The sequence below is a fragment of the Ictalurus furcatus genome, chromosome 14 (genome assembly GCF_023375685.1).
Source record: "Ictalurus furcatus strain D&B chromosome 14, Billie_1.0, whole genome shotgun sequence".
Lineage (NCBI taxonomy): Eukaryota > Metazoa > Chordata > Actinopteri > Siluriformes > Ictaluridae > Ictalurus > Ictalurus furcatus.
The window spans coordinates 8,174,212-8,246,300 of record NC_071268.1 but is presented as its reverse complement, the minus strand read 5'-3'; the positions used below and the strand labels follow the sequence as shown (position 1 = coordinate 8,246,300).

The following is a 72,089-nucleotide window of genomic DNA, read 5'->3' as shown; positions in this document are numbered from 1 at the left end:
ACACAGTCACACAAGCATTTGGCTTGAATACTTGAATTTGCACCAAGGACTGATTCTGAACTTGTTTTCAAGAGAGCATGGCATCATTGCAGATGAACTGCTTTCAAAGCTGAGCTTGATCACTTACGCTGTGTGCATGATTTCTGTGAAAATGGGATCATCCTGTACATCCTGCTATTGTTACTTATATTATATATTTAATCATAGTTATTTTACTTTTGGTCAACATGAGTACAGTTCAGTTGAAGCCTTAGAATCACATATATAGAAACATTCATTATTTCATTCACCTGCAGGAAGTGCTTTATCCTGGTCAGGATCACGGGGGATCTGGAGTCTATCCCAGTTCACACCTGGATTAAACAATTTTTGGGAGGAAGAACGATACAAGAGAACTTGAAGGAAATGTACACAGACATGGTGGGAACATGTGAAACTCCACACAGACAGTAACCCAAGCTCAAGATCAAACCCCAGACCCTGAATCTGTGAGGGAGTAATATTACCCACTCCTCCACCATGCCACCCTATACAAAAATAATTCAACATTTTTATATTGTCAGTTGAATACAAATGCATTCTTTACTTCTCATATTGAGAAGTGAAGCCTACAGACATCTGCATCCCTTTTACTGTTTGGAAATATTTGAAACAACCAATCACATTATTTGATGGCCTGGGAATGGATCGCCTTCACACATACCGCAGCCCACAATCAAGCTCATTTGAAATGACCACCAGACAGTCGTTCTTGGATAGCTGGTTTGAAAACAGCTTTCATACATCGCCAAATTTACCAAACTGCTGGTGCAGATGTCCTCATGGAAAGCATGCATCCAGTACAGCCAATTTGCTAATTTCTAAGAACACTCAAGTTTTGCACAAATCATTTGAACAGTTGATAACTTCAATACAATAGACTCTATGTTAAATCTGTTATGAATTCAGAAATTACTCCGATGCTAATACTCATATCGTATATATGACTCTATAGTATACATTTATAGAAGAGGAATTACATATTATTGCACTATCCAGTGTCACCCAGATGAGGATGGGTTCCCGTTTGAATCTGGTTCTTTTCAAAGTTTCTTCCTCTTGTTGTCTCAGGGAGTTTTTCCTCACCACCATCGCCTCTGGCTTTCTCATTAGGGATGAATTTATAAATTTAAAGTTTATATCTGGAATTGATATATTTCTGTAAAGCTGCTTTATGACAATGTCCATTGTTATATAAAATAAAAGTGAATTGAATTGGGTGAGATTAGATTTCCGTGGAGAGGAGGCGAAGTAATTCCACCATTTGCAGGTGCCACAGGTACAGATTTTATTTGTGATTTTATTCTCCCTTAAAGTATCTTTCCATTTTTTTTAACCACTGCAAAAATATAGCAGTGAATTCACTGTGCTGAATTACTTTCCATTTTTTACAGAGACTAAAAATAGAATACAGCTTCCATAAGGCATACGTAGCTCATATGATATCAAGTGTGGGCTGTTTTCCCAGAAGGATTTCTCATGTGGCATCCAATGCAGAATGGTACAGGAAGTTGGAAGAAAAAAAAAAAAGGTTAGCGCAGACATTCCTCAGAGGTTGAAAAGCTTTCTGAGATGAAGAGTGAAAAACAGGGATTAGTTGTATAAATCGCTGGTAGGCCACAGCTCAAGGCAGCTCTCTCTCTCAGCTTAGTCGACTAGATACATGATGTGCATATAACAGGCCAAAAACTAAATATTTGACAGTCCACTGCAGTCTGATGCTTAACTGGGTCCAGGATGTTTGACAGTATATCTGTGTTTGTTCATGGCCTCATTGGCACCCACGCCAGCTTTATGACACTAATGCATAACGCATCCCACGTCCTGAGGATGCAACACAAAAGGAGCTGTCAATTAAAAGCGATGGTTGATGCGCATTCCTCCATACATCTGCTAGAAGAAGGGGAGGGGAACAGATGAGTAAGAAAGAAAAGGAATAAGAGGAGGAGGAAAGCAGAGGACAGCACGGGGTGGGGGGGCAACATGAACTCTCAAGTCGATTATGAAGAGCAATTCAGTAGCAACCTGGGAATCAACAAAACTCTTCAGACGTTATATTTAGAATGGATCTATTTGTACATCGAATCCATTTGTATGAGCGTTTATACAAGACATTTGGTATTCATGAAGATACCGTAAATTTAAAAAAAAAAAAAGTGTCTTACTCATGCTCTTGAGGGTGTGAAAACGTACGCATGTAAGTCTAACTCTAATGTAAACATTAGATCACATACAGTGGTACTGCAAAGTTTGTGAATCCTTTAGAATTTTCTATATTTCTGTATAAATATGATCTAAAACATCATTAGATTTTCACACAAGCCCTAAAAGTAGCTGAGAACCCAGTTATACAAATGAGACAAAAATATTATACTTGATCATTTATTTATTGAGGAAAATGATCAAATATTACATATCTGAGAGTGGCAAAAGTATGTGAACTTTTGCTTTCAGGATCTGGTGTGCAGCAATAACTGCAACTAAATATTTCCACTAACTGATGATCAGTACTGCACGTCGGCTTGGAGGAATTTTAGCCCATTGCTCAGTACAGAACAACTTCAACTCTGGGATGTTATTGGGCCTTTAGTTGCTTAGAATTTGCCTTGGGTTCCCTTGTGTCTTCGTAGACTATTCCACATCTTGCTCTTGGAGTGATCTTTGTTGGTTCAGCATACCTGGGGAGGGAAAGAATGGTCTTGAATTTCTTCCATTTGTACACAATCTATCTGACTGTGGATTGGTGGAGTCCAAACTCTTTAGAGATGGTTTTGTAACCTTTTCCAGCCTAATGAGCTTCAACAACTCTTTCTCTGAGGTCCTCAGAAATCTCCTTTGTTTGTACCATGATACACTTCCACAAACATGTGTTGTGAAGATCAGACTTTGATAGATCCCTGTTCTTTAAATAAAACAGAGCGTTCACTCACTCACTCACACCTGATCGTCATCTCATTGATTGAAAACACCTGACTCTAATTTCACCTTCAAATTAACTGCTAATCCTAGAGGTTCACATACTTTTTCCACTCACAGATATGTAATATTGGATCATTTTCCTCAATAAATAGGTATAATTTTTTTTTTTTTTATCTCATTTGTTTATTTGAGTTCTCTGTCTACGTTTAATACTTGTGTGAAATTCTGATGATGCTTTAGGTCATAATAATGCAGATATATGGAAAATAATGTTTGGAATGTTCACAAACTTTCAAGCACTACTGTAATTAGCGAAGGAGTTATTGCATGTTAATATATGGATTAAGCGGTCATGTTTAAATTGCATATTTGAGTCAGTTACACACAAATTTAGTCTCTCCTTTCATATTAATGGCATTAAGGAAAAAAGTGTATTAAATATAAAAAAATAAAGACAGCAAGCCAACCCAAATCCATTTTTAAATGAATAATTCTAGTCATTCAATGAATAAGAAATGCCGCCATATAAAAGTATGATGTGCTGGTCTGTGCAGATGGTAGCCGTAAGCTGAGGCGGTGCAAATGGCAGAACTGATATTATTGGAATAGTGAGCTCATGCTGCACATAGGATGGAACAGATATTTAGAGACCAGTATGATTTTTAGGAGGATTAAAGCTGGTTTATAAATCAGTTATGTTTGCCATAGCATCTTCTTTTAATACTGGGCAACACTTTACAGTCAATATTAACTCAAAAGATCTTGTAAGATTCCTATGCATATCCAAGTTTTGTCTGTGCTTGGATTTCTTGCTACTGGCACGTTTCAAAGAGAGATAAGTGACCGATCTGGTGTTTCTCACTGCAATATGTTGTATATGACCTAGTGTGCTGCAGACCAGAGGACAAGTCATTCTTCTGCTTTTCTAACATGGCCTCAGATACGGTCTGAGGGATATTCTGGCATTGGCACTTCGCTTAAAATGAAAAATATATATTTGAAATCAGTTTCTCGGTGCGATGCGCTACAGATTTTGGGCTTTCAGGTGCTGTTACATTGTTAAATAATATATTTTGTATTGGCATAGACATGATCAAAATAACTTACACACCTAGTTCTGATATACCCTATTTTTGCCTTTCACTCTTCATTTCAGCGGTGTTTGAATTTTATGGAGTTTTGTGCACCAAATGCAAATCAGCTGTGCTGTGCATGTGGCTGGTAATTTGTGGCTGAAAATGAAATAAAAAAAAGAAAAATACAAAAATTAATAACAACTTTATGAGCTTTCCATCATTAGTCAGTTACAACTGAAAATAATACTGATTTTGTCCTTAATTACTGTAAGTCTTGTTCATAGTTTTTCAGTTAATGTTTTAAAAACACCAGTATTTAAATGGGCGATTATTCTGTGTGTGACTCTGCATGTGCATAATGGAACATCCAATGATTATTTTTAACTACATATATTATATTAATATTTTCCAAGGTATCCTCAATGAATGTATGATGGTTTAACATAGATTTTTCTTCAGGATATACATGTACGTTTACAGTGTTTTTGAATGATGTTTTGAATGATGTGCCATCTTGGCAGTACAACTATAACACAAACTGGAAAACCTGCAGTTGATATATGGGTATCCTTGCACTTGATAAAAGAAGCAAAACTATGCATGATGACATCTGTAATTTAAATCATTGCCGAGTGCCTTATATCCAAAATCTGTTGCAGTTGTACCAGCTATCTCCTTCTGTTGAGCCCAAAATATTCCCTGGAGCCTTCAATTTTCCTTGAAGAGGGAAAAAAAAATACCCCTTATTTCTTCCATCTCTGTCTCATCCTTGTCAAGATATGGAGCCCGGTGCAGTCTAAAATAAAACCCTTCAACTGAAGACAATATGCAGTGAAATACAGTCCCTCTTTTCTTTCCCGCTAACAGAGCTCCAAGACAAACCTGAGTTACAATAATGAAGAGCTTTCCAGGACTGGCCCAGGTGGACCAATGAGGATCAAGTACCAAAGAGCACTCAGCAGGAGCACTGGTGATTATGCCAAACAGGCAAAAGCACATTATATTATGTTATATTTTAATGAGTGTGACTGTTATAAAAATATATATACCAATGGAATCTGAAATTGTTATACTGTTTACATTATAGTATATATAAATAACTACCATAAGAACCGTAATAATACGTTGTATGGACATCATACATTGCCTTGAACTTTTCCACGTTTTGTAGTATCACAGACCGTAATTGAAATTACAATTTCATTTACACAATATGTCATTTTTAATACTGTAACACAAAGGTTAATTAAACAAAACAAACAAAAAAAAATAAGTATTCACTTCCCAGGGTCAATATAGCTGTAATTACAGCTGCTAGTCTTGCCTCGGGTTCTCAGATTCAAGGCTGGGCTTTGACTCTGACATTCTAACACATTTATGTTCTTGGATTTCATCCACTTTAGTGGAGCTTTGTTAGTTTGCTTAGGATCATTGTGTAGTATCTTGCAGACTGGAACAGGTTCTAGGATTGCCCTATATTTGGCTACAAGCTTCTAGCCCTTAACTCTGGCCATTTTCCTGTCTGCACAACAAGATGCTACCAACACCATGCTACACTGTGGGGATGGCGTTCTCAGGATGATGAGCAGTGTTGGGTTTCTGCCAAATGATTTGTGGGCCAAACGTTAGTTTTGGTTTCGTCAGATGAGAGAACATTTTTCCACTCATTTGCTGACTCTAACATCTCCAACATGTTTTTTTCTGCTTCTTCCATAAAGCCCACCTATGTGGAGTAATTGGTCTATGGTTGTCCTGTGAACATTTTCTCCAATCTGAGCAGTGGGAGAACGCCCCAACTCTTTCAGTAGTTACTCTTGTTTCTCTGACTAACCTGTCTTTACCCTGTCACTGGCTGACAGCCTCTTCTAGACAGAGTCAATGTTGTGACATAAATTCTTTAAGATCGGACTTAATAGTGTTCTGCATGCGTTCAAAGATTGGGATTTTTAAAAAAAAAAAAAAAAAACCCTGATTGATACTTTCCATGATCATCTTCATGAGGCTGTTTGTTTAAGTATGATCTCTAACAAACATGTGTACTTATATTGAGGTCATGAAGCACATTGATGTGACTTCTAATGGCGACTAATTGCACCAAAACACATGTAGGGGTTTCATAGAAACAAGGGTTGAGTACTTGTCGGTGTTGGGTAAGTTACTCAAAAAAAGTAATCCACTACAGATTACTAATTACTACTTTAAAATTCTAATTTGATTAGATTACTGAATACTCCATGTAAAAAGTAAGCAGATTAGTAATTACTTTACTGTCAAGTTACTTTCAAAACCTACAAAAATACATTACAAAGTGAAACTCATAGTTCTTTCAGTAATTTTAGCGTGTAAACAAATTTATAAAAAAAAACTGTTCTAACTTGGCTAGTTTGTTGTCGCTAGCCAAGGGGAGGTACAACTAAGCTATTATTGTATGGGTTTAGCTGCTACAGTGCCATGCAAAGTACATTATCTTTCCTTATGCTCTGCTCATATCATGTTCATGTAAACTAGAACTCATATTGATATTTACACAACTTGTTTTCCTGCTCAGCATCAGAGGATGTTACCGTTTCAGTTTCAACCCCTTTACTGGTTTAAAAAAAAAAAATCGGTGTATATCCATTTTTCCTCACATTGACTGTGTGAGCTAGCATTTAGTAGAGTTGAGAGACTGTCAGCTAATAAAACACAAGTGTTTCCACGTATTTTCCTGTAAACCTGTCTGATTGGTTTCACCTCCATTCACTGGAGATATAAAATTACAACACCGCCGTCTTCTTTTACGTAGTGACGAACTGCTCCAAGTGGGGAATTATTTGGGGCTAAAGAAAAAATCTTCATCGCTACAGTCCTGAATGTCCAGGCCGGGTTACACCTCTTGCAGCCACACAAAATGTGATTTATTTTAAAAATGCATTTTACTTAACACTGTTTTCTGAAAAATAAATTTGTAACATGAGTAACGTAATTTTATTGACATCAGTAACTGTAATCGAATGACATAAATTTAAAATGTAATGCATTACATAAAAAATCATTAGAATATACCCAACTCTGGTACTTATGCAGTCAAATTTGATGTTTTTGGTTAATTTGTAAATATAATTTTGCAAACTATATCGACTCCATTCCCTTTCAATATTTTGGGCTAGATAATGTCCATTTCAGTTCCACTTTCTAACACCACAAAAATGTGGAAAGGTTCAAGGTAAATACAAATGTAAGACACCGTACCCTTAGTTTATCATTAGATCCCAACCTTAACTTAAGCTGATGACAGCTGTACAAACAAAGGACTTTTAAGAAGTCATTATGAAGTCAACAGACTGCTGATTATTTACCCTCATCTAATAATTACAAAGGAATTAAGATGATCTTTAAATGAAACCCGAAATTAAAAATAGATTAAAACCACCTAACATTTGTGTATTTGTTTAAACTGCAGTGATATTGAGCATATCCAAACAGAGCCACATGTATTTTTCAAAACCTTTAATCAAGAACATTTTCCGTCCCTTTACAGCTATAACACACCCAGTTTTGTTTTTTTTTGTTTTTGTTTTTTTTTTTGCAGACGTTTCTTACAAAACAACCCAGAGGTTTGTAGAGGTGGAAGGACACCTATATTTAAAAATGGATTAGAGTGACACTAAACAATCATGGGCATCTGTGAGAACGTGTAAAGAGAATAGAGCAATTAGTGTTCTCTGCTAAGTGTGTTCAGCTGCCCTCTGATGTTGCATGAGCTGCAGTTTGATAAGATATGTTTCTTGGAGAAAGCATCTGATAATGCTCACCATGCGAGATTGGTAACAGTATCAATAAAGACTCAGTGATTGGCTATGGCTCAATTTGAGAGAAAAACTGTGAATACACATGTACCATTTTATTGAACCTTATTCTCCATCACTGTTTAGACTGTTGCTATGCAAATTATCTGATGTTAATTTTATACATGTACAGTATGTCTTTTTTTTTTTTTTTTACTGTGCTGATAATGATAGTCAGTATAACCGACAATTAACTACCATTTTGGGAATAAATAAAGCTTATTTAATAACTTTCAAGTGGCCTTTATGTTAATAAGTATTGATGTTTCACTAAACAATTAGCAGGGATAATTTATAGTTCAGCAGCACTCTTTTTCCCCTTGTAATAGACAAATCTGAATAGATTTCATATCTGCTTTCTACAGTAATAGGGTGAACCCTTGGGTAAATGCTAGTCTTATTTAATCTGTATTTCTTGAATTCTTCAGTGGTGCTATCAAAAGAAAGCAGGGATCAAATGAAACTAACCAGGGCTGTCCTCTGACCCAGACAAGTGACAAGCGCTTGGGTGTTATCAATTTGTTTCCCCCTCTGGACAGTGCTATGCATCATGGTATGACTACTAATTCGAATCCTGAAGTATCAAAACCCTGGTCCAGTACCTGTAAGTTGTATGATTTTTTACTTGAATAAATTTTTTTGACATGAACTAAAAACAGGTGTATTATCTATTTGATGGTAAAATATGCATATCATTGACACCTGTTTACTTTCTCTGTAGGAGGCACACTGAGCGTGATCATCACTAGACATCAGTACTAGTGCAATCTGTTTTCTATACCGCTTATCCTACAGGGTCACAGCGAACCTGAAGTCTATCCCAGGAAGCATGGGGCACAAGGCAGGGTTCACCCTGGACAGGGTGCCAATCCATTTCAGGGTACAATCACATACACATTCACACACCCATTCATACACTATGGACACTTCGGAGAGACCAATCAGGAATCAAACTCCCAACCTTGGAGGTGTGAGGCGAACATACTAACCACTAAGCCACTGTGTTCCCAGTACTGGTCTTGCAACACTGTGCCATACATGATTACTGCATCTCAGTGATAATATAGAGCGTGCTGAGTGTCATTTTGTCAAATTACATTAAAATTGAGACAAGACACTACACATTTCTGTTTCAGAACATCACAACAATAATATTTCCCACTCAAAACAGTAATTCCTACTTGTAATTATTATAACTCCAGTTACTGTTTGCACCTTGAATATGGAAGATAAACATGTACCGGTCATTTTTTCATATATGGTCATATCTAACCTCGTATTAAATAAAAGAATGACGAGACGTTATAAGAGACGTTAATAAGAAAAATAAAGCTAGGCAGGATGTAGCAGAGATCGTTGGTGATTGTATGTAGGTAGTACAATTAGATTTCCTTGCTAATGTGTCAATGAAGCTAGTTCGAAATCTAGCTAATAGCTAGTAAAACAGCCAATTTTCACACTGATTACCGTGCTACTTAATTAGCTTTAGAAGCTATATATACTATACTTATTACAACATTACTATTCTTACAAACAGATAAACACTGAACAGTGCATGCCCTGCCACAACACATGCACAAGAGACAATCTGCATGCGCCACAAACAACTTATTGCTTTCTGGTCTGACCATAAGGTTAGTTCCTGGGAAAGAGTAACAAAATTCAACATAAGTACTTAGTTATAGTACAGGTGAATTGGCAATGGAAATAGCTGCAAAATGTAGAATCACTGATTTGTGGACTGCTAGTAGTGGACTACTGGAATATCTAGTGGGAAAGCACCATTATTATTCTACCTTCATGTAGGCTATGAGGCGCAAGCATTCAGACGAGTCACATCCACACTAGCATGAGAAATGAGTAGGTGGTAAAGAGAACTGGGAACAAGTAGATGGACTGAGAGTCAAAGAGAATAAGAAATGGGAAAGAGGAAGCAGGTACATGAAGAAGAAGAAGAGGAGAAAAGAGAATGGAAGGAACAGATCTCGCAATGTACGTGATGTGTCTCAATAGATCCAGCAGAACTATTCTGTGCATCTGCAAGAAATGTAAGATATTTATTTGAAATTATGAAAAGTGCAATAATTCCACACCCATGGGAATCAAGCAAGGACAGAGTAATAGACAGATCCTTTTTTTTTTGCAATGTGACAGGATTATCAGAAGAAATTTCACTACTTGACTTCATTTTTCATAAAATGAACACAATCTGAGGTAATCCACCTCAGAATCTTTAAAATCCCATGTTGAATGACCTTGTTGATTGATAAGTGAAAAGGAGACTGTATAAATGCATAATTTATGACACTCCAACTTTAAAATTGAATATGTACATGGCTTAATAGTAATATTATATGTAACTAGTTCATTTCCATAAGTTCATTTGGTGCAGAAGTGTACTGTACGTGGTACTGAAACCCCAAAACACTGCATACAAGTCAGAAGACAAGATACAACTTTGCACAAAGAATCCATGGATGCTTTCTAAACACTAAGGAAACACCAAGGCAGTGGTAGCTCAGTGGTTAAGATATTGGACTACTGCTTGGAGCTCAAATCCCAGCACCACCAGGCTGTCAATGCTGGGCCCTTGAGCAAGGACCTTAACCCTGAATTGCTCAGTTGTAGAAGTGAGATAAGTGAAAATGTAAGTTTGTGGTATTTTGTCCATTCACAGTGGACATCAAGGAAATTCTGTCCAGAGGAAAGGCTTGGGGTCACCCAGAAAATTTCCCATTTTCCATGAAAACTCATACTTTTATTCATCAAATGAGCTGTAAAATGAACAGAAAATGTAGTGAAGGCATTAAGAAGGTTAGAAATAATGATTCTTTTTGAAATAGCTTGAAATAAGTATTTTGTACTTCAAATTTTGCTTTCATCAAAGAATTCTCCCTTTGCAGCAATTAGAGCGTTGCATACCTTTGGCATTCTAGCTGTCAATTTATTGAGGTAACCTGAGGAAATGTCACCCTGTGGTTCTTGAAGCACCTCTATCAAGTTGGATTGGATTGATGGGCACTTTTTAAGGACCATACAGTAAAGCTGATCCCACAACAGCTTAATAGGGTTGAACTCTGGTGACTGTGCAGGCGAGTCCAATACAGTACAGATAGAATACCAGCTGACTGCTTCTTCTCTAAATAGCTCTTAGGTAGTCTGGAACTGTGTTTGGGCCACTGTCCTTTTGTAGGAGGAAGTTGGCTCCAATCAAGTGCCGTCCACAGGGTATGGTACTTCATTGCAGAATGGATTGATCACCTTCGTTGTTCAAGATCCCTTTTTATCATGTGTAAATTTTCCACTTTAGCACCACCAAAGCAGCCCCAGACCATCACCTTGCCACCACCATGCTCAAGCACTCCTGCAGCATCTTTTAATTTTTTCTGCATCTCACAAATGTTCATCTTTGTGTTCCAAACACCACATACTTAGATTTGTCTGTCCATAAACATTTTTCCAAATCATCCAATGTCTGTGTTCTTTGGTCCATCTTAATCTCTTCCTTTTATTGGCCAGTCTCAGATATGGCTTTTTCTTTGCAATGCTGCCTAGAAGGCCAGTGTCCTGGAGTCACCTCTTGACAGTTGATATTGAGACTGGTGTTTTGCAGGTACCATTCAATGAAGCCAGTTGAGAACCTGTAAGACGTCCGTTTCTCGAACTAGATGCATTGGTCCTCTTGTTCAGTTGTGCTCCGGGAACTCCAACTTCTCTTTCCATCCTCGCGACCTCATTATACGTGATATAAGCTAATTCATAAAACTACATATATTCTTTAACATTTAACAGTAACTGAGGAACGCTACCAAATGTATCAAAGTAAAAGTACATTTCTGTACTTTTCTGGTGATTTTGAACATTTGGGTGTAAGATCTGGGTGCAATTGTATGTCAGTTGTAGCTTGATTGTATATGTGTATTGTAATGTCAACTGTGTTCTCTCGATTCCAAATTTCTCCTAATTGAGACAATAAAGGCTCTTTAATGTTTTATTTTAAATGAAAAAAATGTGCTACCTGAAGTAATATGTACGTATACAAATACACGTACTTTATATGATAAAATTACTGTATAATCTCTTCTTAAAATGATGCAATTTCTACCTTCTCTGATTTATATTTCTGGTTTCTCAGGTTAATATTCATAATATTCAACTGCATTTACATACTATTTCGTTATTTAAATCTGAACTCTGTTGGCAGTCATACTGTGATGTGCTCTCGTTTGCCATGTGATTGCATCATTTGTGACTAGTGCTTATAGTGTTTATAGCACTCCTAATACTAGCATACACAGTAGCCCTCATGTTTATTTTCTCTCTTTCTCTCTCTGTTCTTCCTACACCAATCTTGCACTTGTTTCTGGTCAATTGGTGGAATGTTCTGTGGAACAATATGAGACAAATATAGCCACATACTCGGATTGTCATGAAAGAAAGAAAAAAATCGAGTAAAAAAAGTGAGTAAGTGTTAAAGCAGCACAGGTCATAATCAGATGATACCACCCTGGGGTCTCTGGTGACCGATATCTCTCAGTGCTTACTAACAACTAAAAGAGACATCGCAAATTTGATATACATTTTGAAACTACTAACTCAAACTACAAAACCCCATAAATCAGACTAAGGAAATTCAAACCAAAAAATGCATCAGGGAGCATTAAAATGAAGTCCCAGTCTGCTGTCACTGTGCATGCTTTATATGAGTAATGAGATTCTCCAAACAAGGGAAGCACTTGCAGACGGGCAGTGAGTCTGGGAGGAATAATGATCATGCCAAGATTCCCAGAGCATAAGTCCTCCTGCAGAGTCAGGGACAAAAAAAAAAATTAGTTTCACTGAACTTTTCTTCAGGCTCTGACATCTTATGAAAATAAAAACTCAAGGACTCAAGGACTAACTTCCTGAATTAGACCCAAGATCTATCTACCAGTCTTGCTGCTATGTCTTTCAACATAGTGAGGGGATGTTAACCTTGCAAGCTGACTATCTACCTACAAAGCCAATTAAGTGTGTCTAAAGACTGAAAAGGAGAAGTGTAACATCTATAGTGTGGGTATAAAAAAAAAAAGGTATAAAAGAAAAAGCAAAGTAGATACTATAGGCGGGAAAAAGACAAAACTGGCTTTCAGACCGCCTACAGATATCGCTGACTGACTGAGATAGAGGACAAATGATTGGGCTAGTAAGAACTAAGACATCAATATAAAGTTTCATTTTTGGCACCCACATCAGGATATTTGCTGTTTATAAATGTGTTAAGACAGAACCAAGGACCAAGCACAAAGCAAGCACTAATGGTTGTAAGAAAAATGCATAGAATGATATGAAGAAGTGATGTTCAGGCTGATTTCTTTCTAGTCCAGACTGTAAATTCATGCAAACTACTGTATCAGGGAAAATTGTATCAAGTGATTATACAGAGTGATTTAGTGCCTGCTTGATTTGATCTTTATTTGGGCTGATATTTTTCAGCCTATTTTGCTGAAACATCAATAACACATCATCAGGTGCATGTGAAATACAGTTGCGGATGTAATGAATATGAACAAGATGGATTATTTACTCAATCCTCCATTTTTTATTATTATTATTTACCCAAAATCCGTGTTTATCTCCATGCTGATTGGACAGTGCACTCGTCACTTGTCCTACCTGGATGCATGGCTTCTCCATATGATGATTGGGGCATCTCTCAAAGGGGACTGAACCTCAGTAGCCTAATTCATAACAGTTTTACAAAACTATTACAGCTTGTTGTTTGTAAACTTAATAATTGGTAAATATTCTAATTAAATTGTAAGTATAATATTAATTTTTGCATTCATTTTGGAGCTCTTTTGTTTATTTATTTATAGGTCTAGCTCTCAGTACCTTCTTTAGTGAAAATTAGCTAGCTAGTTAGAAGCTTAGCTGTTTTTTAGCATGCTATGGCAGACACTCCACTCACCTGATTTTGATGCTCTTACTTATGAGAAGGGACTTCAAATTAAAACAGGAGCCCAGACCAACCGATTAAACAAATAAAACAGAACACAAACAGATATATAGATATATACTTCAATAACAGGCACCTGTGCTTCCAGTATTTTAAAAACCACCATCCACCACTGGTCCAGAGCAAGGACACATTTGTATGGCTCTGAATTTGATAAACATATGAAGAAGATATAAATGAATTATTTCTGTGTGATTAGCAATGAGAAACGATGTACAAGACAGGTCAATTGATCTTGTTTATCTTTGCTCATAAAAATGATCTGTCACACTGGTCTTATCACAGTAGTAAAACTGGCATGAAATCAATTAAATTACATTTCAAATGTAAACATACAGTACCAATCTGTTAAAACATCAATGGGAATGATATACATTCACCAGCCACTATATTAGGAATAATTCATGAAATTATCCAATCATGTGGCAGCAACACAGTGCATTAAATCATACAGATATACATCAAATAACAGAAATCAGGGAAAATGTGATCTCAGTGACACACAACAGTCCCTTGTTGATGAGAGAGGTCAGAGGTCAAAACAGACTGGTTTGTGCTGACAGGAATGCTACAGTTACATAAATAACCACTCTTTACAACCTGGGTGAGCAGAAAAGCATCTCAAAATGCACAACACATCAAAGCTTGAGGCAGATAGGCTACAACAGCAGAAGACCACATCAGGTTCCACTCATGTCAGCCAAGAACAGGAATCTGAGGCTACAATAGGTACAGACTCACTGAAATCAGACAGGTAAAGATTGTAAAAACCTCGCCTAGTCTGAGTAATAAAGCGACTGGTGAGTGTAATTGTTGAGCTATTCATAGATATTAGATTTTAGCCCGCACATCTAATATCATAGCCAGTACTCATTTCTGATATACAATATAAATTTATTTTTATAGCGCCTTTCTACACACTCAAAGTCGCTTTACAATTGAAAAGCACAAATAACACAGCATTTACACAAAACAGTCAGAGTTAAGAGTCACAGAAACATTGGGAAAAGAGATAGAGTTCAAAAGTGAAGGGGCTACAGTGCAGAAAGCCCTATCACCAAGTGAGGACAGCTTGTAATGTGGAATGAATAATAAGTCAGAATCAGATGACCTGAGAGAGCATGATGGAGCGTAGGGATGGACGAGATCAGCAAAGTATAAGGGGGCTAGACCACGTAAGGCTTTGAAAGTAATAAGGAGAACTTTATATTGGATATGATATGAGACAGGTAACAAGTGTAACCTGCGCAAGATAGGAGTGATGTGTGATGATTTCTTAGAATGACAGAGAACCCTGGCTGCTGAATTCTGGATGTATTGCAATGTATTGATTGTTTTAGTGGGAAGGCCAGAAAAGAGAGTATTACAATAATCAAGCTGAGAACTGATGAAGGCATGGACAAGGGTTTCGGCATGTTTGGTATTAAGAATGGGGCGAAGTCTAGCAATATTGTGAAGATGATAAAAAAGCTGTTTTTATGAGATAGGAGATGTGTGAGTTAAAAAACAGTGTGGAGTCAAAGATTATACAAGGGTTACAGACGGTAGAGGAGGGTCTGACCAGGACACCATTTAAATCAATTAACTCATCAGGGAGAAGAGAAAGAACATGTGGAGATGCTAATACTAACACATCTGTTTTTTTCAGTATAGAGTTTGAGAAAATTACTGCTCATCCAGGAATGGATGTCCTTGATACATTCAGATAAGGAATTAGTGAGGAAAGGAACAGAAAGATGTGAGGTAATATAGAATTGATTGTCGTCAGCATAGCAACGAAAATTATCTCTATGTTGGTGAATGATGCAACCTAAGGGAAGCATGTAGATAATAAACAGCAATGGACCAAGTACAGAACCCTGAGGAACACCTTGAGAAATAGAAACAGTGATAGATTAAATTGATGGGTGGAAATGAAGTGCTGATGACCAAAGAGGTAAGAAATGAACCAACATAAAAACCAATGCCAGAAATTCCAACAGCAGAAAGCCAAGAAATAAGTATACTATGTGAGGTAGTATCAAAACCAGAACAAATGTCTAAGAGGACTAGGCACCATGAGTGGCACCAGAGTCAGAGGCCATCAAAATATAATTTGAAACTCTGACTAGTGCAGTCTCAGTGCTGTGAAGTGGACGGAAGCCAGACGGAAAGCATTCAAAGAGATTATAATATCTTAAGTAGGAGAGAAGCTGAGAAGCAACCATTACTTCTCTATTACCTTAGCCAAGAAAGGCAGATGAGAAACAGGGCAGTAGTTTTTAAGATCTGAGGGGTCCAAGCTAGGCTTTTTTTAAATGGAATGACAGCAGCAGTTTTGAGTTCTAAAGGGACAAATACAGTACTAAATGTTCTATTGATGAGGTGGGAAATAGGCACTGAGATAACAGGCAGGCAAAACTTAAGTAAGGCAGTGGGGGCAGGATCAAGCTGACAGGAAGCAGAATTAGAGTTGCCAATTAACTCAGAAACAGCAGATGGAGTAGTGGGAATGAAATCAGTAAAGGTACCTATCTGGCTATGAGTGAGTTGAGGAAAAGAGTTTGTAAATAGAAACAAGCTTATATTGAAAGGAGTTAAGGAATGACTGACAGAGTTCAGAAGAGGCAGAAATTAGCAGGGCAGGAGAATTAATGAGGTTTATTAACAGTAGATAAGAGTGTTTTGGGTCTATAAGACATTATTAAAGGGGGCAGTGGGGGCTTGGTGGTTAAGATTCTGGGTTACTGATCAGAAGGTTGGGGGTTCAAGCCTCAGCACTGCCAAGCTGCCACTGTTGGGTCCTTGAGCAAGGCCCTTAACCCTCTCTGCTCCAGGGGTACTGTATCATGGCTGACCCTGGGCTCTGACCCCAACTTCCTAACATGCTGGGGTATGCAAAGAAAAGAATTTCACTGTGCATATATAAATATGTGATCAATAAAGACTCATTATTATTAATCAGAGCAGAAAAGTAGTATGAGCATGCATCATTTAGTGCAGATTTATATGCTTGTATATGATCACGGTCTTACTGTTCATCCAAGTGAACAGTAAGACCGGTTTTCCTGTAAAGATGCTCAAGGCGTCGTCCCGCAGCTTTAAGAGCACACAGTTCCTGTGTGTATCGGGGGAGGAGTGAGTGGATGGGACATATCTACACTTAAGTGGGGCATGTAAATCAAGGGTCTTAGAAATAGATTTATTATAATCAGTAATGATGTTATTTGGACAGGATAGTTGCATGACATCTTTAGGAATTGATTGTTGCAGTGATGCAGAGAAGGATACAGGATTAATGGAGGAAAAATTAAGAAAAGAAATCAAAGATTTTACAGCACACATGAAAAGAGGAATTTTTCACAACTCAATTCCAGAAATAAGTCATCAGACAGTCCGATCTGAGATCCGGATACAACGACATTGTTTAGACCATAAGTACATATCAAATCTAAGATATGGCCACGTGTGTGAGCTGGAAAATCAACATGTTGTACAAGGTTGAAACATTTAAAGACAGATCAAAGTTCATGGGCAGCTGCAGAATCAGTATTAACATGTATATTGAAATCACCAAGTAATAACACAGATGGACATATGGCGCAGGTAAGAGTTAACAGCTCAATCAGATCACTAAATAAACTCAATAGAGGGTTAAGAGGCCGATACACAAGCACAACAATCAGTGACGATGGACCAATAACTTTAACAACACAATATTCAGAGATGGTAATGTCATGAAGAACACATTTATTTGAAATAAGGACATTTTTGTTGACAGTTAAAGCTAGGTGTCAGAAATGGGCAAAAATAGCAGTAAGCCTCTGAGGGCTAAGCAAAAGCTACTTTTGGTTTGGTATTTAAAGGTTTATTTAGTACTCGCAGGCTTAAATCGAACTGACTGGTATGACCAAAGTAACCCAAGCCAGACCGACTGACTAGGGTCAGCTTTACAAGCCCAAATACCATTTTTTAACATTATGTCAGCTTCTATCAGCATCATCTAACAAGCTTGTGCCTCCAACACTCAATAGACCTGGGAAAGCTGAGGAATGGAAACAATTACTTCAGCTCTGCACTTAATCTTCATCTGATAAAGCCAGGACACAGGTGGACAGTGAAAAAGCACCCACTTATTTCTATTTCAGGTTCAGAGAGGAAAGCAAACAGAGAGCATGCCGAGGACTACTTTCCAAGGGCCGGATCATTTGCAACAGAAGAGCCGAAGCCACCGCACATTTAGGAGAATGGAAATGAAGGAAGGAAGGAAGTTTCTCAGTGATGATCCTCCGTCACGAACACCAGCTGTACTTCCAAATGCTATTCGCTTTCATCTTATTGAGGGATTTAAAGTGTCTAATGGAAGACAATAGTCTTTGAGATCCTTCACAAACTCAATGCTGCAGAAGCATTAACAATAATTTCACATCTATGGTTGTTTAGCACCATTTTGAAATTGTGAATGTTCTCGCGTATGATTCGGAAAAAAGAAACCTTTATGTATATGGAACACATCAATCATAATAGAACAAATTAATTGAGATGAATCTGTATTAATTTTCTATCTGATCTAAACAAATTCATATCTATTGAATATTTTAAAGAGAAGAATAATCGCCACGTTAAGTCCAGTAACTTTTCAAATATTTGTTTACGGTTATTTAAACACACACTTGCCAGAGGATTGTTTACCTTTTTGTTCTGTCACCTTGTTTTGAACCAGTGAACAACAGCTTTATGAGTATGTTTTCAGCCGTGGCCTTTCCCACACATTGCTCAGCAAATATATTTGCTTTGTGGTTTGTTTAATTATGTACATTTGTGCGTGCGTGTTACGTGCAAACCAAAAGTATCACTCTGTTCCTGACTCAGGCAAACAGATACATAGGTGAGAAAACACCTTAAGACTTGTCAATACTCAAGCAATGCTAATGAAAGCTCATGAGATAAATGTAAGGTTACTCTTACACATTTAAAGGCATCTGCCAAATGCTATAAAAGCATATGTAATAGTGTTGGGCCAGAAGATGCAAAGGATTCTTCTGAGGTTCTTTGCGTGGAATGTTGACAGCTTGGTCAGGTCACCTTCTGTCATTCTCCAGCAGAAAGAACACAGCTCTAATATATTTTGAGCTGTATTGTGTGGACCCCCATATGATGTTCAGCATTTGAAAGACGTGGCTTGTTTTGTTGAGACTTTTGATGTCACTGCCTGCCCCTCCATCATTTCTAATACTGCTGCCCAGGTAGGTGAATTCTTCAGGATAGGTTAACCCCATCGGCTTGGATAAGTGAGGGACTTGGGATGTTCAATGTCATCACCTCTGTTTTCTGTTTCTTGATCATCAAGCCCAGCTGCTGTGAAAATATGTTGAGTATAGATGTTTTCTCTTGCATGTTCTGGTGAGCATGAGAGAGCAGTGCCAGATCATCTGCAAAGGCAAGGACTTCCAGTGTTGTAACTGGAGTACATCTTATGCCTCTTGGCTGGTTCCCAGTTGTTTGTCTTATCGCCCAGTCTACGGCCATGTTGAATAGCAGTGCTGACATCACACACTCTTGTCTTACACCTGCACTGACTTCAAAACTGTAATCAATGCTTCCTACTGTGCATGTAAAGTAGGCATAGAAAACTGTGATCATGCTGACCAATTGCTGAGGGATCCCATAAGCAAGAATAATACACTAAAGGCAGTCTCTATGGATGCCATCAAAAGCTTTTTCAAAATCCACAAAGTTGATGTATACTTGTCTGTTACATCTGTATAGCAAATTTCTAGCGTTTTACATAGTATGGGGGGGTCTCCTCAACCACCACTAGTGTGTAGCATCCACCTGGACGATGTGATGGCAGTCATAGTGTGCCAGAACGCGCACCACACACCAGCTATTAGTAGAGAGGAGAGAGTGATGTAGCCAGTTCAGAGATGGGTATTATTAGGGGGCCATGATAGACAAGGGCCAATGGGGGAATTTCACCAGGACACTGGGGTATATATAGCCCTACTCTTTTACGATATGTGTCCAGGGATTTTAAATGACCACAGAGAGTCAGGACCTCTAGAGCAAATATGCATCCTCTGTTCTTTCGGAGTCCAGATTGTCCTTTTCTGAGTTATTTGTCGACTGCCTCCAAGATTCGCTGAATAATTATCTTTGTCAGGATTTTGATTGGGATAGACAGAAGAGTGATCCCTCACCAGTTGTTACAGTTGTTCAGGCCTTTCTTTGGAATCTTTATAAGGACACCTTTTGTCTAGTCATCTGGAATTTTCTTTCCCTCCCAAATGATTGTAAAAAGTGGCTATAGTGCTTGTGCTGCCACCCCTAGATCTGTCTTGAAAAGTTCTGCATTGAGGTTGTCTTGTCCTTTGTCCTGTCAATTTACTATCAAGGTCAATCTCTGCTGCATGGATGTCAGCTTCAGCTGTTGGCGGTGATCTGTTTAGTACTTTGCTGAAGTCTTCTGCACAGTGCTTGTTGTCCTTTCTCTGTGATGAGGGTTCTCCCTTGTTTATCCATGATTGGCACTTCTGCACTTCTGTTGTTCTTCCCACATGCAGTCTTTGTAATCTTGTAAACCTTTTTCTGATCCCCCATTTGCAGCCTCCTCTGCCAAGCTAGCAAGATTTTCTGTGTATGCTCTCGTTTGCGCTTGCCATCTTCTTCACAGTTCGATTTGCTTCCCTATACTGTAGCTTGTATCTTTCCTTAAATCATTCTGATTTAGTCTCCATAACTTACTTCTTAGTTTTCTCCAGCCTTCGATGGCCCTCCAGGCGTTTAGTGTGATTCACTCCTTTCTTTTCTGTTGTTTCATTCCTAAGCATGTTTAAATCACTTCAGTGTATATTCTTTGGATCTGTTCCCACTGGGTGTTGATGCCATTTTGATCTGGTTGTATGAGGCTATCCAAATCTGCAAGAGCTTGGAACTTGTTTTTAGCTGCACAACAAAAGCATTCTTGGCCTAGGGTTCATGCAGTTTGGTCACATCGATCCATTTGTGTCCCAATGTTTTCTGATCTGTTCTTTGTAGCTTCAACTTGAGCATGGCCGTGACAAGGTGGTGGTAACTGCCAACATCAGCTCCCCTCATTACTCTGACATTCAAAAGAGACCTTCTCCAAGTGCCACTGATGGTGATGTGGTCGATCTGGTTCTTGTCTCTTCCATTTGGGGAACACCAGGTTATCCTGTGGTTGTCTCGGTGTGGAAATTGAGTTCCTCGATGACAAGGTTGTAGTTTGTATAGAACTCTAACATATTCTCTCCATTATCATTCATGCTGCCACAGCATTTCTTCCCCAAGACCATCTCATTGTGCAAGTTGTTGTTTCTGACTTTTGCATTCCAATCACCCATTGTGATCTGATGATCATGTCATGTCTAGGTGTGCTTTCTACTTCTAATTCACTTGTTTGTAAAAGTTGTCCTTGGTTTCTTGGTCATTGTCGTTCGTGTGGGCATAGCACTGGATGATGGTAAGTTTTATGTGCCTTCCTTTCATTCTGATTTTCATGAATCTGCTGTTAATAGGTTTCCATTCTATTAGACTCTTCTAAGTTCCTGTCTCTCCAGTAGTGGTCTAATGTCTACCTGATCCTATCCATCGACTCTCACTAACTCCTAGCATATGTAGATTATCTCACCTCATTTCGGGTATCATCTGGGCCAGCTTGTCAGTTTTATACATAGTTCTTACATTCTAGAACCCTATCCTAGTCTTACATTTCATGCTCAGGACTTCCGTCTCAGGGTCATTGAGACACTCAAGCCCCCCAACCACAGCAAGGTGGTGATCCATCGTGTACCTGTTAGACATTTGGTCTACGATGGGAAAAGCTCAGCTAAAATTAGCTAAACATTACATTCTGACAGGACTCACAAGCGTCTCATTCTTTTGGTAAAATTTATACTAAATGCTGTTCCTCACATTTGCATAAATTTGGTTCAGATTATGCAGGAAATGTAAAATGTAAAATTAATAATGAACTAATCAGTGCAAACTGGTTGTTGAGTTACATATTATGTGGGCAGCTGTGTACTAGTGCCATTGGCAGTTAGCAAAGCAAGCTACATACATTCAAACATACAGGCACCAAATCTCTGTTGCGTGTTTCCAAGCTTTATTACTATTTTTTCATAACGTCTTTATACAAATTTAATGAGATGCCGTATAGAACTGTATAAGATGAAACCATGACTGTATGTTTTTTCTCTTCTTTCATTTTCACCCATCAATCTACCGCCTAACCACATCAAATTTGCACTGAATTGAGAAAATCTCAATTTAAACATCACTTGCTGCCATCACCAAAATCTTGCTCCGTGTCCTACGTATGTAGAAAATTAATGGTTGACTGTCACATTGTCACTTACTAGTGTGAACATAGGGTAAGGTTTTTCCCCCTTGTTTGGATTTTAGCTTATAATTCTCTGCTTGTGATGTTGACTAAAAGTCTCAGTTATGGACAAGTAAACAGATTTTTAATAGTTAGTTCATTTGGAATTTGCAGTCAGGATGAATTCCTTTGGATTGACAAAAAATGCCTGTAAACACAGCCATTGTTGCAGGTGAAAAGCAGAAATAATGAGTATAATCAAAATTGTTGCTGGAGCTAAAGATACAAACACACACACACACACACACACACACGGACTGCCTAATTAATATTGAATGTTTATGGCTTTTCAGTGAGAAGCTAATTGCAGTTGGAAGTGCACAAGGGCTGAATGTCGAGAGTTGCAGAGTGTGTATGTGTGAGCTTGACTGAGAAAGTGCTATGTCAATTAGACGTAATCTATCACTCTCGTTCTCTTTCTCTCAGGCTGTTACATAAGCTATACCCTTCTTCTGCTACCTGCCAGCTTATGCAGCACAGTACTCAGCCCAAATAGTGTGTATCTGTCTGTTTGAATGTGCACTTAAGCGGAGGCTTAATGCAGGTGCAAAGCCATGGTGCTAATCTTACACAATGACATGAACGCTGTATTCATTTAACTAGAACGGAGCATGTGGCAAGTCCAGCATACCTCACAGCCTGAAGAACAGTTTATTTAACCACTAATGGTTTAATTAAGAGAAATAATGAAATGGATTTAACTGGGGTTGCTTCTTAGTAATGGCCAGAAGAGCAGTTTCTGTGGAGTGTGCAGGTTTAAAGCCAGACTGGTTAGGATCTTGGAGGTTATTCTGGGTATGATAGAGAGATGGTGTTGATTGTTGACAGCGCATTCAAGGATTTTAGAAAGAAAGGAGAAAAGTGATACCGGTCAGTAGTTGATTATGTCTGAGTGGGATGAGAATAGATGAAGTTGGTACATGACCAGATGCCATGGAGTCAAAATTGATAGAAGAGATGAAGGTGAGGAGGTCTTGTGAGATGAACTGGAGCATTGGGGAAGGGATGGGATCCATCCATCCATTTTCCATACCGCTTATCCTAGACAGGGTCGCAGGGAGCCTGGAGCCTATCCCAGGGAACTTTGGTACAAGGTTGGGCACACCCTTAACAGGGTGCCAACCCATCGCAGGGCACAATCACACACCTACAGACATGCCAATCAGCCTGCAACACGTGTCTTTGAACTGTGGGAGGAAACCAGAGTACCTGGCGGAAACCCCCAAAGCACTGGGAAAACATACAAACAGGGTACCCCCAACACTGGAGGTGTGAGGCAAACGGGCTAACCACTAGACTCACCAGCTATTCCTGAGATAGGCTCCAGATCCACCACAGACATAACCAAAACAAAGCTCTTACTGAAGATGAATGAATGAATAAAACTTAATAAACACTGTTGGCACATTCCAGAATTGCCTGTTAATGACAGTATACATTCATAGGTCAATATTTTTTAGGTTTACTGTAGTGAATTATGTAGAGCCATCTGTGTGTTATGTGAATTTACTGATTTCGTCTTCAAATATATTTAGTATTTAAATGTATAGAATCTGAATGGTAAATATGTTTTAGTATAAAAATATTTGAACATAAGTTAGTGTTTATTTTACTTTGGAAATCTTTTGGAGCTATGCTGTTTACAACATATTGTTTGATTTAGTTTCCAAATATCAAATGGTGTGGGCTGGTGTGACCACATCTGGAATCAAGAGATTTGCCTGGAGACCACATGTGTGTTTCTGAGGCAGGAGAGGAAAATGCATTGCCAAATGCAACCACAACTTGACCCTAATCTCTCTATTTTTCCATGACTACTCAAAGTGCCCACTGAGATTATTTTCCATGTGAAGATGATAACATGCCTATGAAAGAAAAGGGGGAAAATACATAATTATTATGAGACTAACACAGAAGGCATATACGCTAAAACATAAAGCATCTCTTTCTTGTAATATACACTCACCATCCACTTTATTAGGAACTGTCATATCACAGCAAACCAGTGACTTCATTTCCAATACTGCACGGCGGCCTACAAACATGGCCGCCATGGACTGCAATTCCCAGACAATTCACACACACACAGAGAACACTCATTCTAATCACACACACCTGCAACCAATCTCACACACACTCACAACCACAGCATAAAAGAGACTTTGTGGACGTTTAGACTTTGCGAAGTATTACGTGAGATTTCCGTATACCAAGCGTTTGTTATCGGTTAATGTGGTATTGTTTGGATCTCATTCTCACCCTCGTTCTTGATTCTGGTTTTACCTCAGTCATACCTGTTTGCCAATTGCCTGACCCTTTGCCTGTTTTTTCACAACGTTATTGTCTGATGTTTTGGATTTGTCTGCCTGCCTCTCTTTAAGAAAAACTCTTATCTGCACTTTCGTCCATCCTAGTGTCCTTTATGTTTATTACATGACAGGAACACCTGTACACCTGCACAGTCATGCAGTTTTCCAATCAGTCAATCAAGTGACAGCAGAAAAATGCATAAAATCATGCACATACAGGTCAAGAGCTTCAGTTAATCTTCACATCAAACCTCAGATTGGGAAAAATGTCATAATTTTCCTCTGACTCCTCTTATCAACAAGGTATATTCACCCACAGAACTGTCGCTCACTCAGTGACTGCGTTTACATGGACAGCAATAATCTAATTATTGACCTTATTCTGAATAAGACAATATTCTGATTAAGGTGTTTACATGAGTCACTTTTAGAATATTCCTTTCATGTTCCTGTTTTACATGTTATAGAACATAGATCGATTAACGGCACAGGTCATTACGTCCCCACGCCACGCAGTCCGATGTTCCCTCCAGAATTTCACGCATCAACATACAGTTGGTCTTCATTGTGGTACCGTATACAGTTTTGGGTGTTTTTAGTTAGAATTTTTACGAACGCTTCAAGTGCAGTTAATTATTAGTCATGCTGTACATGTAAATAGACAACTGCTTGAAGCCGTGGGCTGCGCCCCAAACCACATACTTACCTACTATATAGTAGCTGATATACATGTATATTGCCTACTATACAGTAGGTAAGTATGCGGTTTGGGACACAGCCGTGCTCTCTTGTTTACCGTTAAACGGTTGAGCACTGCCGTGTGTGTACGTGTCCTTTCACAAAACGCGGTGTAAACTCCCACACGACGTTAATAGTGTGATTAAGGTGTTTACATGTCTGTAATGCACTTCCATAATGTGACTAAAATAGGAATACTCCACATTCGATTTATGTTTACTTCGAGTATGACTTTAATCGGATTAAGGTCATCAATAATCTCTGTTTACATGCTAGTTTCTTAATCAGAGTATCATCTTAATCAGGTTAATATCGAATTATTGTTGTCCATGTAAACGTATTGAATTATTTTTTTTCACATCATTCTGTAAACTCTAAAGACTGTTTTATGTGAAAATCCCAGAAAATCTGCAATTTCTGAAATATGATAACTAGGACGAACTTGTTCTACAGGCGTTCCACAACATTAAATGTGAATATAAATGGCTAAAATGTGTGTGTTTTTCAATTTGAAAAAAAGGTCAGCATTGACAATTTGCTGTGGTATAAGCAAAGGAATGAAACACTATTATAGGGGTTGCATTAGGCTAGATCACAGCACTAGCTCCATCATTGATTACTTTCCTATAACAGCACACCACCAAGATTTATATTCCTTATACTGTATGTTATATGGGATTTGGGGTGTATAATTATAAATAGATAAAAGTCTTTGCAAAAATTCCCATGTTGACACCAGCATTCACACACACACACACACACACACACACACACACACACACACACACACACACACACTGTTACAACTGAATTGAGGTGAATATTTCATTCTGAGAAGAATGCATGTTGGCGGTTTTGAAGTCAGTGTTTCATTTTGCTAGAATATCTGAAGACTTGTGTGTAAAATTTTGGGAAATGAGGTCCTGCAAAAGAAACACTCTTTCCTGCAATGTGTTTAGGTCACTGAGAACATCATCAGGGCCGTGGTGTTGTGTAATTACCATACTAGGCCGAATAATCCCCAAGTAAACAGAAAGAGCTGTAAATGACACCCCCTTAAGGTCTCATCTAAAAAGTCCACAGTATTTTTGACTCGATTTTCAGATCAGCCATTATGCCACGTTGCTTGTGCTCCTATGTATTACTTGGCACTCTATTGCCTTTTCCCAAAATCACAAATTCAGATTTATGGAAATGTGTTGTGCAGTTCATTATCATATTTGACAACTGGTCCATTAGCATATTTGGTATTCAATTGATTTGTGTGTTTTGGAGGCAGAGTTTCATCTTCAGAAAAGCGAACATGAGGTCAGTGTTTGCTTTTGCCCGACAGAGATGTGTCTTTGTGTACTGAGTTTGAGTTTTGTTTATATATGTTTTAAAGTTTTAAAAGTAAAACAAAAGTGTTTCAGCAAGAAATCAGACCCTGGCTATAATGTAACTGACACTTTTTGTCACCAGTTCCTCTGATACATTCATTCATTAATATGCAGTAATTTTATTGCTTTATCCTGGACAGAGTCGTGGTGGGAGACTTCACCCCAGATAGGACACCAGTCCATCGCAGGGCACACACACATTCACACACTCATTTACACTCAGGGGCAGTTTAGAGTAGGCTGACTGCATACATGCGTGTTTTTTGACAGTGGGAGGAAACCAGGAAACCCACGCAAACACAGGGAGAACATGCGGAACTTGTAACACACAGACAGTAACCCCATGTCACAACCCTGGAGCTATGAGGCAGCAATGCTACCCACTGTGCCTCATGCTGCCACAGTTCCTCTGATATACAGTATGATAAAAATAGATGTCACTGAGGGTAAATCTGAATATCTGTTCAATGCTGACATCAAATATCATGGTTAATGGCCAAAACCAGTTCCTCACAGCTCAACAAAACAGATTCAAAGAAGCAGCATGAAATAAATGATGTTAAGTCCTACAATGTATTCAGTAATTCAGTGAATTCAAGGATATGTCATTTTCTTATGTTGAAATGTCCAAGAATATTATATTATAGAATATTATATTATATTTCAATAGCATCTGGAACACCACCTTTAACCTTTTCACCAATAAATTATTTATACGCATATACAGCCTTTTTTTTTTTTTTTTACTTTAAATTGCATGATATTGTATATGAATTTTGATTCTGTCTAAATATCAAATATTAAAAAGTAAAAGGACTGTCCTTGAGTAAATAAATCTTTGAATGTCAATAATCTTTGACATTCAGGTCTAAATATGTAATAATAATAATAATAATAATAATAGTAATTCCTCATCTGAAAAACTGTGTTGGTTTTACAGTATAGTGTCCAGTATATTTATACAAAATATACTAGGGCATTAGAACCCAGACAAACCACAGGGTGAGCACCCCCTGCTGACCTCACAAATACCACTTCCAGCAGCAACCTTAGTTTATATATATATGCAAAAAAAGAAACATCTTCTCGCATTCAACTGCTTTTATTTCCAGCAAATTTCTTAATGTGTAAATATTTGTATTAACATAAAACTGACACATAAACTGAACAAGTTTCACAGACATTTGACGAACAGAAATGGAATAATGAGTCCCTGAATAAAGGTGGGGTCAATATTAAAATTAACAGTCAGTATCTGGTGGCCTCTAGCTGCTTTAAGTACTACAGTGCATCTCATCCTCATGGACTGTACCAGATTTGTCAGTTCATGCTGTGAGATGTTACCCCACTCTTCCACCAAGGCATTTGCAAGTTCTCGATCATGTCCGGGAGGACACACCTGTAATTTTCCACTGTAAGGACGATCAGCTGTCCTTCCTGTCTCCCTGTAGCACTGTCTTAGGCGTCTTACATTACAGACATTGCAGTTTATTGCTCTGAACACATCTGCAGTCCTCATGCCTCCCTGTAGCACGCCTATGGCATGTTCACACAGGTGAGCAGGAACCCTACACAAATTGTACCTTTGAAGGTAAAATTCGCCGTCACTGGGATGATACCCTTAAGGGGACCTTTTTGTACCTCTAGTTAGAGGAACAAAATTGTACCTTATAACTTTCTACCATTTAAGAGGCAATTTTGTACCCCAAGGACCAACAGTGCACACTGCAAAGAAGGCACAACATTGTACCTTAATAAAAGGTATCATTTTGAATACTTAGAGTACCACCCCAGTGACAGGGCCATTTTGACCCTTTGGGTGGCAAAAAAAAAAAAATACCTTAAAGACATTGGCTTACAGATATGCGATTTTATTTATAAACCTTATTTTACAAAGAGAATTACTTGAAGTTCATAATTGTTACGATACCTTGTTGGAGGCAAGCACGGACGAACAGGACTGGAATGGGAGGATCAGGCGGAAGATGAAACACGGAAGACAGCAGTAGGTCAGGCGATCAGGCAAACAATCCAGACTGGGCTAGGCAGGGAAACGTAATCCAAACACAGGTGATAAATCCAAAAACCATAGAATTCCGAAACGCAGACAAAGGCTTGGTGAACCTCAAAGGCTGCTGAGCGTTTACATCGCGAGGCGCTGAAATTAACGAGGCCTTTTATAACCTATGATGAAGCACAGGTGTTAGCATTCAGTACTCCGGCAAACTTGAGCACGTGCATGGCCGGGATGAATGGGTGGGTGTCTCCCTCCAACCAGTGCCTCCACTCCTCCACTCCTCCAGGACCAGTTTAACTGCCAGATGTTCTTGGTTCCCCACATCATAAGTGCATTCCGCTGGCAACAACTTTCGGGAGAAGAATGCTATGGGGTGCAGCTTTGGTTTCTCTCCGAGCCTCTGTGAGAGAATGGCCCCTACCCCTACCTCAGAGGCATCAACCTCCACGATGAATGGTCTGGAGGGATCCGGGTGTCTAAGGATGGGGGCCGTGGTGTAGTTGGAAGTGTAGTTCTCGTCGACCATCTTTGTAGTTGGCACTGCATTCTGGGAACTGTAGTTGCGAGTTCACTGCGACGTGACAGAGCCCCCCCCCCCAAAGGGCTCACTCCGGGAGCCGAATCCTTCCGAGGCCTCCCTCTCCACCGTGGTCTCGGTTTAGCTGGGTGAGCGGCATGGAAGTCCCTGCGCAAGTTTGGGTCCAGAATGTCCTGGGACGGGATCCAGCACTGCTCCTCTGGGCCATACCCCTCCCAGTCCACCAGATGCTCGAGTTTACCTCTCCTACATCTGGAGTTTAGGATGTTGCGGACGCGGTAGGCTGGGTGACCTTCAATCTCTAGTGGTTCCGGTGGGGAGTCGCCTGGGACCGCCGTGGCCAAGGGACCCGGTATCACTGGCTTAAGGAGAGAGACATGGAATGACGGGCAATGCAGCTGTGCTTGGGCACGTCCAGGCGGTATGTGACCTCATTAATTTGTTTCTGGATTCGAAAGGGGCCGATATACCCGGAGGTGAGTTTCCTGCCCAGGAGTGGCTGTTTTAGGTCTCTCGTGGAAAGCCACACACTGTCCATGGGTTGGTAGTTGGAATGACCCCTCCGGCAATGGTCCGCCTTTTGTTTGGCGGTGCGGGAGGCCCGCACCAAATCTTGATGTGCGCGTTCCCAGACCTGCTCACTCCGGTGGAACCATTCATCCACCGCTGGTGAGTCAGTGGGGTTGGCGTTCCAGGGAAATAAAGGTGGCTGGTAGCCCAAGACACACTGGAAGGGGGTGAGCAGCGTTGCGGAGTTCTGTGCATACTCAGCCCATGGGAGTAATTGGCCCCAGTCCTCCGGGAGGGTGGCACAAAAGATTCGGAGGAATCTAGCAACTTCTTGGTTAGCCCGTTCTGCCTGTCCGTTGGCCTGGGGGTGGTAACCGGAGGTGAGATTAACAGTGACACCCATCTTCTCCCTGAAGCTGGCCCAGACTCGAGACGTGATTTGCGGCCCCCTGTCACTCACGATCTCTTCCGGGATACCGAAGTATCTGAACACATGTTGGAATAGCAGCTCGGCCGTGGCAAAGGTAGACAGGATGGCGGGCAGTGGAATGAGGTGCAGGGACTTTGAAAAACGATCGATTATCCCTAGTATCGTGGTGTTCCCCTGTGACTCCAGCAAGTCAGTGAAGTCGTCTAGTGCCAAGTGGGACCACAGGCGTACGGGGATAGGTAGGGGCACCAGTTTACCAGCTGGTAGAGTACGTTGTACCTTGTGGAGCACAAGGATACAACGCGCTGTACTTCCCTAGACATGTGGAGCCACCAGTATTTCTCAGCCAGTAGTCAGTGGGTGCGATGTATTCCCGGGTGGCCCGTCGCTAGTGCCGTGTGGGCCCAGGTGATGAGCTCCAGTCGGTATCACTTCGGGACAAATTGCTTGCTGGGAGGACATGCTGCCGGGATTCGTGACCTGGGGAAGCGTGCTAAGGCCTGGTCCAGAGTCCACTCTATGGCACTAACAATACAGGAGGGGGGCAGGATATAATCTCTGTGGTCCGCTCGGCTCTCAGGGCAGTGGATTCATGACAGAGCATCGGCCTTCGTGTTCTTTGCTCCTGGCCTGTATGATAAGGTAAACTGGAACCTGGAGAAGAACAGGGACCAGCGGACCTGGTGGGGAGTGAGACGTTTGGCCGTCCTCAGGTACTCCAGGTTTTTATGGTCTGTATAGATAATGAATGGGTGGGAGGCTCCCTCCAACCAGTGCCTCGGCTCGTCCAGGGCCAGTTTAACTGCCAGATGTTCTTGGTTCCCCACATCATAATTGCATTCCTCTGGCAACAACTTGCGGGAGAAGAACACTATGGGGTGCAGCTTTGGTTTCTCTCCAAGCCTCTGTGAGAGAATGGCCCCTACCCCTACCTCAGAGGCATCAACCTCCATGATGAATGGTCTGGAAGGATCCGGGTGTCTAAGGATGGGGGCCGCGGTGTAGTTGGAGGTGTAGTTCTCGTCGGCCATGTTTGTAGTTGGCACTGCATTCTGGGAATTGTAGTTGCGAGTTCGCCGCAACATGACAATGATATCAGATCTTGCAACAGCAGGTGCGAGTCAGCAGACAGTTAGAAGTTTAATGCATATAAAAAACCTCATTAATACAGACATCACTCAACAGCAAATATACTCAGAAGTATAAAGCAGTCATTTAAAATTGGCAAACAGTAAAACCTTTTAAAACTTAAATGGACTACAATAAATTGTTTGTCTATACTGTACAGTCATTACAAATTCAATCGGACAAATGAAAATAAAACAAAATACTGTTTAACACTGACCTACACCTTAGTAAACAGTCTACATCAATACTTAGTACTGCACATTTTGGGCTTACACAGTATAAGGCAGTTTTGTCTTCAGCAAGAAGGTGCTAATAAATAATTTATCACCAACACTGTATCTAGTGCCTGGTAATCAACCTCCTCACCTGGCGAGAGGACAGTTCATTCATCCTTACATTTCACACAGTATGAATAATAATGATAACAAAAGGACGCTGGAATTAACAGCTTGCCAGACAATACACCGTCTGTGTCAATGTTAAGAATGTACTTAATCTGAAAAGAAAAAAAAACAGAACTTCTTCTGCATGCAGATGACCCACAGTAAACAGATCTTTAACATAATATTTATCATTAATCACTACTTCTGTTACATTGTACTTCTTATTTGCACTTACTGAATGCTGTAGAGCCAACGCTACAGATCTAAATGGTGTGCTAACACAACATCCAACAACTTTCTCATATTCCCCCAACATTTTAACAGAAAATTACGAACATTGTCTATGTTGGTGTCGGTTACTTCAAGTGGATGAAATGTTAATAAAATTTCTACAAGTGCTAGCGACCTGTTTGAAATATGGATGTTTGTCTTCAAACCTCAAACACCGCAAAGAACGTAAAGGCCCATAGCATAACATCAAACGAGAGTAATGGATTAAATAATGACATTTTGAAGTAAGAACATGCCCAAATGCTTCAACTGTACTTGACAAAATCTCAGAAACTAAGAGATCAAGAGTGGGAAGCCATTCTTTTTTCACAACTGGTTCCATTACAATGGCAGAAATTCCATGACAAAGTAAGTAGAAACAAACACCATTTCTGTGAGGCAGATCCTACTACACTACAGTTGTGTAGAAGTTTTTCAGAAAGAGGAACAGGCAAATTTTTCCTATCATTCTGTCCAAAAGTCATTTTTCTCAGCTCTTCCTTAAACTCTTGTATGGATATTATTTTCTCTCTGTGGGCTTTACTTAAAACAAGGCACAACACTGAAGGAACAACACCCTTTAAAAAGTTGGAAGTGACGTTGTGACATCAAAGTAATCCAGTTTGTCAATTGGACAGCCTCCTGTAACAACATAGATGGCTTTGTTTTGCTTTACACACTCTAAGTGGTAAGATTCATTAAAACATCTCTTAATGAGTGACCATGCAGTGCCTACAAATTCTCCCAACACTAAATGACATGCTGAATCCACCTATTAAGTAAGAGGAAAGGTTATCAGCAGATAACTACAACAGCTACTTGAACTTTTTTTTTTTTTTCCAAACCATCAACAAGTACATTATTTCCTTCTGATGAAAGCTTTTTAAGGTGCTCTATCAATGGCTTCAGAATTTCATCTAATCCAAATTGTTTCACATGTTTATAGTGGACAAGTAAAGCTAAATGAATATGTTTTAACTGAGAGCAATACTTTGTACCCATATTTCCAATGGTATATTAAATTTCACACAGTTTGTGCTTGTTACGTTTAGACCACAGGGGATTACAAACTTCAAATTCATAAATATGTATCCTTAGGGCTTGTGGTTTTCCTGCAAAGAATTTGTGGTTTTTGAAATGACGTCTATCTCGATAATCAGTTAGAACAAGTTAATCTTTTTCTGTGTTCAGCTCAGTTTGTATTTGGTCCCAAATGTCCTCATGAGAACAATACTTCCTTAATACCTCACAAATAGGAACGTAAGAGAAACTTCCAGTCTTGTTACCACTAGAGTCTCTTAATGTATACTGGACAGGTTCAGTCATCTCAAATTCTGATTTATGAAGCTCTTTGAACATGTGTGGAGACCTAAAAAGTCTTGAGGCTACTGGAAAAACGTCTGGGGACTGTAGCACTTCTTGAAGTTCTGGACATGCAGCAAGATCAAAGATCTTTTTTTTTTTTATGATATGCAAGAAAAGCATTATAGTTCTCCTTGAAAAAACTAAACAAGAAATTAACATCATCCAAAATATCTTGCTACACTGACTGAGGCATGTGATTTTTTTCTCTGCATTTCAGAGCAAAGGCAAAAAGTTTCTCTCAAAATTGCTGCAAGAGTGTTTGGGGTGGGGGTGGGGGGGAGCAACATCATCATTAGGACATTCTTCCTCAACTTCCTCAAGCAGATGTTGAGAATCATCAGTCATAGACCATTGCAACAAAGTGTGTTTATGTTTTCAGTAAACATGGCATCTAAAGGACTCATACTTTGAAAATGTTCTCTGACACTCATTAAGACCGCAAGTTATTGACAAATTTGAGTTATGTGCATGAATGAGACCAATGTGCTGGATTAATTTGACAACCGTGAATGTTATCCGAGAGCATTTAGGACAGCAGAATAGGCGATTCATTTTTGGCAGATATTACTGTAAGAGGCTAATTACTCTGGTAAATGGAATAGGTAGAGGCTTGTCACCATCCACAGTAAGTTTCAAAACATACTGCTGAAGAAACATCAGAGTGTTCTTCAAATGAGATGGAAATGTCACATTGAAGACGAAATAAGCACAAAATGCAGCAAGAGCCCCTTTATCCAGACCATTAGCTCAGCAGATCTCTATCCCATCAACTCTGATGACTGCAGAGACTTTTATTGTAAACACAGTTTTCCAGTCAGTGACTTCTGGTACTTGAACAGTTGGAAATGGTGATGATGGTTCATTCTAAATGACAGAGCACAAATCAGATTTGATCTCAGTCAGTTTTTCACAGCAGATGACTTAACTGATGGACAGAACAGAAATACTCTACATGCATGAAATGATCAGTTTAAGATAATTATTATTCATCCCATTTCTATGTGGACACAGTAAATACAGTTTAAACATACAAGTCATAGATAGAACTATATGCGCACCTCCCCAAGCACAATGAAATGTTTGAGTTTCTCCCTGAACAAGGCTGGCAACATCAAAAGAGCTGCTCTGAAATCAATACCTAAAACATAAGTTATGACATACATATAAATATGTAGGAATCCATCCAAAGCTAGAATTGGTTAGGCTTAATAAAGAGGAGAAATTTTTTGAGTCAATTACCAAGGTGGTCTTCACAGAGAGATTCTTCTCTAGGCTTTTTGTGCAGCTTTGCTAAAAGAGATTTCCCTTGAGCAAGACGTAGCACACTGGATGCTATGTTTCCAAAATATTCTTGAAAATGGAGGCATAGGTTAACAGATTTATACAGGAAACTACTTTCTTGAATAGAAAGTAGTTGCCATGAATAGACTTTCTTTTATGCAAAGTACACAGTCTTATCCATCACGGGATAGTAAGCATACCTAATAATCTCTCCCTCTCTTTACCTCCCTCTCCCTCTCTCCTTCCTTCGAGCCAACCATGATTCTATGGAGATGCCAGTGATTCTGACCCTTTCTGCTCTCCAGACCTGCCTGATCCATCCCGATACCCTACCTGTGGATGGCACTCTAATCACTTGGAGACTATAGCCTGGAGATTGATTAAGATGGTACCACTTCAAGTACCATGGAAATGGTTTTGGACCTGGACATTCTCGCTGTGGTTGCTGGGACTACGGTTGCTGCTATGGCCTTGGGACTGCAATTCCCACATGCAGTTTTGCATTCAGGTCTCCTTTAGTGAACAGTGGACTAGTTCAACAAACAGACTTCATATTAAAACCATAATGAACTTTCCTTTACTTTCATACTATCCGTTGTTACCCAGATGAGGACGGGTTCCCTTCTGAGTCTGGTTCCTCTCAAGGTTTCTTCCTCATATCATCTTAGGGAGTTTTCCCTCGCCACCGTCGCCACCAGTTTGTTCAATAGGGATCAATTCACACAGCTTGTGTTTACATGTTTCTGTAAAGCTACAATGAGTCCATTGTTAAAAGTGCTATACAAATAAAATTGAATTGAATTCAACATCAGCCAAAGGTGTCTGCTCAAATTTAAACTTGCATTTCAGAGACATGTGCCATGTGTGCTATTCAAAATAACATTTGGGCAAAAAACAAATTTACACAAAATCACAAATTGCATGAACAGAACCAAGAATAGGACATTAAGAGTAAACTGTCTACTCACATATCCATTGCCCTCTTTGTCCTTTAAAAAGGGGTCAGGGCCTTAGCCACTCAACCATACTATTCATTAGACATCAAAAGGAAACTTAGGAACTTCAAAAACTGCAGAAAAAGCTGTTGATGGGCTGATATTCCTATGGTAAAAAAGAGAAAGTAATAATTAGGCATTGCAACCTTACAGGTATTCGAGGTCTACCGATTGATTGGTTTTGCCGATAGCTGATTGCTGGAACTATCGGTTATCTGCCATAATCCACACCAATAGTTTTTTTCCGGTCACATCCGTTAAGGGCGAAGCTGAGAAAGGTTTTGACACATGAGGCTACACTCTGCACGGAGTGGGATATTTCAGTTTGGATGTATTGTCTTTTATTTACGTTAATATTTATTAACATAGTTAATATACAGTACTGTGCAAAAGTTTTAGGCAGGTGTGAAAAAATGCTGTAACGTAAGAATGCTTTGAGAATAGAAATGTTAATAGTTTATACTTATAAATTAACAAAATGTAAAGTGAGTGAACAAAAGAAAAATCTTCATCAAATCAATATTTGATGTGACCATCCTTTGCCTTCAAAACAGCATCAATTCTTCTAGGTACACGTGCATTAAGCCAGGGATTTTGAAGGCATATAGTAAGGTGTATGATTAAACAGTTATACCAAACAGGTGCTAGCTCTTTTGGAGAAGCAAAAAGAAACGGGCAACATTGAGGACCGTAGATGCAGTGGTCAGCCAAGGAAACTTACTACAGACCTATCAGAAACCAGTGTGGCCCTGGTACATCCATCTACTGTCCGGAGAAGTGTGGTCAGAAGTGGCCTTCATGGAAGACCTGCGGCCAAAAAGCCATACCTCTGACCTGGAAACAGGGCCTCAACTATACACGAAAACACAGGAACTGGGGTGCAGAAAAATGGCAGCAGGTACTCTGGACTGATGAGTCAAAATTTGACATATTTGGTTGTAGCAGAAGGCATTTTGTTTGCCGAAGGCCTGGAGAGTGGTATAGGCAACAGTGAAGCATGGTGGAGGTTCATTGCAAGTTCAGGGCTGCATTTCTGCAAATGAAGTTGGGGATTTGGTCAGAAATAATGGTCTTCTCAATGCTGAGAAGTACAGGCAGATACTTATCTATTATTCCATACCATCAGGGAGTGCCCAAATTTATTCTGCAGCATGACAACGACCCCAAACATACATTGAAAGTCATTAAGAATGATCTTCAGCGTAAAGAAGAACAAGTGAACCTCTAGGGTTAGCTTGTATGACTTTGGTTTGATGCCACAGCCTTACATGTCTGGGAGTAAATGGCCCTTCTTTCTGGGTGGGAAAACAATTATAATACCATACCAAAGAGCATGCAAGTGTAACCTGAAGTAAATAGTACTATATAAAACAGAATAATCCCCTAAGGAAATGGATGTTTTACCAAGAGCCTACAGTACCCATTAACACAGGTTGGTTGGTAAAAACAAGAGCAGAGATGTAATTCGTTCTACATTAGACTATTTTATTGAAAATTATTATGTCAGTTACACACACTAAAACCTCTATGGGAAAGAAAAGGTTTCAGCAAACACCTGATGCGTGTAAATAAGAAAAGATAACTTGAGAAAGACAACCTTTCCTGGCATCAGCTTCACAATGGTTAATAAGCCCTTTGTGATAATTGATCACTGGCACAAAGAGAAGGGAGTAACTGAGCTATGGAAACAGAAAAAATCAATCAGTTTAAAGGCTACTTATGACCTACCTGTTACACAAGCTTACACTGGAACCATGAGAGGATGAACAGTACCATCTGAGGCTAAAAAAAGAGCCTTCAGTCTCAAGCAGTCTGTTCAGCCATACATAGCAGTGAATAACTGCCATCATGTGTGTAGTGAACAAGAAACAATATGTGCTCTTAGTAACATGTCTCATCTCAAAACAGTCTACCTCCCAAATGTCCACCTAAATCATCAACAACTGAAAGCTGTCACTAGTCCAGGCCTGTCAAATCCACCTACCACTGATTCACAACAGACTTCTAGAATAAAAAAAGTCCACTCAAAGAGTGACACCCCACAATTACCTACCGCTCACAATCCTTAGTCTCCTGCTAATGTCAGAGTCCGCTGAAAAAAAAAAAAGAAAGAAAGAAAAAAAAAAAAGACACAAGCCAAGGCAGAAGCTTCAGACATTTTGAAAAGAAAATCTCACAATGTTTTGTGTGTATTTGATGTGTTCCAAGTATTTAAATTACCCACAGTGTAGAGCCCAATCTTCATAATGTTTACATTAAAAAGTCTTACTGACTTTTAGTTTATTACAGACATATACTCAAATAAAGAGTGATGTGTTGAAAGGACTACCCTGCTGAAAAAAAACATTTAAAAAAACAGCTAAAACCAGCCTAAGCTGGTTGGCTGGTCTTAGGTGGTCTCCCAGTCTGGTCATAGCTGGTTCAGCAGGCTGGTTTTAGAGGTGTTCTGACCAGGCTAGTCTTAGCTGGTTAGGCTGGTCTTAGCTGGTCAGTGTTGGTCAGGATGAAATTTTCAAAATAAAAAAGCTGGCTAAATTTAGTCAGACAGCTTGGCAGAAGCCCTTATACAGAGTGACTTACATTTATCTAATTTATACAACTGAGCAGTTGAGGATCCAAAAGGCCATCCTCAAGGGCCCAGTAGCAGCAGCTTGGCAGATTATTAACAGCTGCAATAAGGAGTTAAGCAGTGTTACCCAGCCTGCCTGTCTACCTTTGTAATTACCCATGTCAGTATATGGAACTATCTGATTAATTAGTGAACACCAGCTTGGCCAGGCTGTGAGACCAGCTGACCCACCTACCATTTAAAACAATCTGAACACTAGATTTGCCAGGCTGGGAGACTAGCTAAAGCCAGCTGAACAACAGCTTGACCAGGCTGGGAGAACAGCTGACCCACCTACCATTTAAAACCATCTGAACAACAGCTTGACCAGGCTGGCAGACCAGCTGACCCACCTACCATTTAAAACCATCTGAACACCAGCTTGACCAGGCTGGCAGACCAGCTGACCCACCTACCATTTAAAACCATCTAAAACACCAGCTTTGCCAGGGTGGGAGACCAGCGAAAGCCATCTGAACACCACTTTAGACCAGCCTAGGCTGGTTTTAGCTGGGGGGTTTTTTTCTGCTTCAGTAGGGTAATTAGCAATGCACAGTATTATGGCATCCAAGTCATCCAGGGCTTATTATGAGTAGCTTATATTATGAATAGTTGAATTTTTCTAGCAAGGCAAAATGTTTTCTTTCAGTTCTAACACAAATTTCTGTAAATTTTACATTCAGAGCATGAACATTATCAGATCATTAAAAGAGGATGCTGTTGCTGTGCATGGTACAATATTGAAAGTATTTTTTTGAAAATCTTTTGAGGTTAGTGTTCAGGACAGACTCCTTTATTATGTTGGCTAATTTCAAAGAATGTATACAAATAGTCTGATGTGAAAAGATGATATATGAGCACATTTGAGTCTAAAGGTGCGCTCACACAAATTGACTTGGCACGTGACAGCGACCATGGGCGACTTGATGTGGGTGTGTCCAGTGGCGTGACAAAGTTGAGAAAAGTTTAACTTTATGCAAATATGGAGTGATTTGGTGCAGTGACTACCAATAGGAGTAAAGACAGTAGAGCACAGGTTATCTGTAGCCTCCCATGTTCGCTAGCAGAAGTAGTGCCATTGCGGCAATCGCCAACTAGCTTAGGTTAGCTTATGGTCTTAGTGCATTTAAAGAAAGTAGTAATAATATTAATAATAACAATAATAATGAAACACACTCACCTTTTGATGCATTAGAGAAACATCCCGGTGTAGCTCCTATCTTGGACATTTCACCTAGGAAACAAGGAAGTTGTGGCTGAGGAGCTGCGGACCGGCTCCCTGTCACCATCAAATGGATGGAAATGATTTCCTGATGGTGACGCTCACTTACAGAGATAGGACCTACGCCAGGATGTTGCTCGATTGCAACAAGAAGTGAGTGTTTCAGTAGGGGACAAGCGCAGAATGGGCGATGGCCCTTATAGTTTTCATTAGTTTCCCTGTTATTATTATTCTTCCACCATGGAAGCCCATAGAACCGTATTGACAATAATTGTAGTAAACGTCGATATCAGCTTTGAAGGTTATATGTTGGCTGATATCAGCAGCTGATATAGGAATGGGGCTTAAAACTGCATCTGTGTTAAACAGGTAGGCCTGCAGGCAGATTGGGGCTGATTGTGGTATAGTAAGCAGCAGGTTGCTGTCAGCATTGATGATGCTCTCTGAAGACTTTCACTCTTTCATTAACTTCAAAGCTCTATTAATGAGCTCCCGCTGGAACCCATGGGGATCTCCAGTGTCACGGGCCAGCACGTGTCCGCTGTATGTGGAGAGAGTGGAGAGTTTCATTACAGTACCCAGAAAAGTAATTAGTAGTGAAGTGTAGGATGTGATTGATCCTGTTATTTTCGGATCATAATGACAAGACTACATGAGTAATAAGCATCTTATGTAACAGTCAGTCTCTTGAATACAACAATGCAAATATGTCAAAATTACGAAGGTAGACAGATCTCCAGAAGCATGAAGAAGATGGTGCACTGTGTAGCATTGCCACCTCAGAGCTTAAGGGTTTCCATATTGATCCTGAGCTTTGGTAGCTGTCTATGTGGAGTTTCTGTGCATGTTCTCCCCATGTCTGGATTGGTTTGCTCCAGGTTCTCCAGTTTCCTACCAAAAACTAAATGTCTAAATGGTAATAGGCGGATTTGCTATACTACAGTAAATTGCTCCTAGGTGTGTGTGCATCGTGCCATGTGATGGTTTGGAGTCTCATCCAGGGTGTATTCCCGCCTCACGCTCATTGTTCTCAGGATAAGCTCTGGATCCACCATGACCCTGACCCTAATAGTGGTTAATTTATTTGATTATTTTATGCCTCAGTCATTTCCTTCTTATCCTCAAACAGACACAGGCTCATTTACAAAATCGCATTTATTCCCTGCTGTGCTAGGTCAACTGTCTTACTGAACACATAATCACTGAATATTGCATAAATACATAATTCAGACTTACATAATTTAAATTACGTAACAATGTTTAGATTGTGAATGTGTTTTACAGCCCTATGCGTTTATATATGTATGTATGTAAGCTGTAGTTACTGTTTACCATTTTTTTATTACACAATGTTTTGTTATATATATATATATATATATATATATATATATATATATATATATATATATATATATATATATATATATATATATACACACACACACACACACACACACACACACACACATATATATATGTATACACACACATACATACACACACACTCTTTGGAAGATCCTGGCAGATTAATAATTTACCTAATCATGAAGTAATGCTGCTGCTGAAAACTAAAGCAAGTCACATATCAATATGATCAACAGTTATCAATATGAAGTACTTACTAATAATTTTTCAATGGAGTTTATGTTAATATACATACATCAAGCATGGCTGATGTTTTGTTGAATATTGAGACAGATTCTTGTTAGTGGTGGTGATATTGAACCCAGAATCAGACAAAGCAGTGGTGCAGTTTAGCCAGCATGAGCCAAAAGGATATTCTGTATAGCACTTATTATTCAATGAATTCAAATGACAGTTTAAGGAATGATTTATATATTACAGTATCAGAATCAGAATATATCACTAGGATGCTTAATATTCTTGAAAAACCTATCGATATTTTAAATTGAATTAATATTTCCTTTTTGAGTGGCAGACATTTGTATTTACATCTGACGGTGCATTGGAATGATGATTTTCACAGTACACGTTGAAAAAGAGCTTAGGAAACTTTGTAAATACAAAAATAGCTTCCATTACCCAAAAGCACCAGTTTGTTTTCTGTTCAACAAGATTCCATTTCTATGTTAAAAAAAAAAAAAAAAAAAAAAACTTATTAAATGTAGTGATTATTACAGTACATGGTAAGAAATAGAAAGACATTACACATTTTAAATAATATATAGTGTAGTAATTTTTCCAGTTGTTATGCCAGTTCATGGCATCATAGTAAGTTATTCTACCTTTGCTTTCTAATAATGAATTACTTAAAGTGAGTTCAATAGTGACACACTAGTACATGACTGAGGGATTGATAATAAGTCAATTCATGGAATTTGAAAGAAGTGTATTCATGATGGAAAGCCTGAAATCGATCCTGCATCATGTCAGAAAAAGATGGGGTGAACAAAAAAAATAAAAGAACGCAAAGGCATATTGAAAAAAAGGACCCTGTATAAAGTAGTGCTGATATTTTCAGAGTGATTGTCGAATGCAATATATTACAAATGTCATAGAAATGTCTTACAAAGGGATATAAAGTTCAGACTTCAGAAGAATGCGCATACGTTAACCTAGTGCGTGATCTCTTCAAAATAGCATGAAATATCTTTCAATATATGAATAGTATTGGAACGTTTTAAAGCTCTACAGGCTAATTAGCATGGACTGAACAACAGCAGTTTCCAACAACTGAAAACACTAAGAAAAGAAAGCTTCATTGTTATCTTTCAGTGCCTGTTGTGTTGTGGCGTAATTGTTGGTGTTTGATAGCTTCTCCTGTTGTGAGAACATAAAATTGGCCTGTTGGTTGTGAAAGACTATTATCTGGGGATTTCAATGATGTGTGCTTTAAACACCAGGCACATAATGCCCCAGACTGTGTTTCCTTGAACAGCACAGGTCCATCTTATTGATGAACAATTACTCTCACCCTGCCATTACCTAAAGAACGACACAATTCAATTGGTATTTATAAAACTAAACAAATTCATGTGAGAGTCGCTAGAGCAGCGAACCCTAAATGTATAATTTATCTAGTAAAAAAAAAAAAAAAAAAAAACTGCCTCTTTAGCCTCTATTGCTTTAACCAATATTTCTATTTCATGGTGAGGTGAATGATTCCATAAACCCACTTCAACACTACTTACATTTATACACTCAGCAAGAAAACATCCATTTTTCAGGAGACTGTGTTTTAAAGATCATTTTGTAAAATCCAAGTAAGCTTTAGAGATCTTTATTTTAAAGGGTTTAAACAATGGTTTTCATGCTTGTTTAATGAACCATAAACAATTATTGCATGTGCACCTGTGGAACAGTTTACAGGCGGTAGGCGATTAAGGTCACAGTTACAATAACTTAGGACACTAAAGAGACCTTTCTACTGACTTGGAAATACAACAGAAGAAATATGCCTAGGGTTTCTGCAGACCTGCGTGAACATGCTGTAGGCCTGCTTCAGGGAGGCATGAGGAGTGCAGATGTGTTCAGAGCAATAAACTGCAATGTCTGTAATGTAAGACGCCTAAGACGGTGCTACAGGGAGACAGGAAGGACAGCTGATCGTCCTTGCAGTGGAAAATTACATATAACCGTGTGTCCCCCCCGAACGTGATCGAGAACTAGCAAATGCCTTGGTGGAAGAGTGGAGAAACATCTCACAGCAAGAACTGACAAATCTGGTGCAGTCCATGAGGATGAGATGCACTGTAGAACTTAAAGCCGCTGGAGGCCACCAGATACTGACTGTTACTTTTAATATTGACACCCCCCCCCCCCCCCCACCTCCCCTACTTTGTTCAGGGACTCATTATTCCATTTCTGTTCCTCAAATGTCTGTGAAACTTGTTCAGTTTATATCTCAGTTGTTGAATGTTTTGATGTTAATACAAATATTTACACATGTTAAGAAATTTGTTGGAAATAAAAGCATTTGAATGTGAGAGGACGTTTCTTTTTTTGCTGAGTACATTTGCTCATTTGGCTAATACTTTTATCCAGAGTGGCAGATTGGCAGTGCTGGGGTTTCTGCTATCAGTATCCCAAAGTCATAATCATACACGTAATTTATACAGCACAATTAACCATGCTGGGACACTTTGACAAAATAATCTTTTGCAAGGCTGAACTTGCAATATAAGAGAGGCTTTATTATGCCAATAGCACAAATAAGTCTTGTTCAGAATGGTTTAGTTCTGTCACATTGGACCTGAGAAACACACACTGGCCGTAGGATATTATTGGGTAATATTCTTTCTAAAGTGGTGTGCTGTTGCACCGTTCTAGCCCCTTTAGTTTGAACACTCGTGGCTGCGGAGGCGACTCGTCCTGAAACGAAAGCGTGGGGTTGTCGTATGAAAGTTGCGCCTTTCTCTGAGATGCCACTGATTCTGGTTCTGTGTTAGCAGTATCGGTAATGGTGGCAGATTCAGGGTCAAGACTGGACTTGGTGGACTTGCAGCAAAGAGCTGTGGCTTTGGTGATGAGTTTGTCCATGGGTTTGAGCGAGTGCATCCATAGAGGCAGGAAGTCCCAGTTCCGGAGGCACCGGGGCAGGTGGGTGGGGCTATGTGATTGCAGCAGGTTTACCAGAATGATGAAGGTGGCGACCCCGGCAAATGGCGCTCCTACACCTAGCATGGCATGCCAGCCAGCCAGAGAGAGACCGAAGACAAGAGCAGGGAGTAGCAGGAAGCAGAGCAGGAGGTAAAGTACAGCGAACCACCGGTATTTAGCTGTGCGCTCACCCAACGCTCTTGCCATGCGGATGGGCAGACGGCTGAAAGGCAGCGGGTACCACAGAATAATTCCAAACACATTGAAGATGAAATGGCACAGAGCGATCTGAGGGCAAAAAAGGAAAATAAATAACAGCCAAATTTTACTTAACAGAGGTGATTGTATTTTGTTCACATTTCCGGTAGGAGTTCAAGCACCAACTCTGCCCCTAAACCTAACATTTACATGTTCATATTTTCAAAAAATATATAGTCATATAAATGGTAACAAGTTTTCAAGTATAACACCAGATTGTTTTAAAAAAAAAAACATGCCACATCTCCTTGATGTCTAGTGGGTGCTTGCTTTTTTTTTCTAATTTGCATCGGCTACTAAGAAATGGGAAACGTAAGATAATGGCTTTTGCCATTTTTTATCTGCATTTTTGATAAGCCATAGTAATTTTAGCTCTCAGGATACAAAAGTAAAATTTCTACCGCATTGCTTCTGAGGACAGGAAAGAGAGAAAAAAAAACCTTGATGACTCATTTTGTATACGCTCTCAGTCTCCTCTATCTCAGCTGCAAGTAAACATGCTTCAGAGATAATAAGTACACCCATTATCCTTCATTTTATCCTCTTACAGTCAAATACAGCTTTGCCTTTCTATGAACTAAAACATCTGGGTTACGCATGTAACCCTGTTCCCTGAAAAGGGAACGAGACATTTCATGAGCTTCATTCTGGGGGAAGCGCCCTCTCGCATGACCGTTATCTGAAATCTGTGTAAAATCACGCCTATTTATAGGCATGCCTTGGTCAGGTGATGTGGCATTTCGTGCGTCGTGTGACTATAAAACATCGCCTGTAAACCAGATCATCAGTTTCTATTGTCTGAAGCAAAGACACAATTCACAGGCATACCCCAGTATGACAAAGCTATGCAATGTCTCGTTCCCTTCTCAGGGAGTGGGGTTACATGAATAACCCAGACATTCCCTTTCAAAGGGAACTCAACGTTATGTGAGCTTCACGCTGTGGGAACGAGGGTATGACCTGTTCAATATGGTCCGAGCCTGAGAATCACTGCAAGACCCTCGAGCCCGGGGTTTCAATGTTATGGCTGATATACGGTATATATACATACATCCCATCAGCCCTCACAGACTACACCAAATACATGACCTCTTGATCAGCCTCACCCGTTTTGTGTTTCCCCTTGATTAGTGTCCCTATTCAAGTTCTTATTTTATTGTGTTTAGTTACTAACCTCTGTTGTATCTACTGCACTTTACTGTGTGTCAGATGTCATGGTTCACTAGCTCTTGTTTTGCTCTACTTATTGTTCTCAATTTGAATTTATTGATCTTTTATTTAAAAAAAAAAAAACATTTTGCACATGTGACCTTTTATCCCATTAAAATGAAATCAAGAAAACCCATAGTTTCATCTTTAATTTGCCTTTTAGTGACAAACACATCAAATCGTAAATCTAATAATGCTGTAACAATGCTGATTCAAATTGTGACCAATGATGTACTTCATATATATTTTGTCTTAATTAAAAATTTTATTTTATAGAGTTGCCTAAATCAGTATGCACTTTCAAGTCCATCTTAGACCTGGTGACACAAAAGAGTCCTTGGTGCTTTTAAAGTTCATTGGCCTGAGCTGAAAGCCCTAAAGCTGTTAATGCCTACAATCTCATACCTGGCAGGCAGCAGGCAGCTTGTCGCTGGGGCTCGCCAGCGCAGCGAGGATAGCAGTAGTAGTCGTGCCAATATTGGAGCCCAGAGTCAAAGGGTATGCCCTCTCCAGACTGATCACTCCAAGCCCTGGAACAGTCAAAGGTCACAGGTCAAAAGGAAATTTAACTGACAACAAGCAATAAAGTTTCAACAAGGTAGTATGAATATTAAATACAATACAGAGAATAGTATATGAAAACTACTTAACTGGCTGACTCACAGAACACAAGGCTAAAGAACCCTGTTAATTAATCTGTTGCACTTGATGGAAAGACCTTGTTAACTTGAGCACAAATAAGAAGCACACTAATTATCTTTACATCTTTTCTTTGCCACACTGCATCTAATTTATAGCCTCATTAAAGACAAAAATGACAGATTTGTTTTCATGCTAATTGTGGTTCTGCCTGGTCCAGTGCCAGTCATGTGGTTCCACTTAATGATTCTGTTCTTATAAAGCTGTGAAATGTGAGGTTAATGGGTTCGACTCATTTGGCACAACAGATCCTCTTGTTAACAATTAGACTTTGTGCACTTTCATTGGAAAACACCAAAGCCTAGATGTAAATTAAAGTTTAACCAAGTGTTCTTGATGGATCTGTTCATTAATTTGTGCTTTTTCATCACTTTTTATTATTAAATATTCACTGTTCGTTCACAGCTTCAGGCAGATGTGTTGGCGGCGCTCTGATCTTTGGACTTGGGCCGCACAAAAGTTTCTCAAGCTTTTTTTTTTTATGTCTTACATAATAATTCTGTCCTAACCAATGATCCATGCATGATTATTATCATTATATATTTAATCGTTTGTTCTGATTACCATTATGACAAGAACAACTGAAAAAAAGAGGTACATTTAGCACTGTTTTGTATGCCATGCTTCGGTTTTATTTTAATTAAGCAGTGGACTGAGCAAACAATGCACCGAGAGTTTGTTTTTATCGATTGAACATTTTGATTAGAACAGAGGCTAAAAGTTCATTAACTTCATTTAAGTAGGTTGCCAGTTGAGCAATGTAGGATCCTGGACTGATCGCCTAATCCATTTTTATAATCTCATTTAGTGCTAACTTTGAGTGGAACTATCCATATTAAAATGAACACTGAGAAAAGTTTATTTGTAGGAATGCTCACCAATGAGTGGAGTCATGGCGGAGGTGAAAACTGAACTACTCTGCACCAGGAAAGTCATTCCTGCTCCGACAATCATGGCCACGTATCCTGCTAGCCAGCCAAAGGGGTCTGGGAAATCTGTACATTAAAAAACAAAACAAAAAAAAAAACATAGTGCATTTGGTTTATAGTTGACAGATTAATAGTTAAATATAAAGACAATCGGCTGTGGCTCAAGCGACTGTGGATCAGGTGGTAGAGCGGGTTGTCTAATAATCGTAGGGTTGGCGGTTCGATTCCCGGCCCACATGACTCCACATGTCGAAGTGTCCTTGGGCAAGACAGTGAACCCCAAGTTGGTCCCGATGGCAAGTTACTGCCTTACATGGCAGCTTTGATACCATTGGTGTGTGTGTGAATGAGGTGTGCAAAGCACTTTGGATAAAAGCACTATATAAGTGCAGACCATTTACAATAAATTCTATATTATTTAACCCTTTTATTCTGTTCAGCACTGGATTTCATATTGACTCTCTTTTGATTCATTATATTGTCTCATCATTTTAAAACTGACCACATATCTTGTACTTATTTGCCTTAAATAGACACATCTTCTCTTGACTGGAAATCATCCAACTGAAGAAAAAAAAAAAACTTTTGTAGTATTGTTCCAGTTCTGGGGCAAAAAATACCTCACTGTAGTTACTGAATCATTTATAGTAGTTACTGAATAATTTGCTTTAAACTCAAAACTGGATAATAAACTAAAAAGTTAACAGGTTACAATACATTACATAAGGATTTAACAGTAATTTACCTTGATAATACACTATATGGTCAAAAGTTTATTGACACCGGACTATCACATTCATATGTGAGCCTTCTCCAAAGTTGGAAACATACAATTGTGTAGAAAGTCTTTGTATGATGTAGCATTATAATTTCCCTTCACTGGACCTAAGAGGCTCAACCCCATTCCAGCATGACAATACGCCTGTGCACAATGAGCTCCATGAAGACATGGTTTACCAAGGTTGGAGAGGAAGAACTCGAATGTCCAGCACAAAGACCTGACCTCAACCCCACTGAACACCTTTGGAATGAACTGGAACACCGACTGCACCTCAGACCTCCTCATCCGACATCAGTGCCTGATCTCACCAGAGGTGGGAAGCAACGTGCTACATGTACTTAATTCGCTGCATACGGTGGTGTTCCTCTGTTACTGTGAGATGTTAATGAATATGTATTTATATTTATTTCACGTATAATGAGGTCACCGCAGTGGTCTGAATGCGGATGCAACTACCGCTCGGGGGGAAGAAGCGCAGAAGCGAGCATGTTGATGGAGACAGGACACCCACACACACCCACAAACATACTAACACACACAAACACTCACTCTCTCTATACACACATTCTCTTCTGTTCTGTTTCACAGTATGTTCTTTTGTTCTCTGTTGTCGTGTTTATATGCAGATGCTGACAAGTTTGTGCTGTTAACATATTGTGAAAATAAAGACAGTCAACTGTTTGGAAGATGTCTGTTTTTTGGTGTGTGTGTGTGTGTGTGTGTGTGAGCGAGAGAGAGAGAGAGATTTTGTGTTGAAAATAACAGGCTCTGTGTTATTGTACCCATCACAGGACTGGGATATGCTGCTTCATCTTGAACCCAGGTTTTATATCATATAAACAGAACAGACAGGCTTTCAGGGAGAGGTGTGACTTTCTCCATGTAGTCTGAGATTCAGGATTTTCCCTTCATTTTAATCAGATCCGAAATAACTACTAACTTGCTACTTGAGTCGTCTTCTCATTGGATACTTTATTACTCTTCCTCAAGTCATTATTAACATTATTACTTTGACTGTTACTTGAGTAATTTTTTTATAAGTAGTTTTAATTGTGCTTGAGTCAAATTTTTGCCTACTCTACCCATCTCTGGACCTCACTAATGTGCTTGTGTCTGAGTGAACACAAATGCTCACAGGCATGCTTCGTAAATATACTGGACATCTTTCCCAGAAGAGTGGAGGTTATTATAGTAGCAAAGTGTGGAATGAAATGTTGAAAAAGCACATATGGGTGTGATGGTGAGGTGTCCACATATTTTTGGCTATATAGTGTATGTTGGCAGGCAAAAAAAAGCTGTGATTCATTTTTCTTATTTCTTCAATAATTATTCACTTAAATAACCATTCATCCTGACCTTGTTGGCTTGTAAATTCTATTAAAGCATTGAAATATTACATTGTTTTCATTTTGCAGATCTTCTGAAACACTTGTGACCACCGTGTAAGAAATTGCAGCATCCTTGTGACAGTGGGTTTTGATTTGGTACATTCTGGAAGGTCTACACCTCAGGTTCAAGTCTTATTTTAAAGTGTTTTATTCCTCTTATACCACATCAATTTGCTAAATCCCTAATTTCTCCATCTGGGGATTAATAAAGTCTTATCTTATCTTATCTTAATAATTGTGATTTGTCTTGCTTGAGTGATACTGTCTGATCTGCCATCACAGAAAATTAATCAATACCTTCTTGACCAATCAGAATGAAGAATTTTAAAAATCCTCACTTCTGGCATCACATTTACACTGAAACCAGAAGGTTATACAATCATATAATATGATTTGGAGTGAGTAGAAATGCTTTTAAAGTATCATAGTAAAGACCTTTTTTTTTTAAACACAGACCTGTGTTAATGACCATTTGAATGACTCGCGCCACTTGACCCTTAAGGACTGAGTTGAGGACCTTGACGATTAAGATGAGGCAGGAACAGAGCACCGCGAGAGATCCAGCCAGCAGAATCAGACCCACAGACAGATCAGACAAGTCGGTATTGGCAAACATGTGCCAACCTGCAGCCAAAACAACGCAGGATAGAAGAGTAGAGGTTAACAAAACAAACTGCCTGGAAACACTACAGTAACTTAATTAAAAACAGAGCAGGAAGTGTGCCCTGGTTTGGCATGATGGAGAGGATGGAGTAGCTCAAAGTAATAGTCATAAATGCATTTGGGGGGGAAATGAATTTGGAAAAGAACGAAAGCCATTAGTGCAAAATTAGGCCAGTTAATTGCAATGGTCTCACTTAGATTGGCCTCACACCCTATCTATTAATTGATAGCCTACTCAGAAATTCACGACATGAAAAATTCAGCATAATGAAATGAATTAAATACAAGATGCAAACAATTATGGTGTATTGACTGAATTCCTGAAACGAATGTATTTCCATATTGTATTCCCACTCAGCTCACAGAGGTTATACATACATCTCTCTTCATTAACCTGTGTGACGAGATCACCAGCCTTCCCACAATGCAACACTGAAGAACAATTCTGAGGAACACTCGCTGTCCCATTCGCTGTGGACTAGAGAAAGAGAAAGAATTCATTATAAAGCGATAACTGCTTCCTTTACGTTTAAAATGAGATGCATTTTATACTGCATATAATTCTCCTATATAAGGTAATTAAGATTCATTTTTAGAGGATAGAGATGCATATGAGAAGATCAAGCAGCAGATTAGAATCTACAGAACATCGAGTATAAATATTACAGGTGATTATGGCAATGTGGTGACAGTCCTATTCAGATTTTTAATTTCTCTACTGTTGATATGCGACTAATTAAACAGATATATTTTAATTAAAGTAAAAATGTATTGAGAGTTGGTGACTTAAGTACTAAAGTTATGCTAATTTTTACCCAGGGAAAGTTATACACATTCAGATTCAGGCTTTGTACTTCCTTAAGTTGATTTTCTGGGCTTCCTAATCAAATTATTAAAATCACCTGTACATAGGTTACACCTCTGAGGTGGCCAGGTTTTTATTAAGTAGAAAATTCACTATCTGAATTTGAATTTAATTTAGAGACGCACCGATGTATCGGCCAAAAGTCAATTTTTCACGCTGTGGGCCATCAGCCGATAGTTTAAAAACATCCGATGATCAGGGCCGATTATATCCTGTCAATCAAAAGAGGGCGGGAAAACGCATGGATTTCGTGCTGTGTGTAAAGATGTCTCTTGTGTGGAATGACGACAAAACTGCAGTGTATAATCTCTGTAATCTCTGCACTGATAAAATTTTACACCGGACGCTGCAGCAGTGAAGCGGGAGTTTGTTTGTTTCTTTGCCGCACTGCTCGAACTGAATTAAAGCTCCAGCACACCATTGAAAGATTTAAATGAAGAGGAGTTGACAAAAAAAGTATATATTGCACAGAAAAAATATATTTGTAGAGTAGTATATTTCATATCCAGTTAATGTTAATATATAAAAAAGTTGATATTATATATTAGCAGTTTGATATTAATGATGAAGTAGAAATGCTTTTGTTTGTGGTGAGTGAATGTGAGACTAACAGGAGAATTTTTTTAATTCAGTCAATGTTAATATGAATTAATAACATTCAATAAGTTAAGAACTCTTACTTTAATCTTCAGAATTTAGTTCATGTGTTTATAATGTTTAGAGTAATGTGTTTTGTGTTTATGAGACCAGTTACTGTGAAACGGCTTGTTGAAACGGAGAGAATAAAGTTTTTATTTACATTTCTTTCAGAATTGTGGAATTAATTATTATTCATTTAAAAGAAGGCATAAAAGGCAGAATTATCAGTATCAGTTTCGGCCGATATCACTCTGAATAATCGGTTACCGGTATCAGCTGAGAAATTTAGTATCGGTGCATCTCTAATTTAAGTCACTATTTTAAGCTGTTTAAGTAATACAATAAATCCAGTGTTTTTGTTACCTACCACTGCTCCACATTCGAGCCAGTATCACATAAGAAAAATGTGTTTAAGTCCAAGATCAAGTCCGAGTTCAACTAGTACAATTGTCTAATGATTATGCAAAACAGCAGATTCATATCAAAGTGCTTCACGTTATAGCACAGATCAGCACACATACAGAATTACAAATATCTAGAAGTCATCATTTGGTGTTAAATTAAACACCCAAAAGTTACCAAAGTGTGTTCAGAAACATATTTAATATTTGAGATATTTGAGTCCTGAAGTTCTTAGGATACAGCAGCGTACATAAATAAATCTTTTCCAGGATTTCTACAAAATGAACAGCATGATTGACAGAGCTTCACCTTCAGAGAGGGCTCATATTCTCCTCTTCTGTCTGAACTACAGATTTGCACTGAAAATAACTAGTGAGACAACACTCCAGCAAAGGAGCTTCATAAGTCAATACTTGACAGATATTAGTATAGCACACACAGAGGAATATACTCGGTTGTTTGAAGAAATATTTAAATATTAAAAGGATTATGGGTATAAATTCCCTCTATATGCTAATACATATCATCATATCCTAGATATGACCACTAAACTGAGCTGGATTCCATATATACAGAACATCTACGGGCTATTTTCTAGTGAACTGATGTTTATAAAATGCACCAGTCAGGACTAATGATTTTTACACATATTCGTTAAGCACCAAAGCTTTCATTTGTGAGTGCAGACCACGTCTTCAACTAAATAACATACAGAGTGATTGTGAGATTGTCAAAAGTAAGGAGAACTTGTGCTAGACAGCGAGACACACCACTAAAGACTCTTATGTAGGAGTTGAATAGCAGGGAGAAGATGGTGGGAGCTGAAACTTTGTCGCTAGTAGAGAAAGTGAGTGATGGGAATAACTAGGAAGAAAGTGGAGCTTCGAGCATTTTTTTTCTCCCAAATTTCAGTTATTTCATAACTCCATATTTGACATTATCAGATAAATCACAATGTTTAGTACATGTAATAGCAAGGTTGGGAATGAGAACCACTGATAAGATTTAAAATAATAATAATAATAATAATTTTGTGTGTTTAGGATGGAGAAAAGGAGGAATAGATAGATAATTGAGAAATAGATACAGTTAATAAGAATAGATCTGGAAGAAAATGTGAAATATATGGATTAAATGAATAATGAACATGTAAATGAGAAATGGATCAAATAAATCAAGAATAGATGCCATAATTAAATAAATCTATTTAGGAAATTGTAAATGAGTAAATAAAATGTAGGGTTGAAGCAAATAAGAAAAGAAGAAAAAAAAAAAACATTGTTGGGTAAATGTGAGTAGTAGATGGAGTAAATAAGAAGTATGTGGAGAAAATAAGGACTACATGGAGAAAACAGGTAAATGAGGACAAATAGAACAGACAAAGTAAATATGGACAGTAAAGATGGATTGGATGCAGTGAATGAGGAATGGGTTGAGTAAATGAAAATATCAGGTGTAAATGGTAAATGAGGACTGGACATTACCATGCTGTCGCACCACACTTTAATCAGACTGCGGTTCCTCATGCTCTCATCTCCCATAGCGATGCCAGTGATCACAGACTTATCCAGCTAGATGAAACACACATCAACAGGAGTTACTCTGAAACTGAACTGAGGCATGATCCCAACTGTAGCAATGAGTGTGAATGTGACCTATACCACAGTAATCCTGAATTCCAGCTATAAACAATCATTCCTTCACCCTCTGCCTTTCTTTCTCTCTCTCTCTCTCTCTCTCTCTCTCTTAGTTAATGATACAGACAAGCAGTTGGACATGTTACCGAGAAATCGCAAAGCCCTCTGTCCTTAAAGCTTATCCATGATGAAAAAAATGAAGGAAAAACATTACTTTTGCCCTTATCCAGAGCGACTTATAGAAGTGCTTGCTCTATCAATAAATACATCCTGATACTGGTTCACTATTTAGACTAAGAATACCATCAATCTTTGAGAGATATTATAGTAAGGAAAGCACACAGGCAACACTTTTTTTTTTTTTTTTTTTTTTTTTTAAAGTGCTCATTTAACTACTTCAGGAAGAGGTAGGTCTTTAGGAGTCATTTGAAGACTGCCAGTGACTCGGCTGTTCAGACACCTAGGGAAAGTTCATTCCACCACCTAGGTGCCAGAAGAAACAAGAATCTTGATGCATGCCTTCCTCGTACCCTGAGAGATGATGGGACCAGTCGAGCAGTGCTAGAGGATCGGCTGTAACAAAGCACTAGCACTGGAGACTCCTTCCATAAATATTAAATGAACATCGATTTATAGATAGCTTCACCATATCAATGATTCAAAATTTTTATTTGTTAAACAACTACACGTTTAAGTCATCCATTTATCACTAGAGTTAGATTTTGTAGAGTGCCCAGCTTACAAGTCCCTGTGAATGAGTTCCGTATTAGAACGAGTGCATAACCAAAAAGCTGTGATTTGAATTACAGAAACTTAAATCAACACCTTCTGAGCGCTTGGCAATACGAAAGTTAATGTGATTGGACAAGTGACATTCCAAGAAGGAACAGCACTGGGATGTTTCATGGTGTGTATCACCCCAGCAAACAGGGGACGTCGCCCGGACGTCGCGAACGTCCACTTGGGTCCACATTTGGTCCGGTTATAACGTTCGCTGGCGGACGTTCCGAGGACATCAAAGTCATAACGTAAAGCATAACATTTCTGAATGTGTTAATTTCAGCGAAAGTCCCCTAAGCTTCCCGAATGGCCGCTGGACGTCCTGTGAACGTCCCCTTCAACGTCCGTAGGACCTCAAGGGGACCCTACACATGGACGTTCGGGGGACGTTCGTAGAGGCCATTTAGGGAACGTCCTGGGGACCTTTTTTGTCAGCTGGGACTTCCCTTGTCCATGTTTCACTATGTAAAATTCCAATTTTATCACTAGTTCATTAAATTGAAACCGTTACTACATTTACTGTGAGCTATCAGTCAGTCTGTGCATTGCATGACAACAGCTGTGGCTTCTGGAGGATTATTTTTATTGACTATTAAAATTAATTTCTTCTTTATAGAGCTGTCTCATAAAATCAATATCACACTCACAGTCATGCTGCTGTATTGAATATCAGCACAGCTCACAGTCTTTCCCACCCACCTGTATGAAGAGCTTGGTGACAGGATCAGTGATGACCTTGAGTAGTTCTGGGGCTTCCCCTTCACTTTGCATGTGGAAGCTGGTTACAATGACTCTGGCCAGATAGCTGAGCAAACCTGTAGCTACCTCCAGGGGCAACAATACCAGCACCGACAGCCAGTTAAAGCAGTCGTGGATCGTAGCTCCAGCAAACGCCCTGGAAATACACCAGGGGCACGAGGGGAAAAGGGGAAGACATGAACAAAGAGAAAGTATTAGGTATAGTAGGTAGTATAGTATAAGATATTGGTGGAAGTTAACTGAAACTCAAAATTCAGAACACAGACCTCCCTTTTAGTTTCCTCCAAAGGCACACCCCCAAAATGAATTCACTAACATAGTCTCAAATCTCTGAACAAGACATTTCTAGAAACTCCATATCACAGCTTTTAGTTCCAAAACCCTAGTGTTGTCCAACAGCTGATAATTCTAAAATCATCAGCTAGGATAATTACAGCTAAGAATTTTGGAACCTCAGTATATATTTTAATAGCTGAGAATTCTAGCACCCAAATATTAGCATGTCCCAGTATTCTAGAACCTCAGCATTGTTCTGATTAGTCCTTTTACCAAGGCTATATGTCTAAACATGAAAATTCTAGAACCTGAGAATTGTTTTGTAGCTTTCATTTCTAAAACTCTCGTGTTGTTCCACAGTTCATGAATTCTAGAACCCCAGCCCTTTTTCATGGCTGAGAACTCTAGAATCTTGGATATTGGATCATGCTTTAATATTTTAGAACCCAATTATTGTTGTGTAACAAGTTCTATCTGCAAGTTCTATAAGTGTTGTGCCATAGCTGACCATTCTAGAACCTGCTTATTGGTCTGTGGATAAGAACTGTATAAACTATGTATAGTTTGGTCTATAGGAGATGAATCTAGAACTTGAGTATTGGTTTGGACAAAAATTAAATTCTGAACCAACATATTATTCTGTACCCACATAAGAGTTCTATAACCCCAGTGTGGGTCCATAGCTGGCAATTCTCGAACTTGCCTATTGGTCTATAGCTAAGAATTCCAGAGCCCTTGTGTTGGTCTGTAGCTCAGAATTCGAGAACTTAAATAATGGTCTGCACAAGAAAATTTCTCAACCCACACATTGTTTGTACCTGCATAAGAGTTCCATAACCCCAGTGTTATACCCTAATTGAGATTTCTAGAACTATAGTGTTTTTCTGTATCTGAGACCTGTGTATTGGTATTATCAGGGAATTCCAGAACCTTGATAATGGTGTCACGTCTGAATATTCTTGAACACAACTATTGTTTGTAGCCAAGAGCTCTGGATCCCCAGTGTTGTTTCATAGCTCACAATTCAGGTTGGTTTTAGCTGAGAGTTCTAGAAACTCAAGTTCATAGCAGATAATTGTAGAACCCAAATATTGATCTGTAGCTGAGAATTCTAGAAATCAAGTTCTCTCATTGCTATTTTTGTACAACCTGACTATTATTCTCTCTAGGCAGGTATCATAACTATTAGAGACAAGTCAATTAGAGTTTGCTTGTTATGATTGGCCAGAGTTTCTCCGCTGAGCAGATATTTTACAGAAAGAAGTTTTTTTTTTTTTTACTGTTTTTTTTTTTTTTTGTCAAAGTTTCAACATTGATGAGGTGCAGAGTCAGGAATAGATTATGGCTGAGTCATGTTCAGAACCGCACAATTGTAATTAGGGCTACTTCTTCCTCCAACAGCGTAAACATGGTGATGGGGATGGTGATGACGGCAGTGCTGATCATGATCATGTTGATGATAATGAAGATAAAGACCAGTGAATCATGGTGTTATATTGAGTTGGAGATGTTTTTCCTCACGTCCATACCGTTTAAATTCATTCCTCTCCCCAGCCTGCATCAGAGCCACAATGGTGTTGGTGACAGATGTTCCAATGTTCGAGCCCATTATTATAGGGACGGCAGACTTCACTTCCAACACTACAACGCACACATAATACATACACAGAGAGATACACACACACACACACACACACACACACACACAAATAAGTCTATTCAAGAACCGAGTCCATTTACTCAATTGAAAAATGAACATAATTGAATGGTCCATGATAGACAGAGTGATTATACAGTAGCCTCTGAAATAGTCAGAATAATGACAGGCTAAAAACCAGGCAATTCAAGAACTTCAGCATTTCAAGTATAAATCTCATTCTCGCTCTTTTCGCTTATATGATGAATAAATTAGAGGCTGATGATTTTCCTACACAATCTGTTTGTACTGGAGCTGTAACACCACCCAGACTATACTGTATCTGCCCCTGAACTCGCCAGAGGCAGCTTTAGCATCAGTAATTGCCCGTAATTACTCTTTTTTTCTGCTTTTCAATCAGGGGCGGCATTAGGATTTTAACCCAGCACAGAGTGAAAAAGTTAACGATCATCCATGCCACCTATTAGTTACAGTTCATGGCCCTGGAAAAGAACAAACCCCGGATAACACATCTGAAAGCATGACATCACATTAAGTTTTGCTGAAGCGATTCCCCACTGTGAATTTACCATTGAAAACTTTTGTTGGCACTCTGCAGACGTAGTCCCATGCCAGTTCCTCAAATAAAACCTGATATGATTATTGTGGCTTTTTTTTTTATTATTGTTGACAGCTCTTAATGCTCAAATGTTTAAGTGACAACTAGTGCATTAAAATTTTGCTTTCTGTCAAGCATGACTAGCAAGCATTTAATTTGAAAGAAAAAGGGAAAAAAAAAAACTATTTGTATTGAACTTCTATCCCCTGTTGTACTCCAACTGCTTTGTGGATTTTCATGCCAGGACACCATCTGCTTTGTGCTCCTCAGAGAGTCATACTTATTTTATATTTATTTATTTAAGGCAATAAAAAGCTGGTAATGCAAAGGTTGAATGATAAAAGAATTGCTTTTTCAAATATAATTGAATAACAGAAAATTAAATCATGTTTAGCATTAATAATCCCTTAAATAGCATAAACTTTATAGCAATCAGTTTTGCATTAAAAAGCAATACACTTCAGAAATAAGTAAGTGGTTAAGTTACTGTTACCACGCCATACCCTTATGTATCTTATTTTTTTTATCTCCACTCCAACCGTTTCTTAATCTTTTAAAGAACAACATATTACGTACTCGTTTACGGTTAAGTCTAATGTTGTGGAACAGCCATCATCCACATCATTCTCTCATAAGTCTTGTAGATAATTTAAAAATGCAGCTTCTTATGTTACTGTGAAACCGCAAAGCCCTCTGTCCTGAAGACTTTCCTGTATTGTGAAAACTTAATGTTACAGCTGTAACTCTGTCTGTTACAAAGCACTGACACTGGAGACTCCTTCCAAAAAATTTTAAATAATCATCTCCTTGGAGAAAACTTCACGAGATTCAATTTTACTTGGAGCATCTGCCATGCAAGTCCCTGTGAATTAGCTGTTACTATATAAACAATAACATTTTAGAAAGAGTGCATTAATATAAACCTGGGATTTTCCTTACAGCTGGACCTACTAACAGAGCTGTTGTAGAAAATTAAACAACACTTTCTGACCAATCAGATTGAGCTCTGCAAGTCAACTCACATAACAATGTGTATTAGTTACAGTAATATTTGTTACAATGTTAACTTAATTCATGAGTAAAATAATTCCATGTAAATTAGCATAAATTAATTTCAAGCAAGTTACTAAATGGTGATCTAATGAACTGAGATATACCAATGTAAATATTGGCATTTCCATTCAACTTCAATTACAATTTTTTCCAGTTAACTATTATTATTAATATTTATTAACCCTTTGAAATTGACGGGCACATCCCGAATGAATCATATCAAATGAATCATATTCCCACAAATAACCCTAAGACCATGGCAGGTAGAAACATAGAACAAGAGACCATATATAAGAGCTTTGTTAAGCTAGCTAGTTTATGTCCATATGCCAAAAGGAAGCAGAGATACAGTTGAGGTCATAAGTTTACATACGTGGGATGATAAAAAATTCATTTTATTTTTTATTTAGTACATCCCTGAATGCACTATTTCACATAACAGATGTTTACATATAGTCCACAAGACACAATAATAACTGAATTCACACAAATGAACCAGTTATTAATACTGTGTGTCGTTACCTGGGTGATCAACGACTGTTTTAATGTTTTGTGATAGTTGTTCATGAGTCCCTTGTTTGTCCTGAGCCGTTAAACTGTTCACAAAAATCCTCCAGGTCCTGCACATTCTTGCTTTTCTAGCATCTTCTGCAAATTTGACCCCTTTTTGACACCAAATTGGATTTGGAGATCCATCTTTTCACACTGAGGACAACTGAGGGACTCACACACAACTATTACAAAAGGTGCAAACATTCACTGATGCTCAAGAAAACAACATAATCAATACAAAAAAAAATCAATACAAACCTGATTACTACTTATGATTTATTAATTCTAAAGATCATGGTGTGTTAATGTTAATGTTATTGCAGACTGTAACTAGGAAAGTTCCTATGTAACATTCTGTATACTATTTCATTCATACGTATATATATAGTTGTTTAAAGAAAATAGCTCTTTACGTGATTGTTCTGCTTCCAAATCCTGTATTATTTGTGCATTAATACAGCATAAGTGAGGCCAAAATATTTGGTCCTGGAAAGCGGATTTATCCAAAAGTTATCCAAAAACATTTCTATGTACTCAATAATTTGATGTCAATGTTAAATAAATAGAAGCCTTGCTGTATTATGAAAGATAAGAGTTCTTCATTCCACAAGCTAGAGAACACAGTGACCAGAATCACTGAATAAATGTTAGATTAATAATTTATTGATTCTGGTCAGAGTGTTCTCAATTTTTGCGTCCGAAAGCCAGACAGGAATGAAGAGCTCTTATCTTTCCGAGCATAGCATGGATGCTATTTACACAAGGACTTCAAAAACTGCGTTCTATTCTGGCTTTAATACTCACGGCCAGATGAAACAAGGCTGACAATGATGGAAGTGGAGGTGCTTGAGCTCTGCACCAGTACTGTGACCAGAATGCCAACCACCAAGCCGGCCACCGGGTTCAACAGGATCGCATTGTCCTGGAAGATATTTCCAGCCACCTTACCTGCATACATTTAACAGGTTTACAGGAGGTTAAGTTACAGGTTCGGAGTAAGTTCAGCACAGAATTGTTTAATAATGAAGAATTAAATTGATGTTTAAACCCCCATTTTCATCACCTGCCAGTTCCCACCCACCATTCTGCTCTCCCCTGTCAATCTACCAGCGAGGAAGGATGAAGGTTAACACATGCCAAGACACATGAAACCAGCCACTGCATCACAGGGCAGAGTAACACACTCAGATGACACCACTATCTACCCTCTTCCACATACATGAGCTCACAGATGCCATGATGGGTTAGTGTCACTGTTACTGACAGAGAAGAGATTAACACCATCCCACCCACTCAGAAATAGGGCTATTTAAGATCCTAAAACCATACCGTACATTTACTTTGAACATAGAATTACCAAATACACCAAATGAGGTTTTATCCTGTTTAAACTGTGATGTGACAAACTGTAAAGTATGTGGTTAACTAGCATCCATGCTAATGACCTGTGGATATTTGATCTTCTTGTGGAACTTGTGACTTTCCGGGTGAAAATGTTCAGGTAAACGGATTGAGTTAATTTAATGATTATGTTTAATAAAATGTAATGTTAAAGTGGTTTACCTTGACTTTACAAACATATTTGTAGATGTAGGAAAACATAAAAACAAATGGCACCCCAATCATGACATCACCTCAGCTAGGTTTTGTGGTATACATCAGACTCAAACAACTACACTGATAATCACAAAATCTATCTAAATCCCTGTGGGGGGGGGAGGAAAAAAAAAAAAAGATCTCAGAAAGAATATGTTGTCCAGATTTAGAGCTCACAGATTCATTAAAATGTTCCACACAAATGCATTCATATGTTTTGCATAAATACTTGCTGTCAGAATTCAATTAGTGCCAGAGATTGGGTTGAAAAACATTGGATTATTCTGTTAAGTAGACATTTAGGTCTAAAACTTGCTCTTGCAAGGGACAGTTAGAGGGACATACAATACTTACCCCCAGCCAGCTGAAAAGCAGAGCTCAAGGTATCCAAGGAACAAACGAAGCAATAGAGGAGAAAGAAGAGGATTGGGATCTTCAGCACACCGATGAAGACCGACTTCATTCTCTGCCTCCTTTCTCTGGGATCCTCAGTCGGCACTGCCCAAACAGAAAGTACAGTTTTCTAAAATAAGTTAATACTACTAGAGGAGTCAAAAACTTTGTGCAGCTAAAGGACGATACACACGCACACGCACGCACACACACACACCTTGGACTTTTGGGAGCCAGTTTTTGTGAGCAAGACAATGGTTTTGGCTACATTGTGTGTGAGAACAGCTGCTGATAAGATCCACGGTAGAGCCGAGGCCTGACTCCCCACATTGAGCTGAGTCAGACTCCGTACACTCACACACTCTGGAGCTGTGGAGGTTCATCCCTGAAAAAAACCAAAAACAAACGTGTGTGCAAGGAAGAAATAGGGCTGTGAAATGAAAAATGAACACCACTTTCATTTCCAGTTATCCAGCTGAAAGAGTCAAACATGACCAGTCACTTATCTGTGTTTTAGATGTTAGTAAAAATGTGGGTTGAATTATAACCAGAGGTAGCTAGTTATACCCTACATGTAGTGTGTTGCATTTCCTTATGTAATTTTAAATAAAGTTTCACATTGTTAATGCATTTTTAAACAAATTCGTCAGGCCTAGTCTATATGTTAACACTACCTGATAGCACTGACTATTCCAGTTAGCTATTAGAGAATGGGAATCATAATGATAACAGCTTTTCACAGAGGAGAAATGTTACCTTATTGTCTCTTTTGTATGCTTTTAAAATTGTATATTAGCAAATATATTTCTGAATGTGTTCATACTGACTGGGTTTGATCAAATCATCACTATCACCATCGTCCTGAGTAGTTTTTACTGTTGTTGAAATTTCATACCGAATCTTTCAGTGTTATTTAATTTTGTAGCGATTACATAAAAGTAGTGCTGAACTGAAATATGCTTCCTGCAGTATTTTAAAAAATACAATATTACTCTTTTGCTGACAGTTTGTGAACAAACATATATTTAGATTTTTTTTTAAATGTGTAGTGTAGAAATATCTCCAAGTATCTTAGTACCCTTCAAGTACCCTATTACATATACATATATACACACACACACACACACACACACACACAGTATCTCACAAAAGTGAGTACACCCCTCACATTTTTGTAAATATTTGATTATATATTTTCATGTGACAACACTGAAGAAATGACACTTTGCTACAATGTAAAGTAGTGAGTGTACAGCTTGTGTAACAGTGTAAATTTGCTGTCCCCACAAATAACTCAACACACAGCCATTAATGGCTAAACCGCTGGCAACAAAAGTGAGTACACCCCTAAGTGAAAATGTCCAAATTGGGCCCAAAGTGTCAATATTTTGTGTGGCCACCATTATTTTCCAGCACTGCCTTAACCCTCTTGGGCATAGAGTTCACCAGAGCTTCACAGGTTGCCACTGGAGTCCTCTTCCACTCCGCTGGTGGATGTTAGAGACCTTGTGCTCCTCCACCTTCCATTTGAGGATGCCCCACATATGCTCAATGGGGTTTAGGTCTGGAGACATGCTTGGCCAGTCCATCACCTTCACCCTCAGCTTCTTTAGCAAGGCAGTGGTCGTCTTGGAGGTGTGTTTGGGGTCGTCATCATGCTGGAATACTGCCCTGAGGCCCAGTCTCCGAAGGGAGGGGATCATGCTCTGCTTCAGTATGTCACAGTATATGTTGGCATTCATGGTTCCCTCAGTGAACTGTAGCTCCCCAGTGCCGGCAGAACTCGTGCAGCACCAGACCATGACACTCCCACCACCATGCTTGACTGTAGGCAAGACACATTTGTCTTTGTACTCCTCACCTGGTTGCTGCCACACACACTTGACACCATCTGAACCAAATAAGTTTATCTTGTTCTCATCAGACCACAGGACATGGTTCCAGGAATCCATGTCCTTAGTCTGCTTGTCTTCAGCAAACTGTTTGCGGGGTTTCTTGTGCATCATCTTTAGAAGAGGCTTCCTTCTGGGATGACAGCCATGCAGACCAATTTGATGCAGTGTGTGGCGTATGGTCTGAGCACTGACAGGCTGACCCCCCACCCCTTCAACCTCTGCAGCAATGCTGACAGCACTCATACAGCTATTTCCCAAAGACAACCTCTGGATATGATGCTGTGCATGTGCACTCAACTTCTTTGGTCGACCATGGCGAGGCCTGTTCTGAGTGGAACCTGTCCTGTTAAACCGCTGTATGGTCTTGGCCACCGTGCTGCAGGTCAGTGTCAGGGTCTTGGCAATCTTCTTATAGCCTAGGCCATCTTTATGTAGAGCAACAATTCTTTTTTTTCAGATTCTCAGAGAGGTGCCATGTTGAACTTCCAGTGACCAGTATGAGGGAGTGTGAGAGCAATGACACCATATTTAACCCACCTGCTCCCCATTCACACCTGAGACCTTGTAACACTAACAAGTCACATGACACCAGGGAGGGAAAATGGCTAATTGGGCCCAATTTGGACATTTTCACTTAGGGGTGTACTCACTTTTGTTGCCAGCGGTTTAGACATTAATGGCTGTGTGTTGAGTTATTTTGAGGGGACAGCAAATTTACACTGTTACAAAAGCTGTACACTCACTACTTTACATTGTAGCAAAGTGTCATTTCTTCAGTGTCGTCACATGAAAAGATATAATCAAATATTTACAAAAATGGGAGGGGTGTACTCACTTTTGTGAGATATTATACTGTATACATATGTATGTATATATATATATACACACACACGTATATACATATGTGTGTATATAATATAAATATATATATATATATATATATATATATATATATATATATATATATATATATATATATATATATATATATATATATATATATAAACCAAAGAGAAAGAAAGGCTACTGAGATATTACCCATGTTTCCATCCAAGTTGTGAATTTACAATAACTTGTGGGAAAATTTGGAATATTGCATAAAACTTTGCGAATAAAGCACCATTTCCATCCCCTGTGTTCAAGAGAACAAGCCACTGTGGCTCTTTTTTTCCAATATAACAAATTACTTGTGCTTCAGAGAGTGCAGACGAAATGTTATCCAAAACCTCATGTTTTCATGCGATCCGAGGCTGATGCCTGATATTTGGGAACAGAATCATATGAGACAGTTCTGGGAGGTAATTATACCAAGTCATTTCGATGACAGACTTTGGCTCAGGCATTTCAGGATGACAAAGACAACATTTGAGATGCTGTGCAATGAGATTAGTCCAGTTATACGACCCACTGCGCCCCAGTTCCCACAGAAAAATGCATTGCTATTGCGCTGTATACTGTAAGTTGGCCACATGCGCTGAATATCCAATCACATCAACCAATTATCCAATCACACGATTTGTTGACGCAAACTGACATGAATTTTGTGATGTGCACCAAAGAATTTCTTCTGTAAATGTGTTTCCATCATAGTTTATGTGCATGTCTAATTATCAAATAAAAAAATATTCACCTCAATTGAAATAAGTTATTTCATGCACATTTTGGAGATTTAAATTTAAAAAAATATATTTTATTTTGTTATGCGATGTCCCAAAATAAACATTGCAATAACAGACAAATTGTTATGGTATAAGAGGAATAAAACACATGTTGTTGTTGGAAAATAATCAACTTCAGGTTGATAACTATAACTCCGCTTCAGATTACCACCATGTAGTTGATTATTTTCCTATGACAACATGCCCAAGTGTTTTATTCCTTAATTCAAGACTTGAAATGAATGCACTATTATGAATGCAATTCAAACTGAGCTTGTTTTTTTAAAACAAACAGAAATAAAAAAAATCTTAAATCACACCAAACATATGGCTCCTAAAAAAAATAATCAAATTTTAATATAAATTTCAAAGAAATCGATTTAAAAAATTAGAAAACAAAGGTCTGAATTTCCTTTTATTTGCTTACCATGGTAGTTTCCCCCTTGTCCTGTCTTATTCGATATGATTGTGATTGGCCGGCTTGGCATGGCTTCCTGAAAGACAACAGCCAACAATTAGTGTCCATGTGGCTTTGTCAGATATCAGGATGCCAAAATCTAAGCAGCCTGATACTGAGAGGATTCGTAATGTTCCTTGAAACACTGTAGCCTCCTGTTATTCACAAGAGATCAATTATCCAACACTTAATAAGTCTCTTTCCTCTGTGACCTTTCATGAAAGACAGCTTGTGTAAGATGTTGTACACAACAAAGATGGCACTTGCGATCTCAGGCGGCCACCAAAGATGCAGAGTCTTGGCTAATTGATTGAACTACGTTCCGCAACCATTAGCTTCGATTCAGAAGCAGCGTACTAAGAATAAATGCATTTTTCATGTCAAGGTTGTGGAAATTCAGTCTCGTAGGAGGCTTTGCTAATGCATTTTTAAAAGCAGGAGCTCTGAATGCCATTCAAATTATAGTGACAGACTCACACTCATTTGCAGCTCATGAGACAGTACAGTCTCTGTAGCAGCACTTTGGTGGATTCGAGAGATTCTTCAAAAATAAATATAAGATTCACCTTTTTTTTTTTTTTCTACCGACTTTAGGTGGGCTTAGATGATTGGGATGGCCCAAGTTCATTGCTGATGATTTTTTCTTTATTAATTCCTGTTATAGGAATCAGTCAGGATAGTATTGTTTAGCCTATAGTACACTTCAAATATTTTAACATTCCAACAGTCAGGCCACACAGCTTCTGATACAACCTTCACGCTGCTTATTATGGTCTATTTGGGGCCAGAAAAATATGTCCAAAAACAAACTGTTAATTATATAGAGCATTCAAGGCAAATATGGAGCTCAGAATTAAAAACATTTTCAGTATGTTACAGTTAGAATCAGTTTACAAATAGCCCTGTACTGGAAACAAGTCTAACTTCAGCCCACACAGCTGTCTAGCACTTATAAATTAACATATAAATATTTAACAGTCTTATTACACCAGTGTAGATTTACTCTAACTAAGGAAAATGCACAGGTTGAAGGAATAGTAATGACTCTCCTTCTGAAAATGTGTAAACATTTAAGATGTACTATAACTACATGGTCTGTTGGTTGTTTTTTTTTCCTTTCCAATATCCCAAAAAACATGCCGGTAGGTGGATCGGTTACTCTCAATTGCCCCTAGGTCTGAATGAGTGTGTGAATGTGTGTGCACATGGTGCCCTGTGATGCCATCCAGTGGGCATTAACATCGGGATTGACTCCAGATCCGCCGTGACTCTGACCAGGATAAGACACTTACTGAAGATAAAGGAATATAAATACATTAAGTTCATGCATAAACCCTGGTATACTGAGATGTTTGCTCTTCTTTTCATGTGCAATAAGGGCTCACTCTGAGCAAAAAAATTCTTATTGTGTACGAAACTGGCATACGTACAAGCCTAATCATGCATTTTAACCACCTTTTACAAGGCAACACACTTCTCCTGGTCATACATATCCAAATGAAGATGGGTTGCACTAACAGAGTGATTTCAGCACAAGAAATTGAAAGTGGTTTATTAGCAGCAGGTAGTTTTGCAAATGATTTTCACTGACTTGAGTGTTCACACATTGCCATTTCATTTACTAGATACACCTATGTGTCTTAATAAGCTACTGCTTGGTTATTGTTAGTTAGTTAGTTGTACTTTATTGGTCAGCTTTGGCTGAAAATTGGTCTTTGGCCTCGCCATATAATCACAATACAATTTACAATACACAACATCCACAATACATATAACAATACAATACACAACATCCACTTTAACATCAAAATCTAAAAAATGTTCACATTTCCTACCCCTTATTCAGAAGACCTATTGCATTTGGTACAAAAGTTTGCTTATATATTGCTTTTGGTGTTCTATAACGACAACAAGATGGTGGTAATTCAAAAAAAACATGATTCAAAGGGTATGTTTTATCTCTGGTTATAGCTAAAGATTTCCTCTGAACAGCAATTACATATAATTGATCAACCGACTTTTGCTTGCCACTCTTGTCATTCTTTAATTTTACTTTATTCCCAAAATGTAATTCTTCTGAACCACACAGCTATGTTATACCTTAAAACTCTCTCAATTAAACTAGTATAGACTAGTAAAGATATTGGGATGTTTTCATCTTGCAGATCTGGCAACCCTGGCCATAGCACATTCATCACAAACACAAACATGTATCAAAGAAATTCTAACATTAAACAAGACTTCTTTTTTTTTTTTACATTTCCAGTTTTTTTTTTTGTTGTTACAGGAGTCACATCCAACAAAAATGATACATAGTTTAATTAAACTTTTCTAAATCTTTCTATTACGTTAACTGGAAATGTAGTGGCACATGCTTATTTGCAATGACATGAAAGCCTTCATTTAATAAGAGCTTCATTCATGAACACATTTATCACTTCGATACAGGACTCACACTTCCTTTATAGTCTCAACCTTTTTAGCAGTTCTCTGGTTCTCCATTTCTACCATTTCACAACAGCATTTAAACCACAATTTTTGCCTCATTCTACACGGCCATTAATTAATTAAGATAATTGAAACTTATACATGTAGGTATATGCATCAACTGTAGTCTATTAAAGCAATGTCTGGTTTACTTACCGCCTGGGACATAGCATAATGTAATATTCAATGAATTAGGCTTATTGATAGATTGTTGGGTGTTAATATCAAGTCAACATAATGAGTTATTAAGTGAAAATAATGAAATGATATCTTGAAATAACAAGATAAATAATGACATAGTATTTCTTTTCTACAACTTATAGTTCCATAATACATGCACTACTTCTCTACTGTACTTTGGACTAAATCGGAGCAAATCATAGGCTATACTTGTTGAGTTTACTTTGAAGAGTACTTTACAGATACTATTAGTTTTGCTTGAACGTAAACTACTTATTAACCTGAATGTGCACTTTGACAAATATAAATAACTATAATTTAAAAATATATATATATATATATATATATATATATATATATATATATATATATATATATATATATATATATATATATATATATATATATATATATATATATATATAGTGAGCTCTCTACATATCAAACAAAAGCTACCAATCTGCGAGATGTTCCTTTGAGCCATGAGAAGCTTCCATAATCTTTAAAGATGTCGCTCACCTCGTTTCATAAGACACATGGACTCTCTGATTGGCACGCTTTGGCATTATCAGGATTTAAACACACAAATCTCCCAAACACAGACCTAACATGTTTTGAATTAATTATGACATTTGTAGTTAAACTTAAATTTAAAATGTACTTGGGACCTAGTGTACTTTTCTTCAAATATACTTACATACCCTCGTATCATATCACAATTGAATCTCTACAGTATGTTTATATATACATATTAACTTGTTATAAACCTGAATAAAATATGGTCATCAAAACACACCCCAAATGAACTGACAGAAATGTAATGGAATCTTACCTTATGAAAAGGACAGAGATTGAATTCTCTCCACAGCAGGTGAGAAGTCTTTTAAAGCTGAAGACCCTTACTGTAAAGGGATTCCCAAGCTTATAAAAGAATCTCCAATCATGTGAACTGGGTATAATTTAATTCTCTGACTCATTAACCTAAATGCACTCTCACTGCCCACTCAGCAACTAAATAATCGACTGCCCACATGTGTATCAAGGCATGAAAATGAAAGCTTGAAGTTACTTCAACTAATGACAAACTTCTGGAGGAAAATAATATTTAACCATACTGAAACTATATTCAACCATTTGGCGTCTTGTAAAAATCTGACATCTTGTGGCGTAAAGGTGCCAAAATAAGTTGTTTGTGAAGAGTGTACTGGATTTCTGCCAACTTTTGTTGTTATTTTCCCCCTCATATATTTAATAGGTTCAAAAAGTCATCAGTGTAAAGTTCAGATCAGACCTGTAAAGTTTACTGGAAACAATAAACAGAGCTCGCTGACATCTTGAAAGTCAACCATACTTCACTGCTTTGGTTTTCAGCACCTTCTCATACTTTTGGATACAACCTGACCTCCAAAACTACCGATCCCAAAGGTCTTTGGATACTGCCAGCTGGCATCCGAGTCTGCATACCATGCAAACAAAACCAGGGATTTTCCTCCTGTAAGATAGATGGAGAAACTCATTAGAAATAAATATCCTTGTATTTCCTGACCCAGAATGTTTGCTTATGAGTCTACTATGCAGGCTAAAATAAAGCTTACATAATACCCAGTAAAGCACCTTTATTTAGCTCAGCTTGTTCTTTATTGGAGATCCAGGGATCAAAATATCAAAACTGGGCAGCTTGACAAATCTTCATTAAAGTATAAATTTGTACATTTTGTGCTCTTAACAAAACGAGCATTTTGGATGGATAAAGTTATTGGAATATAATGCTGGCCTGGTTCCAGCAGTGCTCTGATCTACACACTTGGAGGGTTCAATGGAGTCAGGAGTCAGTTAATGACTGCTAGTGGATCTGTGGAGTCAGCATCAACACACCATGATGGACCTATTAACCTCACATAAACTAGAAAAGCATGCATGCATGAGATCATCTTAGAACTCTTAGACCTTGTAGAATGTTTGAAGAAAAACAAGTACGCCGAACACTATTTGAATAGGTATGATGTGTGCCTACACAAATAGTTTTCAAATCTTACATCACCTGATATGACATTTAAAAAAAATTTGGGATCTGGGCACACTCTGGGCAAACTTGGTCTCAAGTTTTAATAAGGTGCAACATTAAAAACTACATAGTGCTTGTTTTTCCTCAATATGTAACATAGTTATATGTAGTCAGTTCACCCATAGCCCCATACTGGAACAAGTCCAGTTTTACTAATCTAATATCGTATATGTCAAGTATCCTAAAGAATCATTTACAAATGGTGTACTGTAACTATAACACCTCAACACATTTTAACAACTTACATTTATGTTTAATTATTTGGCAAATGTTGTTAGCCAAAGTGACTTATAAAAAGTGCAAACAGCTGAAGGTGCAACAATGCAAACTATTTTGAGAAACTGAAAAATATCATAAGCTGATGGACTAGAAATGATTATAGATCTGACCGAGTGTTAGACTGCGCTTTTTCAATTGGTGGACCGCAGTCCAGATGTGGACCCAGCAAAGTTTATTCAGCAGATCAAACCGCATACTTATGATACGATAAATATCGTCGCCGAGGTGATAAACGTACACTGTAAAAATTTCAGTCGGTTAAACTTAGAAACAAAAGGTCACCTGCTACCTTAAAAATGCGAGTAAACTCAACTTGAAGATAACCGTAACGTTAAAAAAAAGTTACGTTTTACAAGTCAAGACACTTAATTAAACATTAAGTTTAATTTTTGAAAAGTTATAAACTTGAGTTTCGAGTTTAAAAATCAAAAAATTGTCATGGCAATTGGAGAAGAAATAAGTTGAAAACTTAATGGGTCTATCATGCTTTACAGTGTATGATTACTGCTACATGGCTCCTGAAGCAGATCCTCTGTTGTAACCAATAAAATGTGTTTATGTAAATTATTTAGCTGAGCATCGCTGATCGTACCACTGACTAGCTACAGGGCTAGAGACATTAGCTCAGAAATGGGGAAATGTTCAGACTTTCATAGATTTTTCAATTTATTTACCCTTTCTCATCTTGGGGGGGAGGGGGGGGGGGGGAGTCAAACTCTTAGAATTTGCTTAAGAGGCTGGTGCATCTGGACAATTTCACTGAAGGAGGCTAATTCACTGGCACGGCAGATGATTTTTCCTGTATACTGTCAGCAAATTTGCAACATTATCTCATTTGTTCACCAGCTATTGCCTCAAATAAAGCACTTATATAATAATACTGAAGGTCGGGGGTTCAAGCCCCAGGACTGCCAAGCTGCCACTGTTGGGCCCTTGAGCAAGGCCCTTAACCCTCTCTGCTCCAGGGGCGCTGTATCATGGCTGACCCTACGCTCTGACCCCAACTTCCTAACATGCTGGGGTATGTGAAGAAAAGAATTTCACTGTGCATATGTATACCTCTCCAATAAAGACTCATTATCATTATCATAATAATAATACTATAATAACTTTTAAAGACAAGATTGCATCAACTTTTTTCAGTCCAGTCACTATACCTTACCCTGAAAAGCTCATTCAAAGTAGGTTCTCCCAGTGGAAGTGCACTATATATATGCACAGAAATGCAGACAGCCAATCAGAATGCACCCATTAAGATTCTGAAGCTTGTAGTCAGAAAAGTGTACAAGAGATATCGGATATGCTCTGTGAGCCCATGGGTACGGGGTCTAAGGCTGAGACTACCAAGGTGTTAAATAAATCTTGATTCAATGTATAAATCTGACAAATCCAGATGAAGTGGAAGGTCTTTAGATGTTTGCTGAACGAACAGAGGCACTTTGGCCCCTTGCATGAAGTTCATTCCACAACTACAGAGCCTGAAGAAGCAGCAAGAACTTACATTTTGAGCAGTAGATCTCAGATCTCAGGAACGCTGAATGTTTTGAAGAATTATAAAAAGTCAAATTGAATTGAACGTGGAGTGTAGTTGAAGGAAATTAAATTACATGAAGCTAACATTTGTTTAAAGTGCATTTGGAACCAATACAATGTTCTAAAATAGAGCTTGGCTAGACATTGCCAGTGCTGAAGCACTGAGAACAAATTGGCAGTCAGAATCAGGCATGAGTAACGCATGCTGAGAAAAAAGTAGTTCAAAACTGGTCAAATTTAGGCATTTACTGTGTTTACTGATAATATTAAATGTTTTTTTTAAAGCATTTTTTCAGGCTTTTGATAACGCTAGGCAGGTGTTGATGCACCAAGTGAACCAAGAGTGCTCTGAGGCTCTTATACTCTGAAAGTAGGCCTTAGAAAACATTTAAAAAGCTTCTTGAAAATCCCATTTCTATTCACAGT

The 72,089-nt window shown here is 38.5% G+C and overlaps 1 protein-coding gene across 2 annotated transcripts; it reads right to left on the bottom strand.

The window, feature by feature from the left end:
* Positions 1-43,197: 43,197 nt before the first annotated feature.
* On the bottom strand, positions 43,198-69,084 carry slc34a1a (solute carrier family 34 member 1a). 2 transcript variants are annotated; one of them, XM_053642462.1, is made up of 13 exons: positions 68,619-69,084; positions 65,090-65,156; positions 61,327-61,494; positions 61,071-61,214; positions 59,925-60,068; positions 56,790-56,901; positions 54,925-55,120; positions 53,293-53,379; positions 50,281-50,380; positions 49,696-49,863; positions 47,020-47,136; positions 45,848-45,972; positions 43,198-44,263 (listed from the first exon to the last, which is right to left on the bottom strand). In XM_053642462.1, the coding sequence occupies exons 2-13, from the start codon at positions 65,148-65,150 to the stop codon at positions 43,676-43,678; spliced, it is 2,010 nt and encodes a 669-aa protein (XP_053498437.1). In that variant the 5' UTR covers positions 65,151-65,156; positions 68,619-69,084; the 3' UTR covers positions 43,198-43,675. The 2 variants fall into 2 exon arrangements, with proteins under 2 accessions (XP_053498437.1, XP_053498438.1); XM_053642463.1 differs by lacking the exon at positions 68,619-69,084 and having other exon boundaries at positions 65,090-65,469.
* Between the last annotated feature and the right edge of the window lie 3,005 nt (positions 69,085-72,089).

Bases quoted from the DNA above. Each gene is read 5' to 3' on its own strand.
- slc34a1a (XM_053642462.1), bottom strand. From the start codon at position 65,150: ATGCCAAGCCGGCCAATCACAATCATATCGAATAAGACAGGACAAGGG. The intron at 61,495-65,089 runs GTAAGCAAATAA...GGTTTTTTTCAG, and splicing joins ACAAGGGGGAAACTACCATG to GGATGAACCTCCACAGCTCC. The intron at 44,264-45,847 runs GTATGAGATTGT...TTTTGCCCTCAG, and splicing joins AGCTGCCTGCTGCCTGCCAG to ATCGCTCTGTGCCATTTCAT.